The sequence below is a fragment of the Doryrhamphus excisus genome, chromosome 16, assembly GCF_030265055.1.
Source record: "Doryrhamphus excisus isolate RoL2022-K1 chromosome 16, RoL_Dexc_1.0, whole genome shotgun sequence".
NCBI classification, from domain to species: Eukaryota; Metazoa; Chordata; class Actinopteri; order Syngnathiformes; family Syngnathidae; genus Doryrhamphus; species Doryrhamphus excisus.
Window position 1 is genome coordinate 5,784,540 of NC_080481.1, and position 71,460 is coordinate 5,855,999.

General features: G+C 43.8%; 4 protein-coding genes across 11 annotated transcripts; 2 read left to right on the forward strand and 2 right to left on the reverse strand.

Annotated features, from left to right (window-relative positions):
• The first annotated feature begins 11,241 nt into the window (after window positions 1-11,241).
• LOC131104113 (small ribosomal subunit protein uS13) lies at window positions 11,242-31,661 on the forward strand. Of its 5 annotated transcripts, none has more exons than XM_058050913.1 (12): window positions 11,242-11,288; window positions 12,388-12,471; window positions 12,607-12,798; window positions 13,681-13,800; window positions 16,120-16,257; window positions 23,428-23,570; window positions 23,691-23,804; window positions 29,557-29,655; window positions 29,730-29,816; window positions 31,094-31,195; window positions 31,285-31,376; window positions 31,451-31,661. In XM_058050913.1, exons 2-12 carry the CDS (start codon window positions 12,393-12,395, stop codon window positions 31,524-31,526), a joined length of 1,242 nt encoding a protein of 413 aa, XP_057906896.1. In that variant the 5' UTR covers window positions 11,242-11,288; window positions 12,388-12,392; the 3' UTR covers window positions 31,527-31,661. The 5 variants fall into 5 exon arrangements, with proteins under 5 accessions (XP_057906896.1, XP_057906894.1, XP_057906897.1 ...); XM_058050911.1 differs by lacking the exon at window positions 11,242-11,288 and adding an exon at window positions 11,588-11,678; XM_058050914.1 differs by lacking the exons at window positions 11,242-11,288; window positions 16,120-16,257 and adding an exon at window positions 11,588-11,678.
• A 935-nt stretch (window positions 31,662-32,596) lies between these two features.
• On the reverse strand, window positions 32,597-39,185 carry nol9 (nucleolar protein 9). The gene is made up of 13 exons (XM_058050908.1): window positions 38,694-39,185; window positions 38,147-38,576; window positions 37,874-38,084; window positions 37,612-37,742; window positions 36,914-37,049; window positions 36,728-36,824; window positions 36,512-36,609; window positions 34,952-35,119; window positions 34,615-34,867; window positions 34,429-34,543; window positions 34,131-34,305; window positions 33,915-34,048; window positions 32,597-33,063 (listed from the first exon to the last, which is right to left on the reverse strand). Exons 2-13 carry the CDS (start codon window positions 38,558-38,560, stop codon window positions 32,944-32,946), a joined length of 2,052 nt encoding a protein of 683 aa, XP_057906891.1. The 5' UTR covers window positions 38,561-38,576; window positions 38,694-39,185; the 3' UTR covers window positions 32,597-32,943.
• zbtb48 (zinc finger and BTB domain containing 48) lies at window positions 38,927-49,516 on the forward strand. 3 transcript variants are annotated; one of them, XM_058050905.1, is made up of 11 exons: window positions 38,927-39,215; window positions 40,169-40,800; window positions 42,329-42,549; window positions 42,616-42,721; window positions 42,783-42,875; window positions 42,949-43,035; window positions 43,907-44,061; window positions 44,656-44,792; window positions 45,165-45,329; window positions 45,403-45,491; window positions 48,231-49,516. In XM_058050905.1, exons 1-11 carry the CDS (start codon window positions 39,101-39,103, stop codon window positions 48,504-48,506), a joined length of 2,076 nt encoding a protein of 691 aa, XP_057906888.1. In that variant the 5' UTR covers window positions 38,927-39,100; the 3' UTR covers window positions 48,507-49,516. The 3 variants fall into 3 exon arrangements, with proteins under 3 accessions (XP_057906888.1, XP_057906889.1, XP_057906890.1); XM_058050906.1 differs by having other exon boundaries at window positions 39,168-39,225; XM_058050907.1 differs by lacking the exon at window positions 38,927-39,215 and adding an exon at window positions 39,287-39,492.
• On the reverse strand, window positions 48,677-57,074 carry klhl21 (kelch-like family member 21). 2 transcript variants are annotated; one of them, XM_058050910.1, is made up of 6 exons: window positions 56,896-57,074; window positions 52,612-53,296; window positions 52,263-52,353; window positions 50,591-50,996; window positions 50,429-50,501; window positions 48,677-49,931 (listed from the first exon to the last, which is right to left on the reverse strand). In XM_058050910.1, exons 2-6 carry the CDS (start codon window positions 53,287-53,289, stop codon window positions 49,602-49,604), a joined length of 1,578 nt encoding a protein of 525 aa, XP_057906893.1. In that variant the 5' UTR covers window positions 53,290-53,296; window positions 56,896-57,074; the 3' UTR covers window positions 48,677-49,601. The 2 variants fall into 2 exon arrangements, with proteins under 2 accessions (XP_057906893.1, XP_057906892.1); XM_058050909.1 differs by having other exon boundaries at window positions 52,263-53,296.
• Between the last annotated feature and the right edge of the window lie 14,386 nt (window positions 57,075-71,460).

Here is a 71,460-nt window from a genome sequence, read left to right on the forward strand (position 1 = left end):
GGCGGCCAAAGTCAGAAACTCATTTTGCTCCTCATGTACTATTCAGATAAGCCGAGGATGTGAAATAACCAGGAGCAGATTACAAAGTCTTCATTTAAAGCCAATGACTTCTAGGGAGACACGCAGGACAGTCGGCTGCAGGCCAAGAATCAATCACTGCGTTTGGCTTATCTCCGTCAGTCGAAAAGAACGCTGGTAGACAACCACAATGTATGACACCTGACGGCTTTTGGCTTTTCCAATGCATTTTAAGAGGATGAGAGCACAACTACCCGGTGGGGGAGATGGTCAACATTTCCACTCTTAAAGCCTTTTGTTTTAAAACAACAACTTCTGACCAACTGGAGTAAAGTATTTGTTTTTACATACATAGTTGCTGCAACAACAACAACAAAAACGTTTCAATTTTGACCCTTGAATGAGCAAGGAACCGTTTTTGACCCCAACTCAAATACAGTAATCCCTTGTTTATCACAGTTAATATGGATTCTTAATTCGTGAATGGAATATATATGAATAATAATAATTAGGGCTGTCAAAAATAACCCGTTAACGGCGGTAACTAATTTATTTCATTAATTATGTTACATTTTTTTGGTGTATTTAACACATGTGCATTGGGCAAGCCACCGCTCTGTTGAGTCACGCAGACTCTGTGGCCTCTTTATAACTTTATTCTGAGCTGAACACATCAACAGCAGTACAAATCAAACACCATTTATGTATCTCAACTCTAAAACAAACACGTCTCTAGTCCGTTTGACATCGCAACACTTCCTTACTAGACAGATTGCGAGATGCTTTCACGGAAACCCCGAACATCAACAAGCTGTGAGCTGCATCCCATTTTTCTTCGTAGTTATTCTTGTTTAAATCACAATTACATGTAAACTAGAAAGGTTTACTAGTGTCCATTCTCTTTTGAAAATGATTAAACACAGCTGCCATTTACGATGCTAGATGGGCACATGAATACACCAGTAACATTTAATGTCCAACTAACAGTGTGGCTTATAAACGTGAGTAACCTGCTTATTTCTCGTTCTTTCAATGCTAGACGCTGTTGGCATCGTCATATTGGAGTGTTGGGATTCAGCCGCCGAGCTGGTCGCTAACTGCTGAGCTAAGTTAGCCATTGCTACTAATGGATATTGTTAGCATGCTATTTCAGCGTGTTTAATGTACTGCTTATAGCTGAGATGTTATGTCGCTAACTGCTAGCTTTATAAACATTGCAGTAGGGTAGATGAATATCATTAATTATTCATAGTAACATATAGTTAAAGCAAATTGTCTATTTTAGAAGTGTGTATCAAACTGGTAGCCCTTAGCATTCATCAGGGCCCAAGAAGTAACTCTGTTTCTAAAAGGTTGGTGACCCCGGTCTAAAACAGAAATGCAAATAAAAACAATAAGTGATATTCTTGTCCCTCACTTTGTAACCCTTAATACTCAGTACATTTTACTGCATTTAATGATGCTGGGAAATCCCATCCAATTCACTCTCCACATGTGAATTCATCTTAAAAGACGTGGTGTTTTTGAACACAACTCCTCATTGCTCATAATGAAACAGTTCAGGTCTGATTGAAATAATCTGATATGAAAGGAACCATCCATCTTCCGTGCCACGTATCCTCACTAGGGTCGCAGGGGTGTACTGGAGCCTATTCCAGCTGACTTCAGGGGAGAATTAAATAAAGCAGTGTTGGGTAAATAGATTTTCAGACATGTGTGCCATCTCTTCATTTGATTTCAATTTTGGTGCTGTTAATACATACAAATATACATAATCCTGCCCTATAATTTGTCTTTCTTTCACTAAAAATACGGTAAAATGGCTCTATTTCAGACATGGTGAGACGTTGTGATTAATCATGATTAATTAATTGGCAAACTGTGATTAATCTGATTAATTAATTATTTTTTAAACATTTCACAGCCCTAATAATAATATATCATAGTTAGAGCGCATAAATCCTGTTTATGGCCTTCTAAAAACAGTTAACATTATTAGAGCATAAGACATAAATAAGACTCATGCTCGTGTGTGTTGCTGTAAATTTGTTCTGGTTGAGGGTTCAGAGTTGAATTTGAGCTTGGCGTGGGCCCATGTTCAGGATTACTGTGCCTGTTGTGAGATAATGCAAACCTGCAATAGAAACCTGTTGTTCCAGCGATCAAGTCTGGTACTTGTGTGTCAACCAACATTACAGAACAGCCTAGTGACCAGTGTACAATATTACATATCATTACAACTAGGGATGTTCCCATAAGGGTTTCATGCTGCTGATAAAGATCCCGATTTACCATGAGGGAAATGGCGAAAATGGCGACGAGCTACTCATTTTGATAACCTTTATTTTCATAGCTTATTTCCAGCCAAACAAAGCCAATATGTTTGTTTTACCAGAACATTACCAAAATGGGGCATCTCTCTGTGGAGTTTGTATGTTCTCCCCGTGCATGTGTGGGTTTTCTCCGGGTACTCCGGTTTCCTCCCCCATTCCAAAAACATGCTAGGTTAATTGGCCACTCCAAATTGTCCATAGGTATGAATGTGGGTGGGAATGGTTGTTTGTCTATATGTGCCCTGTGATTGGCTGGCCACCAGTCCAGGGTGTACCCCGCCTCTCGCCCGAAGACAGCTGGGATTGTGCAAAATTTATATCAAAACTTCTATCACTCTCACAAAGACAGGAAGTCCCACACTCTGCAGACATGCTTGTTCTGGATGCTGCAGCAGCAGATGGGATTATAAAGCACGTATCGGCCGATATCGAAACCATGATTTTTCACTGATATCGGCCAATACCGGAACACCCCTAATCACAACATCTCTAAATGTATCTTTTGAATACATTATATAGTCGTCCCTTGTTTTTCCCAGTTAAGCGGTTCCAGACCCGACCACAATATGTGAAAGCAGCTCTTTGTCAATCAACCAAAGCGTTTGGTTGCAGAGGCAGAGCGAGGGCAAGAGGAGTGCCATCAAGTGGCCAAGTGCCGCAAAGACACACATCATGGCTGTGAAAAGCTTTCTGGTTGATCAAGGGTGTTTATGTGGGGTGGACAGGATTTGTTGTGTACATAGTAAACAGTAACTGCCTGAGGCCTCGCCTAAATGATATTTGACTGCTCTTAATTTTGTTGTTTGTTCAATTTGTACATGTTTTTAACATTTGCATTTTATGCTATTAGAAAGGTTCATTTTTAAACAAATGTGTTAATAATAGCGCTGGCCTTAGTTCAATTCCAGTTCCTGACAATTCTCGATTCCAGTGCTTTTAAGAAGCAGGGTCATAAAAGTTGCCGTGGTTTTGGATGAAATGTCTGAACTTCCCAATGAGCTGTCAAACACTTTTAATTTGAAAGCCAGAAGTTGTTTTTTGAAGAATGTTGAAGAAGAATGTTGTGTGAAAAGGTCCCTTGAATGTTGCCAGATGGACTGTGTAAATATGAACTTGCCTATCCGTAGGTCCCGTCTTCCAGTCCTACATTCACACACCATTTCTAAGGTGAGATATAAAGTTAAGCACAAAAGAATACCCTGGACTCCCTCAATCAAACCATTTAATTGTGTTGGACAACAAGGACTGAGGGATCGCACCTTGATTTATCGTCCACCAGCAAGCAGAATCCAGGCGATTAAAAGGTCAAAGGTGGGCGTGATTGTCCGTTGTTTTGGGCGAGGCATGTAATTTTGACAGAAACACAGCATGTATACACACACTAAGTCCTAATCACTGTCCGACCTTTCTCCTGAAGGTTCCTGCACTGCGGTTGACCCCTGTGCTCCGTGTCTGTTCTTTTTGTCTGTGCAGGTTAACTAATGGACACGCTAATCAGGGGGCGCTCGCTGTGCCTGCCTGGCCCCTGTCAATAGACGAGCGACCTCTTCGCTCACACACCCCCGCCCACCACACTCTCTCAACAGACACCGATGCCCCGACGCTGTGGTTCCAAACAAAGCGGTGCTAATCAGCACCTCCAGCCAGCTGGAATGTGGCCAGTTTCTATGGAGGGAGAGGCTTAGCGGTAGAAGCTAGACAGGTATTCTACAAGCAAACAAGCCAGGGCTCGTTCAGAGAGAGCGTTGGAAACCTGCTTTACTGAGCACTCTTTAACAGGTGAACTGGGATAATTCAAGGGATAATGAGTCACCACGACTCTGAACAGGATAGTCGTGATCGGAAATGGACGAATGGATGCATATCTTCCCCAAGTATTCAAGTTGGGCATACACTGTGCCGTTTTGTTGTCCACACTGAAGCCAAGGCCGAGGACTGAAGTACTCTTTGAGTACGGAACCAATGAGAGTAACCAGTTTGGTTCAGTCCTTCAGTCCTTAAAGCCAGGGTGTCCAAATTGAGGCCCAGAGTAATTTAGGGCCCGTGGCTGTTTTTTATTGGCCCTCTGCAAATTTTAAAAACACAATTAACACTTGAAAACCAATGTTTTGACTGCATTAAGGCCCTGTAGTGTTGGGCGACTGAAACCAAGCTTGCGGAATGTCACAATTGTGTGCCAATTTCTCATTTTCAAAAAACAAAATAGAAAAAAACCAGATCCAGTGATTTTGCCATGGAGGCTAACAATCTTGGTTTGATATATATTTGTGGTTTAGCACTTCCTGAAACAGCATGCAAACCAAGGCAATAAAAATCTAAGCAAAATGTAAGCAAAATCAACAGTAAATTGCAACTACTAAGAACTAAAATCCATTTGACAGATTCTGATGACGTGTTTGTCAAAGGCTCACATGCCTTTGCTAGCTTCCGAGCAGGAGGCAATCCATTTGTATTCAGGGTGCGCCGCCTGGAATCTGCGTCCAAATGGAGACTGAAATATTTATGCCTCAAAATGACGGCCATGCCCGATGTGTCAATGTGCTCGAACATAAGAGCGCATTTAGCAACTAGCTTGCATTCCTGCTTGGGCAAGTCGCAACATCGGACCTCCACCTCTGCCGCTGTGAAGATGAGGGGAGTTATCACGGCGAGGAGAAACACCTCCGGGAGGCCTCGGGCTGCTGAGCCTCGCCTCACACAAATGCATTCAAATTGATGTAACTGTCAAAAGCCTCTGAAGCAAATGGCAACATTTCAAATGAAAAGCATCCTTTTCATGTTAGTCAAATTGCGGGATGTGATCACGCACTTTGAAGATTTGAAGTACAGGAGAAGAAGTAATTACGGCATAGGAAGTGCAAGTTTAGAAGACTAGAGAGAAAGTGAAAGTTCTTGCAAAACATTGAGCTGTTGTTGCTGTTGATGATTTTAAAACATGTACAAGAACACAAAATATAAAAGACAAACCCTTGAGATAAATATGTATTGAATGTTATTTTCTGTCAGCTATTCACATTGTCTCTTGATGGCAAAAAAAACTTTCGCTGTTTGGATGCGGTCAGATTGCTGAGCTGCATAAGCAAGGCCTCTCACAGCGTACCTCTGCTGCTGAGGTTGGATGCAGTAAAACAGTCATTTGAAACTTCTACAAAAGATAGGAAGAGATATGGAACAAAAAGTCGAGGGACAGATCCTAAAGATGTCACTGGGATCATCCTCGACCCAAATGAGGACTGATACTGGTTACCATCTGCAAGGGAGGGGATTTCAAAGGTATTGTGTCCTTCAAGGCCACAGAATTGCCTGTTTGGATTTTGCACAAAATCACCATCATGGGACATAAAAGGTAGAAGGACATTTTATTTTCCCTTGACGGTCCTGATGGCTCCCAGCCTTACTGACATGATCAGGAGATCCCACCTGCGATGTTTTCCACCGTGATTATTCTTCAACTGAACAATGGTCTTCAAGTTGTGCAGGTGCGTCAAACGGCAGTTGTTGCAAGGGGCATCCCTCATGACTGAAGACCCTCATCTGTGTGGTAATGACTGACTTTTCAAAAGGACAACACTTCACTTCACAATGCCCTCCTGACAAAGGACTTCTTCCAAAGGAATAACATCACTCTTTTGTCCCACTGATCTAAATCCAATGGAGAATATTTAAGGCGAGTTTACGACAAATGGTGACAAGACTAGAAACACGTTGAAATTCTGAAAGTAGCCGTTGACGAGATCAAATTCTGACGAAAGAATTGTTCTAATAATAGCAGTAAATATATCACAGCCTATACTTCCATAATAGTCATAGTTGTATTTATACATAAGTAGCACTGTTGCTGCAGTCAAATATGCAGTAAGTGGTATCATTCATGGTATTATGATATTGGATATAATCATGTTATGATTGCATTTTCTCTTATCACAGTAGAAGCTCCAAAAAATACAAACAAATTGGAGGTTGACCAGCATATAGGTTGGGTTCCTGGGTAATTCCAGGTGATTCCTGGTTCCACACAAGCAAGCTGGAAAGTGGAAATGTCCGAATGGAAAGATAGAAAGATAGAAAGATAGAGGCGTCTTAAGGAAGACGGAGGTGGTCTCTTGAGAAATCTGCCATCAGGTGAGACTCAGCTTAGGAATGTGTCCTCACTCCTTACCCCCTCCCCCATCCCACCCACCCCCCCCCCCCTTCCCCAAATCCAGCTATTGTGAAAAGAAGGAATGCTTTTCAAAAAGTTGTTCCTTTCACAGGGAAGGATGGCGGGTGTCAGGGTTACCTGCACGCAGCCTCCAAGAAAAACTGCACTTGCAACTATTCGAGTGCCATGTATGAACTACAATTTGTATATATGTGCATACGCCACAAGTCATACCATTAGCAGAATAAAGTTGTTGTTGTACGGAGAATACAGTTATTGCAAGAAAATGTCAATTTCACAAGAATAAAACTGTAATACAGTATTACACAAAAAGCTTTAAGTTTGACATTCATTAAACACTGGCCATGTAAAATGACGACATTCTCGTAATCAACATTTTAAGACCAGATGAAAAACGGCAAGGAATGAGTTTTTGATCTTTAAAAAAATGCAGTAAGAAGAAACGGCAGTGAGAAAAATTCATTCATTTTTTTGTTGGAGCCTATCCCAGCTGGGGGATAGAGGCGGGGTACACCCTGGAGTACACCCTGGACTGGTTAACAGCCAATCACATTCACATTCACACCTACGGGAAATGTTGCCAATGAAGCTACCATGCATGTTCGTGGAGGCCTTCATGGTCCTGATGGCTTCCAACGTTACTGGCATGATAAGGAGATCCCACACAGCACAGTGGAGGGTGCGCCATCATGATCCTTCAAAGGGACAATGGGGAGTCATGTTGTGCAGGGGTGTCAAACGGCAGCAGGCTATGTGGAAATGTTGCAGGGGCCCATCCCTCATGAGCGAAGGCCCTCGTCTGTGTGGTAATGACTGGCTTTTTCAACAGGATATTCTGTGTGTCTTGAAAGATCAGTCAAATGGTCTAAAATACAACTGAAGGGGTTGTCTTTTGAAAAATGGCTGGGATGGAAGGAGTTATGTAATATGCCTTGTTTCATATTGTTGACAATATTCTTGTCTCCTTAACAAAATGACAGTAGTAACCACTACCCATTATTAGTTCTTGATCGGGGCCCCAGTTTTTGTGTACCTTATTGTAAAGTGAGACATCGTACATCTTCTATTTTCTTTTTCTTGCAGCAGTCTTTTTCTCATAGTACTACAACTACGTATTGTCTTTTGATGGAGACTTACTCACCTAAGTTTTACAATTTTTTCTCCAAGAGGGAGGAAAAGTTATGTTCTTGTGGCATCACGTTTTCTTTCTTACATTACAACTTCCTTATCATAATATTACTACTTTTTCTTGTAGTATTGGTACAATCAGCGGCTCACATTATGACTTTTGCCTTGGAACTTTTCAGCATTGCAACTTTTTCTTGTAATCTATAATATTTTTCTTGTCTGCAGTGGTAATACCCCTCTGTACGGTCGCAATTATCTTTCAGATGTTTGTTTTTAATGAAAATGGCTTGGAGGGTCCTCTTGAGGCGCGCCTTTTGATGGGATTTTACTAAAGATGAGCAAATTTAAATGGGGGAGGAGGGGTTCATCATCAAATAAGGAACACAGAGTTTTTATTACGAGATGAATATTACATGAAACTCCCTTTATTTCATTTTGTCTTCCCTGGGAGTCATCCTGCAAAGTCTGTGAAGTGGAAAAAAAAAACGTCTGTTTGTGTCTGTAGCTGACGACTGGAAGCCGTAAAAGTGGATGATTTCACTGCTATGGCTGCTGATTATCGACTTGTCCATCCGTGGCTGCACGGCTGGGGTGTGGTTGCTTTTTTACGCTTGGGAATGGAGTGGGCGGCCTCCCTCGGGTGCTGGAATCCCATTGGTCGGCTCTGCCTTCTAAACCAGTGTATACCTGAGCCAGGTAGGGAAAGACTGATAGCGCTGTGGTGTTGCTCCTGCCTGCAGACACTCAGGAAGACTTTGAAGCTTTTTGCATGATTTTGAAGCATTTGTAGGGGAGCGACAAGGTGAGTTATGCTACTTCAGCTAAGAAAGATATTCACCTTTTATGCAGAGCACAGCCTACAAGTTTAATGGAAACTCATTTGTGCTCTCAACTGGGTGAAATGCTGAATGTGGATGCACAGGTAAGGGGTTCTGGGCGGTGTCTGGTTGCAAATCTTTACTTGGACAAGCCAGATGCCCTGCAGCCATAGCAAAGGGCGGGCCTGGTCTTGCTCAGGCTGCAAAACACAAGAAAGGATCTCATTGCCAGCTACCATCACCATCCTCCGAGGCCTGCTGCCTGCACAACCTCATGGCTTCAGCCACGTTGCAAGAAGACGCTTCAAATGAGAACGTGGTTCTCTCCTGCAGGAAAATGCCATGTATTCTATCCTTCATTCCACCGGAGTCTGTAATCTATTCCTAACCAGATTTCAGTGGTGTGAAGTATACGAGACATGGAGGGTTGACACCATACTACAGGCCTGAAACGTGGTTCTGATGTGATGAACAATATTCTGCAGTTTAGTCATGAACTTTGCTTCTTGGATGTCAAATTCAACACAGATAAAAACTTTTTTTTAACTGTATCGCATCTTCTTTTAAATCATGATGATTTTCATCATATTTGATCATCATGATGTATCACATCTTCTTTTAAATCATCATTATCATACCTTTACTGCTTTTATTCCATGTTATCTGGTGTATGAAATGGGCTACATGAATGAATTTGCATTTGCAATTTGCTATGTTTGCTTTGTTTCATTACAGTAAATAAAACACACTATTATCCTTTTATTATAAACATGACAAATAACTTAATATATTTAAGTCACATTTTATTGTTACAGCAAAAAAACAGGAATTAATAAATCACTCATAATATTGTCATGTGTATATAAGTCATGTTATTTATTTATTTAATTAGCATTTATTTTATTGCATATTCCATTTTTAAAAATCACCATCCTTGTTGTGATTGTTGCTCCATCAGTAAAAAAAAAAGCTCACTATCATAAGGATCATAGTAATTATTTTATGTATTTATTTACTGCAATTCTAATTACATTTACTATGGAAATAAAATACATTTCAAAAATCATCAGCATGATATATTTTTCACCATAGAAAATGTTATTTGCATTATTTCAAAGTGATGAATACATTTAAAAATGACTGATGTCGTTGTCATCAATGCATTCATAATAATTTTGTATGCTAATTGGATTTTCTATTTCTATTTTTCATTGGCACGAATAAGTAGACAATATTATCGTTGTCATAAACTGTTGTCATAGACCGTTTCATGATAACGCTTTGAGATATACTGATACAGTATATTGATATGGGTTCTGCTTTAGCATATGTTGAAATGTGTGGCTTGAAGTTAGTTGTTTTAGGATCTCCCCTCCAACAAACACAAATGATGATAATATTGTCACGTGGGGGTAGTGGAGCGTGAAAGGGAATGTATGGATGTCACCTTCCACCTCCTTCACTCAGTCGGGCAGGGCAACATGTTAACATGATGTGTCAAAAAGAACAGGTGGTCACCTGACCTTTCACCCCCAGCTACCTGAGCCCCGCAGATGTGAATATTAATGGTTCTTTTGAAGATCAGCTGAAATTGGTGTCATCTGTCATTTGTCAACGGTGCTACGCTGTAACACTACAGTGGTGTGAAAAAGTATTTGCCCCCATTTCTGATTTCTTATTGTACTGCTTTTTGTCATTGACTCAATGACAACACAACACAACAACTGAACAAAACAAAAACAAAAAAAAAACTTTGTTTGGAAATGACCCTTCTTATAATTAAAATATCCAAACATTATTATACATTCATTCATTAATTTTCTACCACTTATCCTCACCAGGGTTGCGGGGGTGCTGGAGCCTATCCCAGCTGTCTTGGGGCGAGAGGCGGGATACACCCTGGACTGGTGGCCAGCCAATCACAGGGCACAAATAGACACACAACCATTCCCACGCACATTCATACCTATGGACAATTTGGAGTGGCCAATTAACCTAGCATGTTTTTGGATGGCCGAGGATGGAATTAAACTCGGGTCTCCTAGCTGTGAGGCTTGCGCGCTAAGCACTCGTCCGGCGTGCAGCCACCCCGTAATCAATTTTACCTCCATTTGATCTTGGCACCCCCAACATGGCATGAATTATTTTAAATTTTATATAATTTTAGACACTAAATGTTTGAATGATGTGAATCTAATTCAGTTGTATTACAGCGCCAGCCCTATTTGACCAAAAAGGTTATCAATATTGCTGTAAGGTACTCCATGCTTGACTTGCTAACTGGGGTCATGGAATACGGGTATCGACCCAATACCAAGTAAATACAGGCAGTGTTTAATTTGTTGACCATATTCATAATAGCACAACAAAACACATATTTCTGAATAAAAAAACAGAATATGTATATATATATATATATATATATATATATATATATATATATATATATATATATATATATAGCATATATATAGTTCATATATATATAAACATCGTTCGTATCACACTCGTATGTCACGTTGGTATCAATATTATATACAATATGTGTATCGACCCGCCCACCCTATACTTGAAAACAAACAGCAATGACGCAGCAGGTAACTCAAAACGGGGCTTTATAATAATAATACCACAAAACAAATAGCGACAACGAGGTAATAAAACATGAACTTTATACGTTATGGACTTTTTAGACGACGTTTGGCTGCTGTCAAACGTCATTTTGACGTCATCTCTCAGCTCTCATGACGTAACTCCTCTTTGTTTGGCTAGCAGGGCGGTTACGCGTCAGGTACACAAGAAGTTGCGGGGCTTTGGCGACACTTGGTGGTAGGTACTTGAACGCATAGTTGAGGACTGGTAGTTGAGGACTGGTAGTTGAATTAAGTCAAACGGAAACTGAAAATAATAGTCAAAACACATCGTCATGCTGTTAAACGCCCGCCCACGTACACCATTAGCCAGTTTAACTTGTAGCCCGTTAGCTAATAGGCTTAGGCTAAAGCTAATATGCGGCTATGATAAACTATCGGATGTGTGTTGTGCGTATGTAGCATGTACGATGATTGTCATAAAAACGTAATGTATTAATGTGTTTTTTTAACCTATTCCACCAAAGTGACATTTAATGTTGACCTGGAAGGATGGTACAGGTGAAGCTACTAACTGGTCAGGTCAAAGAGTCGAGCCCAGATGTGATCGATGAGTGGCGGTTGACAAGTAAAGGGTCTTTAAAAAGCTGTTGCTTCCATTTTAGTCCACTTTATTATCGACATTATTAATATTTCACCTAACATGTATTTTTTTTTTTACAATTTACTGTAGTACATTCATTAGTATTTATCAATTCGTTTATTATTACTTTTTGTGTGTTACTGTATCAAATCTATAAAACAATTCAAATGACTATTAAAATTGAGGATACATTGAATTATATCCGATTTCATTGTTATACAAGATTTAAAAATACCTTTAAAAAATAATGTATTGAATAATAATGAAAAGTGAGACCATTATTTAAATTGAGGTTACATTTAATAACATTCCATTTCATTACTAATATTTTTCCCTAGACTATATAAAAGATAGGAATTTAAAAAATGATTTATCATGCAGTATTCAAGTGACCTTTCTAACACAAACATATTTAAGATAATATATTTTTTTATTTTAGATATAAAAATAATAGAACTTGTCCTTTTAAAATTGTATGAATACATAATTAATAAAACAGTATACAATACAATTTTTACCACAATAGTACAAGTAGCTGATTTCTGATTTCAGTAAACTCATTACATTAATTTTATTTAATAAATGTCACATTTAGGGGGTTTCCCTCTTCATTTCTCAGTGAGTATTGCAGTCATTTTGATCAGAGGCAGCAAGGTGTACAGTGATACTTTCACATTTGTTTTTACTGCTGCAGTTGACATGCCAGTATGGGAATTGGTGTTCTTGCTGCTCCTTGTGAGTCCAAGTTTGCCGCTGAAGGAGGATGAAGAGGACACAGGTGAGAGCAGGTGTCAGCAAGCTTGCATGCTAATGAGAGTTGAAACTGAAACCAAAATATGTTTGCTTGCTGATGGCGCTTTCGACGTCCTCCAGACGGTCTAAATTAATGTTGTCAAATGACGTGGCTCCGTAGTGGCGGAAGACATCGGCGTCCACCAGCTGGAGCGCTTGGTGGAGCTGCTGACTTCCTCCGAGTGCAAGGAACTCCTGGTCGCCCTCTCCAATCCCGAGGAAAACGTTTTTCAGCATGTCGAACGCCTCTCACTGGAAAACAATCCGCTCCCCGCCAAGCCTCGCGCCAAGAGAGACACCACCTCACTTGAAGGTCGGCATCTGGTCTCTTCATGCATCTCACCTTTGCGCATTGGAAATAGCTATAATCTGTTTTTGTGAATATGTGTAGAAAGAAGTTAAGCCCATTTTCTACTTAAATGTAATGTGGTTTGCACCCAGGTATGCCTCAGTTGTCGCAGGCCTCACTCATCTCCAGTTGTTAACATTTCAAGTGTAAAAAGATGTTAAGCAGTGGTAATAGTAAAACAGATCCCTCAAACCCTCAACTTTCAGTTTTACACCTTCACGCTTTCTCCAAAAATATATTCATTAATAAATAGTGCTGTTTTTCTGTTTGTTTACGGTCTATTAGTAGCCAACAAATGCGTATTTAAGCAAATTATAAATATGTTTTTGCCTACATTAATCATTTTCATTTGCAAAATGAACTGAAATACAAACATAATGCATTCAAAAGATGCATTCAAAGACACTGTGATGATATGTAGTATTCTACACTGGTCACGAGGTGTCAATAATCTTACTGGAATGTTGGGGGAGACACACAAGCACCAGACTTGATCACTGGAACAGCAGGCTTTTATTGCAGGTTTGAATGATTTCACAACAGGCACAACAATCCCCAAAACAAAACCTAAAACTCAACTCTGAACACCAACGTCACTTCGTGTCTGCCTCCCACTCAGCTTCCCAGAAGCCGTACATATTAACAACACAGCAACACACACAAGCTTATTTTCTCTAACAGGAGGAGGATAGGGGCGTTATCTCATCTCTAGAGGGTTCTAATTATGTTAAAAATGTATTTAGAAGGTCGGAAAGAGGTTTCTATGTATGAAAATATTCCCTTCGTGAAAAATCCTTGTCGTCGGGTCTGGAACGATTAACCGCCTTGTGGTTTGTGCTCTACCAGACGGCGAAGCTCAGTGCCGGGCGGACCTGACAACCTGGCTGGAGAAGTATGGTTCGCAGATGTACTACGACCGCCTCTCTCGGGCCTTGCATCACATCGGCAGACCAGACATTGCCCTCGGTAAGTTTTACTTGATCTACAGTAGCATTTTAATGACAGTATATACGTATCTCCTGTGCCTTTCTGCTCTGTTTGTTATTTAGCTTTATAATGTTTTTATCTGGCTGTACCTTGAAAAGCGCTACACAAATTAAATGTATTATTACTATGATTATACTATAGAAAGTCAACTTGGAAGTACTTTAGAGTGGTCAGTGTACAGCTGGTATAGTAGTATATATATGTACTATATATGTATAGAGAGAGAGATTTACCATCCACTATAAATGGGTCAACACAGCCATTATTGTCTATTCACTGGGGGTCAAAGGGGGACATGAATTCCAACACGAGAGTAGCACGATAGTTCTGTCTTGCCAACAGTCATCTTGCAGAGGCTGCATGAGTGCTCCTGGGACTACAGTCAACTTATAGTGGCTGCACAGTCCTGCCAGGACTGCGGGAGCTGTGGTTCACTGAGGGCGAAACATGCATTCCTATACAAGAGAGTAGCATGATAGTTCTGTTTTGCTTAAAGTCTGCTTGCAGGGGCTGCATAAGTACTGCTGGGACTGAGGGAGCCATGGTTCACTGAGGAGGGAAACATGAATTCTAACACAAGAGTGTAGCACGATAGTTCTTTCTTGCCTACGGTCAGCTTACAAGGACTGCACGAGTGCTGCTGGGACTGGGGCAGCCATGGTTCATTGTGGGGGAAACATGAATTGTAGTTGCCATTCACAAAAGAAGTATGACCAAAATATAAGAATATATGACCAAAGTGTGTTTGGTGTCCCTATCAGGAAGCCCCACAAATGGTGGCACTACCACCACCAAGCTTGGCCGTATACTTGGCCGTATATAGCATCTGTATATAGTATCTAGCTACTCGCTACTATACCACTACACAAGCTGGGCACTGACTACTCTATGAAGTCCACCCATGCTTGCTTTGACTTCTATAGTGTAGACACAAGGCAATTGTCTTTTACAGCATGGTGGTAGAAGTATAGTACTTTGTCAGTCTGGGGCTGCATTTGTGCTGTCTGCACTGTGGTACATTAAGAGGAAACATGAATTCAGACATCTTGAACATGTTTGTAGTGAAGTGTACTAACTTATGTTGTCAGCTATTTAGACAATAATGGCAATTTGACTCATTTTCAGTGGATAATACATCTATTCTGCTATTCAAGCTATACTCAGATTACTCTTAAAGTCCAATGTGTATGCTTCTTAGCAAGTTATAGTCATAAAAACTGCCAATGTGGCCCATTTTCTGCTCCATGATCGAATTCAACTCCCCGAGTGAACCACCGTTCCCCAGTTCCAGCAGCACTCGTGTGTCCTGACACACCATGAAGCTTCTATCATCATGCTTGACTGTAGATGAGACACAATTATCTCGCTGCTCCCTTGTGTTGCCATCTCTTCAGACAATGATGGATGTGTGTGGACTCTTTCAGTGGTTAGTACGTTAGTATGTCTGTGCAAGAGTCCAACAAATTAAGTTGAGCGCAGTGGTGGCCAAAGACCAGCCTGGGGGCCATTTGTGGCCTGCCGTTGTATTTTTATTGGGCCAAAATGCATCCTGTGAATTCCAACAACAGTTTCAACTTCTGATGTCATTTTGGCGACAGTTATGAAAGGTATCCACCCCCCACCCCACCCCCACCAGTTCCACCACCAGTTCCGCCACTGTTTGGCTGCTTTCCGGTAGGCGCCATGAAACATTGCCTTTGGCGCCAGGCCTTCCGTTATCCACGAGTGCTTTGCCTCGGCCGCTTTGATAATTTCCCTTTTAAATTACTTTTACGACGGGCCGACTGATGTAATAGTGCTTCAAATAAAGGAGCTGCCTTTGTTTGTACCACACAGCGCTCTTGACAGCAAACCTCAGGAGGGGGCAGCACATCCCTGCGCACCAGAGCGTCATCTGGGTTGTATTTATTTATCTTAAAAAGTGCTTTATGCCGGTCAAGAATGTCTCCTTGAAGATGTTAAACAGTGGCTTGTACAGTAATTACGTCTTTGCTCTGTAATGGGAGCTTCTAAAGAGGCAGATTTTTTTCGCAGTTCCTGGCTCACGTCGCCTGTCCGACGTGTGCAGACGAAGGTGTAAACGATCTGACAAAGATGACACCAGCTCCCAAGGAAACCATCTGCTCCTTTCATCGGCTTGGGAGGGGGGTTGACAAGACAAGGCATTGGGGGGGTGGGGGGGGGGTGTTAAAAAACATTAAAAAAAAACGCTGCATGGATGCACAATGCATGGCTGCATGCTCATTTAGCCAGAAACGCAAGACTTTTTGCAACTTTAACCGAGTGGTTTTCCCCCAGAGGTGGGCAAGAACATCAACCAGGACAAAATCTTGAACTTGGAGCGCTATGTTGAAGGCTACCACCAGTTTGTCAGCTCTCTAACGTCCCAGCAGATGCGAAAAACCCCAAAAGGCAAGAAGAGAAAGAAGAAAAGAGGTGAGCCATATTGCAGTGTCCCACTACAGCCACCAGATGAAAAAAATAGCTAGGCTTTCTTGATGATGCAACAATGATTCACCTGCTCAGTTGACCCTTAGAAGGGTGTACCAAGACTGGAGCTGTAAGCTTTTATTTTGGATTTATGGAGCTTTTATTTTGGCACTCGGTTAATCATTTTTTGATTTATGTGAATATGAATTTCGGGCGGCACGGTGATTGAGTGGTTAGCGCGCAGACCTCACAGCTAGTAGACCAGGGTTCAATTCCACCCTCGGCCATCTCTCTGTGTGGAGTTTGCATGTTCTCCCCGTGCATGCGGGGGTTTTCTCTGGGCACTCCGGTTTCCTCCCACATTCCAAAAACATGCTAGGTTAATTGGTGACTCCAAATTGTCCATAGGTATGAATGTGAGTGTGAATGGTTGTTTGTCTATATGTGCCCTGTGATTGGCTGGCCACCAGTCCAGGGTGTACCCCACATCTCGCCCAAAGACAGCTGGGATAGGCTCCAGCACCCCCCTGTGACCCTCGTGAGGAAAAGTGGTAGAAAATGAATGAATGAATGAATTAATATGAATTTCAGCAGTCCAGGGTGTACTCCGCCTCTCCCCCCAACTCAGCTGGGATAGGCGCCAGCATACCCCCTCGACCCTAATGAGGATAAGTGGTATAGAAAATGGATGCATGGATTTATTCCATTCCTTAGTCATCCCTGAAAGCAGACCTATCTTTGTGTTTTAGGCAAAGCAACATATTGACACACATAGCGTCATATTAATATCAGGTAAAGTGGGAGCATAAAAGATACTAATAAGTCAAAATATTATGAGAAACAAGAAACAAAATAACTTTGGGGGGGGGAGCCCTGATATTGGCTGGAGACCAGTCTGGGGTCTACCCCGCCTCTCGCCTCAACTCAGCTGGGATAGGCTCCAGCATACCCCTGTGACCTTAGTGAGGATAAGCAGCATAGAAAACAGATGGATGGGTGGATTTTTGGAACATTAGGTCAGAATAAATAGAATAGATAGATAGAATAAATAGAACAAATAGAATAGAACAGCAAAAACAGTCAGACAGAGAGCAGTTTTTGCTGCCTCTTTTTTCACGCTGTTTCTCAGTACATTACAGTGAGCCAGACACGCAGATCATTAAAGGCTGATAAAAGTGGCTTTAATTTGTTGCATTGTGGTGTAAAATTGCCTAATGGCAGCAAGGCGCATCTGAGCGTGCAGGCGGCGATGCTATGAAGTGACACCAGTGGTGGTTATCCCCCTCGGATGAATGACAAATGGCAGAATGTTTCACTCAACCCCAAATCCTATTAAGTGTTTAGAGAAGATGCCAGATTAGATTTGGTGGCTGTGGGCAGCCTCCCAACTCATTACTTCACTCACCCGGCCAGATTCCCCAGGACGGCCCCAAAATGAAAGAATGCTATCATCACCTGGTCCGTTAGAAGCTATTTTTAACAAGCTTATCTAAAGATGTCCCCTGCGTGTGTGTTAGTGTCCGACCTGACGTGGCGAGACCTGGACCTCATTGTGCTGCGGCCCCCCGTCCCGGCCTACACCAAGAGTCCCTTCGACGTGGCGCTACCTCTGCTGTATGGCATCCTGCTGGGCTTTTGGGGCACCTTGCTGGCCGCCGTCTCCACCCTCTCTGCCATCTTGCGCATCACCAAATGGAACCGGACCGCCCGTCGACCCTGGGTGGTCCATGAGGTCCTGGTGGAAAACTAGTTGGAAAAAAGACACAATAGAGCAGCTCTGCGAGGAAGTAAGAGGTCTGACGTATGGGTGACTTGGTGGTGGTGACGAATGCACTGGAAGGAGACCCTGGTGCCCAAGGTTGTTCTGGTGCGATGGTGATGACGGCGATGCGCCCATCTGGCGTGGAGGGGCAACTAATTAGGTGGCCTGCTTACCGCTTCGCCTGCAGATCACCTTGTTGGTGGTTGTAGTGCAGGGTTGTCCACAGTGCCATCTTGCGGCACAGTCTAAAATGCAATTTAATAAGAAAACCAAAAAATAGGAAAATCAGCTTCATTTTAGAAAAAAGTCAACACATTAAAAGAAAAAAAAAGTGTAATGTAACAAGAAAAAGGCGTAATTTTCGGAAACTAATGCAATATGAGGAAAAATAACATCATATTATTGTAATAAATTGTTATTTTTCCTGTTTATCCTATTTTTCCTTGCTATAGCACAGAGGGAAAATATTCCACAAAATATGTTCTTGAAGTTCAGGACAACTTATATTATTATGGAAATAAAGTCAAAATATAAGAAAATTGAAATCGTTGGAAAAACCCAGCAGAAATGTAGAAAACAGTTGTAATTTTACAATAAAGTCCAAATATTCAGAGAAAAATGTTGTATTTTAACAAAGAGTCTAAATGAAAAATTAAATAAACTATTATTATCAGGGAACATAACATCTTTAGCGTAGTGTTGAAATATTCCAAGAAAAAACAATTATATTATTTTTAAAGCAAAACAAACAAAACAAACAAACAAAAACAGTCTGTTTTAATTTATTCCCCCCACGGCCCACCTCCAGTCACGCCCACTCCTCTGATTGGTCACATTCCCAAAGTGCTACTGTATGAACAAACCCCGCTTTTTAATATAGTGGGTATAGGGGTTAATAATAAATGAATAGTCTTCGGAGAGCTAATTGAAAAGTGTTTACGAGTGTCTGGCAGCTCATGATCTACTGGCTGGCTCACGTAGCTCACGAGAAGCCGGGAGAAACCTCGCCTGACCGAGGAGGAGCACTCATTTTCGGACGCCCTTTGTTAGAGGCCTCGTTGGTGTAGTGGAGCTCAGACGCTCCCACCCTAAGTTGCGAGCGAGTACAGGGTAAAGAAAAGAAGCACCAGCACCACTGGTGTCTTCCCCTGGGGGACTGCGACTCGCCGACTCCCAGGTCATCATCACGGTGCTTTGTTTCCACCTCCTGCGACCAGCAGGGATCAGCTGTCGGGAGGATAATGAAAAGCAAAAATAGCTGACTTTGGAAATGGGCGAGAACAGCCAGCATTTTCACACACCGGTGAGCCGCCGCTGTCCTTTCAGACGCCTCATTAAGGAGGCAGCGCGCCACGAGAGGCGGCCCCATTGTCATGCAAAGACCCGGCAGTCGGCCATGTCATGCATGAGGAGTGGGAACCTGACACCAGATTGACATTTACATGGCACGCTCCTCAGCCCCTGTCCATTCTCATGTAGAGCACCTTTTTTTTGTAGATTTGTGATTTATTTCTTTGGGGTTATTTAACAGCACAGATCTGTCTCCTGTCACCTAAGCAGTCAGGTGTTTTGTCCGGACACGCTCTGCGGCGTCGGCCTCGGAGGGGTGCTTAGCGCCACCAAAAGGCTTTTAATCCGGCGCCAACACTGACAACCCCTTTTCCATTTCCATTTTCATGCATCGGCAGCGCTTCCCAGCTCAGCCATCACTTTGACTTAGCTCACTATATAATATAGATAACAGAGAAATAGATCACAACACTTTGCCTTAAAAATATCCTCAGTTGCAGCTTTCTCGATTTTGTCTTTTATGATTTCCTTGATGGGCAGATCTTCTTCAAAAACCAGGCTTGTTCAAATAAAGCCACAGTGCCATCCAGTGGTCATGGCTGGTGGTGATCATTTTATTGGAAAACAATACATACGCCATAAAACACTATTGGTCTTTGGGGCTAAAATGTGTTGAGATGCTAAATAGTTTTAATAATAATTCACATGAATACACTATATACGTACATGTGATGCAGAGCTGCACCAAGGGCCATTGCGCCCCCCCCCCCCCCATTGGGACGTAGTCCTACATTTATTTGGTCAACAGACTTAGATTCTTGATTCTTGACAATGAAAACATCCCATGGAAGGGATAGCGCTAAGTGTTTATATAAGGGCCTACCTCTGAAAATGCTGAAAATGTTAGTATAATTAGGCTAGCATGCTTATGTTCATTCATTTTCTACCACTTATCCTCACGAGGGTCGCAGGGGTGCTGGAGCCTATCCCAGCTGTCTTTGGGGGAGAGGCGTGGTACACCCTGTATTGGTGGCCAGCCAATCACAGGGCACATATAGACAAATAACCATTGTCAAGTTAGCATGTTGGCATGAAGCGCATGCTGACATTAGCATTGTAGCAGTTTTAGCCATTTTCATAGGTAGACATTATTGTTAGGATGAATAAACATGTTAGCATTGGTAGCAAATTAACATGAGCATACTAGCATTTTTCTATGATTTTCATGAATATGAACATTCAATCAATTCCACCCTCGGCCATCTCTGTGTGGAGTTTGCATGTTCTCCCCGTGCATACGTGGGTTTTCTCCGGGCATTCCGGTTTCCTCCCCCATTCCAAAAACATGCTTGGTTAATTGGCCATTCCCACCCACATTCATACCTATGGACAATTTGGAGTGGCCAATTAACCTAGCATGTTTTTGGAATGGGGGAGGAATTGATTGAATGTTCATATTCATGAAAATCATAGAAAAATGCTAGTATGCTCATGTTAACTTGCTACCAATGCTAACATGTTAACATTGGCATGCTAACACCTAACAATGTCTACCTATGAAAATGGCTAAAATTGCTACAATGCTAATGTCAGCATGCTATCCATGCCAACATGCTAACTTGACAATGCTAAGTGTTCATATAATTGTCTACCCATGAAAATGGGTAAAAAAAGCTACTATGCTAATATTAGCATGGTGTCACCACCAAACAGGATGGTAAGTGTTTATATATGTGATTGTTTTTCTTTCGTCTTTTCATGATTACCGAGTCGCCACAGCTGATCTTTTTTTGATCAGCGTACTGATTTTTGGCTTGAGCCTTTAAATTCCGGATGCCCTTCCTGACGGATACCGATGTTGACTACCCATGAAAATAGAAAAGAAATGTGTGTCTAATTGCAGATACATGGCATGATGTAAAGGACACCGAATACAATTTAGCTCTTTTGTTAAACATGGAAGAAAAGTTAGCGCTCAAACTTAACGTACACTTTAAAATGAACACAAGCGTTGCTCCTTGCCAAAGTCACCTTTAAGTAAACATGGAATATGATGTATTAGTGGGTGTTGGTAAACATTCACTACGATTTAGAACCTTTGACAAACTTAAAGTGCATGTTTTATTGCTTATTGAATAGACTCAATACTTTTAAGCCAGAGTTGATCGTAAAAGTGCTCCTCCGTCGACAGCGTTAATTACCCTTGACCTAGCGGGACGAGGCAACATGAATTAATACTCGCAGTCGTCAGGTCGGCAAAGCCACTGTGCTGACACGGCACGATCGAGATTTATGTGCTAGCTTAACCCCCTCCCACTATGAAATGCATACGCAAAGTGCCAACCGCTCGATCAATGTCAAACGGCGCTCATGCGGACGTACGCGCCATGATGCGGGGGTTAGGCGGAGACATAATATTAATAGTATTTTCCGGGCTGGTCCACGTGAAAGAGGATAATGACATGCTGCCGTGACTCCACAAGCAGATACCCCGTGATACCATGTCATTAGTGTTTGGAAAAATAGCAGCCAACCAGCAGGCGTGTCGCTGAATGCGGAACTCGAATCTCATTGCTAAAAGTGATAATTAAAGCATCACAGTCAATCGTGGGAAAAAAGGCATTGTGTATGTTTGTAGGACATGTGCAGACGAGAGACATATTTTTTTTCATCGACGTCGTCCCAGCCCTATTTAGCCCCAATGGTAACCTCCGTAAGAGGGTGTAGACCTCGGCCTACACACCAAGATGGCCGTCTACCAAGTCTACACTACCCTGTGGCTGTGAAGCGCATCGCTGCCACGTCCAACACCCAGAGAACCTTCACAACCTTCACATCAAATGTCTCCAGCGCTAACATGGCATGATCGTATACCACACACATAAATCCTGGATAGAACTGGTCCCAAGAGCATGGAGGCCGTCATGGGATACGATGGACTGCCATACGCTAAGCTAAGCCGCCGCATCAAAGACACAAGACGCCATGTGTAGCGTGACCTGAATGCAAAGTACCGTTCTCAAAAGGAAGTTAGCACTACATGAAACAACTTGCCTGTTGATGATGCATGATGGGACTCGCTTACGGAAGGGGAGCGTAAAACTTGCCGTACAACTGAACGTGAAATCTGGCACTTTTCAAATCTACATTTTGTACTTTTGCTTATGACAGTTATAAAATTGGCCAAAACAGCTGATATTTCAAACATTTTATATATGAAAAAACACATTTTTAAAAAATAGATTTCATATTTTATATAATTTTCTATTAACCCGCAACCCTCGTGAGGATAGGCAGTATAATATCAAATTCATAAAAATATCAAATTAAAATTACAATATAAATTACATGATGTATGTGTATGTAGTAGAATGGAAAAAATGACAGAATAGCCAGTGAATGATCCCAGCAATCTTATTCTGTTATACAGTAACGTCATTGGGTTACTACAGCCTGGGTACTATGGGAGTAAATCAGCAGTATCTGTAAATACTACTGAAATACTGACCACACGCGACTTGTAGGGGAGCTGAGTCACTTTATTAATATTGTGAGAGACGACACATATTGTACATGGAAGTAGGAAGTAGTGTTTGTACAGTACACTAGCGGACATCCTTCATCTTTTCTCATTTTAAATATTTACTAAGAAGCAGTCATATAAATAGCAGATAAATCACTTTTGAAAACTCATCGTAGAAGTGGAGTGCAAACGATGGCGTCGACCCTTCATGAGGTCTTAGTCCAAGTGGAATGTGAGGGCAGGGCTCCCCCTGCTGGTCATGCACTCTCATCGCCCACAAAAATGCCACAAAGTTGGTGCATCCTAACAGGAGTTCCGGCCGGCAGTTGTCCGCCTTTGCCTTTCACACAGAACCCAGCTAAAGCACACAGCAGATAACGTCATGACGCCACCACTGTGTTTTCATTGCGGCATGCCCTTTCACACAGGCGTCGTCCCTCCTCTGTTACAGCTCTGATACTATGGAAAATAGCCAGGTTGTCTTGCTGTTCACACTGAACAGCGACATGGGGGGGAAAGGACTGTGTGAAAGGGGCTGAGGTGACTGAAAGTACGAGTGAAGCGAGAGCACCTCCCGCTGACTACTTCGTGTCCTCCCTAGGTTCCCACGACACCTTGGCATTCATCAACAGGCTAGAAGTCGCTAAGGATGCTGATGTCGGCAAACTCCTGGCGGTACCGGTGCGAGTACAAGACCAAGAGGCAGGACCACTTGAGGGTCATGAAGCTCCACACGCAGGACAGGTACAGACTCCTCGGGTCGCTCAAGTCTGCAGCACACAAAACAAGAATTGACGTCCACAACAGGGCGGCGGCAAATGTTAAGGAGGGGCGTGGCTTACTTTGCTTCTGTGTGATGGCCAGCGTCAGGAAGGCGACGAAGGCCATGACGGCGAGCACGCTGAAGATCCCGCCCACGCCCATGAAGAGCTTGAGACCTTTGAGCCACGTCCGCCAGTAGTCCTGAAGGTACATGAGGTGGGTGACCAGCGCCCAGAGCGCCAACACGCCTGGCAAACACCCAAACAACATGTTGACTACACCACCAAGTGCATTATACCACCTAGTATTAGGGGTAAGGCATTCACTATAGAGTAGGCCTTTATTTACATTTAAATTAAGTGAAATACACAAGTACAAAAAGCCTTTATGAAAATAATAATCAACCTCACATTTAAAACTGCATTATACCATTTATTATGGGTGAGGTATTTATTATGCAGGAGGCCTTTATTTACATAGAAAGGAAGTAAAAGACACTAATACTAATTATTTGTCATTGTACATGCTTTTAGTTCACATAACATTTAAAAGCACTTTATGCTGTTTATTAGGGAAATACAATGTATAAAATTGAAGTGGTGGCTGTCAACAACAGGTTGGCATTGTTTAATACACAGCCACCACAAAAGCACATCACATTTTAAACTGCATTACACCGTTTATTGGGGGTAAGGCATGCACTACGCAGGGGCCTTTATCGGCATACAAGATGAGTCAAATACAGAATTACAAAATAATGTTTCTAATAATGATAATGAGTCTACATCACATTAAAAAGTGCATTACACCCTCTATTAGGGATAGGGCATTTTCTATGGACGAGGCCTTTATTCACATAGAAGATAAGTAAAAACATTTTTTAAATTTGTAATTATTTTGATTAGTTTTTGTGGTTTTATTATTATTAAATGTCAAAAGATTTGGGTATGGGCACATCATTTATTAAGGGGAGGGCCTTTACTATTTTCAGCATCAAATAATTCTGGATAAGATGTTTACTGGGGCCTTTTGTACTAAAGTATTTGTAATAAAATACAACTGTTATATACATATATATACATATACATTATATATATACATATACATTATATATACATATACATTATATATATACATATACACATATACATTATGTATATATATACACATATACATTATATATATATATATATACACATATACATTATATATATATATATATACACATATACATTATATATATACAGTGAAGAAAATAAGTATTTGAACACCCTGCTATTTTGCTATTTCTCCCACTTAGAAATCATGGAGGGGTCTGAAATTTTCATCGTAGGTGCATGTCCACTGTGAGAGAGATAAACTAAAAAGAAAAATCCAGAAATCACAATGCATGATTTTTTAACAATTTATTTGTGTGATACAGCTGCTAATAAGTATTTGAACACCTGAGAAAATGAATGTTAATATTTGGTACAGTAGCCTTTGTTTGCTATTACAGAGGTCAAACGTTTCCTGTAGTTTTTCACCAGGTTTGCACACACTGCAGGAGGGATCTTGGCCCACTCCTCCACACAGATCTTCTCTAGATCAGTCAGGTTTCTGGGCTGTCGCTGAGAAACACGGAGTTTGAGCTCCCTCCAAAGATTTTCGATTGGGTTCAGGTCTGGAGACTGGCTGGGCCATGCTAGAACCTTGATATGCTTCTTACGGAGCCACTCCTTGGTTTTCCTGGCTGTGTGCTTCGGGTCGTTGTCGTGTTGGAAGACCCAGCCACGACCCATCTTCAATGCTCTGACAGAGGGAAGGAGGTTGTTCCCCAAAATCTCACAATACACGGCCCCAGTCATCCTCTCTTTAATGCAGTGCACTCGTCCTGTCCCATGTGCAGAAAAACACCCCCAAAGCATGATGCTACCACCCCCATGCTTCACAGTAGGGATGGTGTTCTTCGGATTGTACTCTTCATTCTTCTTCCTCCAAACACGCTTATTGGAATTATGACCAAAAAGTTCTATTTTGGTCTCATCTGACCATAAAACTTTCTCCCATGACTCCTCTGTATCATCCAAATGGTCATATGCAAACTTAAGACGGGCCTTGACATGTGCTGGTTTAAGCAGGGGAACCTTTCGTGCCATGCATGATTTCACATCATGACGTCTTAGTGTATTACCTACAGTAGCCTTGGAAACGGTGGTCCCAGCTCTTTTCAGGTCATTGACCAAGTCCTGTCGTGTAGTTCTGGGCTGATTCCTCACCTTTCTTAGAATCATTGAGACCCCACGAGGTGATATCTTGCATGGGGCTCCACTCCGATTGAGATTGACCGTCATGTTTAGCTTCTTCCATTTTCTAATGATAGCTCCAACAGTGGACCTTTTTTCACCAAGCTGCTTGGTAATTGCTCCGTAGCCCTTTCCAGCCTTGTGGAGGTGTACAATTTTGTCTCTGGTGTCTTTGGACAGCTCTTTGGTCTTCGCCATGTTACAAGTTAAAGTCTTACTGATTGTATGGGGTGGACAGGTGTCTTTATGCAGCTAACGACCTCAAACAGGTGCATCTGATTCAGGATGATACATGGAGTGCAGGTGGACTTCTAATGGGCAGACTAACAGGTCTTTCAGGGTCAGAATTCTAGATGATACACAGGTGTTCAAATACTTATTTGCAGCTGTATCACACAAATAAATTGTTAAAAAATCATGCATTGTGATTTCTGGATTTTTCTTTTTAGTTTATCTCTCTCACAGTGGACATGCACCTACGATGAAAATTTCAGACCCCTCCATGATTTCTAAGTGGGAGAAATAGCAAAATAGCAGGGTGTTCAAATACTTATTTTCTTCACTGTATATATATATATATATATATATATATATATTTTTTTTTTTTTTTTTTTTAATCCAACTGCTAAATAATCGGTTGGGCGTTTATTAGATGGAAACCATTATTGTAGCTACAGGACAAAATGGAAGTTGTCCTCTTGCAGGATTGTTTTCATGCAGTTGTTGACTTTCACAGACATTCTGTTCTCTTTTTTATTCCATTTCCATCTTGAAGGGTGTATGCCAGGGGTCGGGAACCTTTTTGGCTAAGAGAGCCATGAAGGCCAGATATTTTAAAATGTGTATCTGTGAGAGCCATATACATTTTTTTAAACATTGAATGCAATAAAATGTGTGCATTTTTATGTAAGACCGACAGTTTTAGATATAATGGGCTCTAATTATGTAGACCAGGCACACTACCCCACGCCAATGGGGTGTGGCCAGCATACTTTCGTGAGCAGCGCAGTGTCCAATAATAAATCAAATACTTGTTGCCATTAATACAACTTCTGCTGCTGCATGGTTTTGCACCGTACTCAGTATATTTCATTCTTTTGGCCATCTTCGTCAGAAGGCTTGGTTCTGCAGCTTTAGCTAGGTGACTATTTGACCAAAGGAGGAAAGTTTACATTTACATCTTAATGACCGAGGTACACTACCGCATTACCCAGTAATAATCGAGTTTTGGTGTTTGACCTGGAAAATATCATCAGGAAAGATAGATATGGTCGGCCGTATTGCAGTAGAAAATAGATGGACGGATTAAAATGCATAAGAAAGTTCATTCATTCATTCATTTTCTACCGCTTTTCCTCACGAGGGTCGCGGGGGGTGCTGGAGCCTATCCCAGCTGTCTTCGGGCGTAAGGCGGGGTACACCCTAGACTGGTCGCCAGCCAATCACAGGGCACATATAGACAAAAAACCATTCACACTCACATTCATACCTATGGACAATTTGGAGTCGCTAATTAACTTAGCATGTTTTTGGAATGTGGGAGGAAACCGGAGTACCCGGAGAAAACCCACGCATGCACGGGGAGAACATGCAAACTCCACACAGAGATGCCCGAGGGTGGGATTGAACCCTGGTCTCCTAGCTGTGAGGTCTGTGCGCTAACCCCTAGACCACCGTGCCGCCCCATAAGAAAGTTGTTGATTTTTAATATTATTTTTAACAGTCATTTCTGTGATGTTTACTTTAAAATGTTAGCAAAAATACATTTTTATTGTGGTAAGAAATGCTTGAGAGCCAGATACAGTCATCAAAAGAGCCCTACCTGGCTCCCGAGCCATAGGTTCCCTACCTCTGGTGTATGCGATTGCAACACCGTCGGCGCCCTATTTAACACACACGTCCTTGAAAATGCACCTTTAGGGAAGTTGGGTTGGCTCTGTGGCCGATGTTGGCCTCGAATTAAAACGGTGAGCATGAATCGACGTTTGCATACCTGAGAGGCCTCCCATGGCTGCCGTCCAAGGCTGACGATAAACAATATTCCACAGCAGGAAAGCAGAAAGCCCAACCAGGCTACCAAAGCTAGCATAAGCTATGCGAATATAGATCCTCTTGATGGCCATGTCTCGAAAAAGTCCAACAAACGAAGCTTAGGAGATTCCAACGGAGTGTTTACGTTTCCAAGAAGAAACACTACTCAACTAAGCCGGCGACATCACCCGCTTATCGCCATATTACATAAGATCACCGCTGATAGCCGTGTGATGCTAGCGCTGGTAAAGGAGAACACAAATAAACCCTCTTCGAGGCAACACCCGCGATGTCTGTCGTCATGAGAAGAATCTAAATGCCAAACGCAATCACCCAACGGTCGGCCAAGTACAACCAGTCGCTATGATTTCAGTAAAATAGAAGAAGGAACAAGACGAGTGAGCAACAGCTGCACAAGCGACAGCACTGTACTTCCGGTGTTACAAAAGCCGCCACTGAGAGGGGAACATCGAAAGAGCTTGATCAACTTTTCTCTTCCACGGAAAGCCGAACATGCTGCCGGGTGTGATGACGATGGTGTGCGCTTGACGACGTGCTTGGCAACTTTTCAACAAAGTGCTGCTTCTTTGTGTGTTTGTGTCCTCCAAAGCAGAGCGCCTCCATTCATTCTCTGGTAGCGCGCTGCACTGGCAGGCAGGGGCACAAAAAACAGGGATACAAAAATTGTATCACCAAATGATTAATCTACAAGATAAGATAATATATATAGTATGTACAACATACTGAATGTTTTATTGTCCATACATGCCATGTATCATGTGATACATATTGCGCTGAATGATAGGCAAACATTGCGGCAAATTCTGAACCTTTTCACGAATCCGTCACGTGGTACAGCGAGTCCGTCACGTGGTTTACGCCAACATTGAAAGCACACAGTCAAGTTCTACCGGAAATCGTCCCTGTAGCCATGATTTACCCTAGCTTCTAAACAAGTTGTTCCTCTTGGGTAGTGTTGTTCTAATTTGCTGTTTCACATATAGTAAACTTGGCCATTAGTTTCTTGTCGGACACATTTAAAGTACTGGAATGGTTTCCGCCCTCGGCACTGGCAAACTGTCGCGAGATCTCGCCGACTTCCTCTCTGCGCTGAACAAGCGTCCAAGATGGTGAGTACCATGTCCAGCAACCCGGCATGTTATTGATGTATGTCCTCATATAGCGCAGGCGTGTATCAATTATTTTCTTTAGACATTTTATAAAAGATGCACATCGTGTGTGAGCGCTCAAACGCAGAATTGATGGCAAGTAAGGGTCATTAATGGATATATAAAGGTGTCTTCGAGTCGGCGCCGGTCCTCGACGATGCCCGTAACAAGTCGTCAATGTTCGCCTTTATTTGGTGACAAGAGTCAAAAGCACCTTTTTCATACCGACTTGTACGTTGTGCTGTTTTGACAAGCGCCTGGCTAATAAACCCTTCCACCTATCGTGGAGCTAATGTAGCGTCGTTAGCCACAGCAGCATTGGTGTTGTCCACGGTGCGCTCAGATGTTTCATCGTCCCGTTTGCAGCTAATAATCGTGAAGAGCGTCACAGTTTTACACCGACAACTTTGACCTGGCCATTCTTTGTGAGGGCTGCTGCCATGTCACTTAAGACCAACTATTGTTTCTATATTATTTTTGCAGTCGCTGGTCATCCCTGAGAAGTTCCAGCACATTCTACGTGTTCTCAACACGAACATTGATGGAAGGAGAAAGATTGCCTTCGCCATTACTGCCATAAAGGTAAATAAGGGGCCAAGGATTTGCCATCTTGTTTTATCGTGCGTTTGTGCAGCCCTTGTTTGTTCTTGTCTCAGGGTGTCGGCAGGCGCTACGCCCACGTGGTCCTGAGGAAGGCGGACATCGACCTCAACAAGAGGGCTGGGGAGCTGACTGAGGAGGAGGTAAGCAGAGTGCTTGCAAGATCTTTGGTGGCGTCTTGGTGCGTTTACATGCTCACTCTTCGTCTTTGGAGTCCATAAGTGCCGACATGTCCCTAGACGTAGTCTTTGGAGTCCATAAGTGCCCGCATGTCCTTAGATGTAGTCGTCTTTGGAGTCCATAAGTGCCCGCATGTCCCTAGACATAGTCGTCTTTGGAGTCCATAAGTGCCCGCATGTCCCTAGACATAGTCGTCTTTGGAGTCCATAAGTGCCCGTATGTCCCTAGACATAGTCGTCTTTGGAGTCCATAAGTGCCCGCATGTCAGTATTTTGAGCACAGGAAATGGATGAGGAAATAGTCAGCTGTGAATAGCAGCATTTAGCAGTGATTGTGCTAAATGCCTGGGTTGAAATAAGCCATGCAAAGGTTCCTAAAAGGAGAGCAGCTCTTTGCCGTTTTCATTTGGTAAAAGTAGTTCTCACAAGACAACGTTGGAGGTGACTGATTATGCAACATAATTCGTTTTTCCATTCACTTAAGCAAATGATATATGACTAACACGGATGAAGGAACCTCTATTGAACAATCTCATTGGGGGAGATGGTGAGGAGGGGGATTCACACCAAGAACTTGTGGACATCTTCCATGGTTGGTGATTTAGCACTCTTATCTGACAGGACCATTGCGTCTCCCTTGACTAGGATGTTGGGCTAGTGGATGTACCTTCAGGTACATCCACTAGGTCTGTGACCGAGCGTGCGTCACCCATGCAGACGACGAAGGAAGCGGGTGTTTAAAGACGCGGGTAGTTTGAAGAGCCAAGCAACAAGGCAATGAAAGAAGGAAAACAAGTTGAAAAAAAAACATGGCTAAACACGGTGACGTGTATCCATTGGAACGAGCCGCTTACATCCACAATAGCAGCCCCCTCCTGATTGGCCGTCGACGATGTGCGGCCACAATGAAATCTCAGTGCTTGCCAGTGTGGCTGATGGACTAGAGCAGTATTTGAAGCCGCCATCTTGTGGAGGTTGGATGGAAAAGAGACTTGTTTGTTGATTTCTTATTGGGACTAAATGACTAGTGGTGTCATTGGCTTTGGTGTTTATTGTGGTACTTGGACTGTGGACTCAATGGAGCCCTACTCGCTGTATTGTACAATAACCCACCAACAACACCGGTGGTATTTTGTTGGAAAAATCTTGCCCCGAACCAAATTGTTAAGCTGAGGTTAGTGTTCGGCCTTCCTGACCCATGGATCCCCAAAGTAACCTCACGCTGTGGGTCCTGGTTGCAGGTGGAGCGTGTGGTCACCATCATGCAGAACCCTCGCCAGTACAAAATCCCAGACTGGTTCCTAAACAGGCAGAAGGACGTCAAGGATGGTAAATTCAGTCAGGTGGGTGAACGTTGATTTCTGACGTGTTGACATGCAAGAAAATGGTGGTTCTGGTAAATTGTACACTGACGACCACGCGCTGCTTCCAGGTGCTGGCTAACGGCCTCGACAACAAACTGAGAGAAGACCTGGAGAGGCTGAAGAAGATCAGAGCCCATCGTGGTCTCAGACACTTCTGGGGGTGAGCCGAGCACTGAGGTGTTGGCTGTGGTCTCTAACATGGTCATCTTTAACATCCTGTCTCTCCTCTTCCAGCCTGCGTGTGCGTGGTCAGCACACCAAGACCACCGGGCGCCGTGGCCGCACTGTGGGTGTGTCCAAGAAGAAGTAAACTCCCAGCATCACCTAGCTGGCATGGGCTCAGGGAAAGTGCTGGTGTAAATAGGACGATGTATGCTTGTGCAACTTGGACAGAATATGGGAAATTTAATTGATTTTTATTCAACAATAATTTTTCTAAAATTTTTGGTTTGAGGCGATTCCTCTTTTTTGATCCATCTCCACTATGCTTTAGGGTTGTGTATCTTTGGCATCCATGTCAACAAGGGCCTCATCCTCTTTTCTTGTGGCTGATAAAAACGTGTGATCTTTCATTTGCACAATGAACACAAGTCCCACATTTATATGGGGGTTTATATGGTTGAGTGACAGGCAAATTGTGAACCTCTTCCCGAATTCGTCACGTGGTGCAGCCGGAGCGGGAGGCTTAGGACGTCATCAATTCCAGCCCCTCCCCCCAATGATCAAGCCTCCGTACACGCTTCGCGGAAGTGCCCACTCGATTACTCAACACACGCTTTGAAGCCCCTGCACCTCATGTAACATCAGTAGCTCTCATTAAAATGACATAGCTTCTTACAATCCCCAGAACGTGTAAAAGTTTTATTCGATACCGACCAGACCTTTGAGCATGCTAATGTTAGCTTTTTTTAAATGCAACCACATGTAGTGTTAACATTAGCATGGTAGCATTTTAACCGCTGTCCTCAGTGTTTAAGAACACTCGGCACTATCATGCTAGGTGTTAACATTTAAAAATTGGCATAGCATGCATATTAGTCTTTTCATCAGACACTATCATGTTTGGTTAGCATGTTACTACTGCTAATGTGAGCATACTAGCGTTTTTTACTTTAACGAATTTAGCTATTTAGCTATCATGTTGCTATCATGCCAGCATGCACATTTTTAGCATTTTCAGAGGTAGGCACATATACCTACACACACACTGCTATTATGCTAGCATGTTGGCATTCTTTCAGTCAAAATGAAACACAAATACTTGTAATACTTAACGCGCCATAAATATAATTTATAATTAATGATCATTCATATGTACGGCATCTTGTCTTTTGTAGTTGCAAATCAAAAAGCGGCCACAGCATTTTTTCAAAGACAATATAGCAGTAAATAAATGTAATTTATTGGCATGTTCATTAGTATGGCTAATGTAAACTTTCCTACAACAAAGACAAGAGAACGTGAGACATGCTGAGGGGGCGGGGCTTAGCATGACGTAACAAGCAAACGTGTTGTAATACTTGAACCCATGATGCCCCCTTGTGGCAACTCAACATAGCTGCACCCTGGAACGTGTACTAGAGTCTAGATGTGTCCTACCACCCAAAGTTATTTTTAAAACGTCGAAGAGAACAAAGTTTCTGTTTTTAATGACACTTTCAGTTAGGGAGTACCGCCTGTACAAAACAGCCAAAACCTCAGTCCTGTACAATCCAGACTTGGGAGCGTCAGTGCGTCCCCGTGTGACCCGGTCTCTGCAGGCCCTTGAAGACTCGCAGCTTTCCCGCTCCGGTCAGGTCGAAGCTGTAGTTGGAAGTGACGTAAGGGGGATCGCCCTGAAAACCTCCCTGAACGACAAAGGACACAAAATGTTTGTAACAGCTAGCATTACATTACATTCAAACTGTGACATCATGCTACGTTAGCATATCCGCTAAAGAAAAACTACCATAACCACACCTACAGCTTCCACGCTTGTAGCTGACTGATGGATGGCAGAATGTCATTTTAAGATAAGATAAGATAGGATAAGATATGCCTTTATCCGTCCCTCAGTGGGGAAATTTGCCAAGGTGTAGAGAAGCCTGCTTTTTTCTTTTAAACTGCTGTCAAGTGGTGAGGCTTACATTTAGTATTAGCAGGTATTATTAAAAACACATCCTATGCTGCTTATGGGAGTCAAATGGGACTTGATGCACGGTGTTCATACATAGACGTACATATACATATATAAACACTTAGCATATTTATAAATGCTTTTTGTTTGCTAATACTACCATGACAGTGTCTAGCTCTGAAAATGGCTAAAAATGCTACTATGATAATATTAGAGGTGACCTATTATGCCCATTTTTTGTGGACTCCTGTAGAGCAGCTACACACTAACTGTACAGAAAACCCCCTAGATCTTCCAGAAGCTGCACCTATTCCAGCTGTATTCCCTTGGCTTTCCAAAAGACCCCGTTTTAATTTATTCCAACCACAGTCCGCCTCCGAGCACTCCCACTCCCAATCTGGCCTACAGCGCATGCCCATATAAGGGAGTCAATGTTAGAAAAAACTCTGAAAGCGAGCGTTCACAGCCATCCCAAAGTTCGTTCAGGACTCGCTTCCAAATACACAAATCAGTTAGGTGGTAAAAGCATCACAGGTCTCCTTGAAACAAAGATGTTGCTGGATCTTCATCAGCATATCTAACCTGCGTGGTCAGGATGCAGGAGGGCAAAGACGTGGCCCCCAGGAGGAGACAGTTGACCTTGCACAGGAGGGCGGGGTCCAGCGGCGTCAAGACAAAGTAGAGACCTCGCGCCATGTCGATACCTCGCAGCACACCTGGAGGACGACAGCACAGTGTACACCAGCAGGCATCCCGTAGCGTACCATCAGCACATGGGCGAGGGAGTGTGGGTCATACCCAGGCCCACACAGGGGCAGACGGGGGCCCGGGATAGCAGGACTGGACCTCCGTTGCTGGTCACCTTCTCAGCCATGCAGCAGAGACCCACCAGGCCCGCGTTGGCGGCGTACAGCATGTCGCTGGGCGCCACCTCAAAGTGGATCACGCCTAACGCCACGGCTGTGTGCGGCACCTGCGGCAGAAAATACTCATGAAAGAGTCCAAAAGGTCAACACACACAGATGGAGATGCGCGGCCTACCAAAATATCTGGTCCCCTTGAGGATATTGGATGATTTCACCTTCTCTTTACAAACCTGGTATGGCGTGAGGGAGTGAAGAGGTCTAACTGGTCCCGGATCAGCAGACTGCAGCTGACTGAGGTAAGCCAACAGTGACACATCTCTCTGCTCATTGGGTCGCTGGAGCTTCCTGTTCACAAAGCAAACGTGAGCCGCTTAGGGCGACGGCGTGCCGCCACGGCTGCCCCCCCTAACGCTTACGTCCGTCCTTGGCTGCCGGCGCCCTGGAAGTCGGCCGTGACGCTCATGTGGAGGTAGCTGCGCGGCGGGCCGTGGCTCTCCGTCAGCTCGTCCAGCGCCGTCTGGGTCGGCGGGTGCGTCTGGAAGCCATCGGCCATCCTGAGGAAGTCCGGTGTGAGCGCCGGGCACTGCGGAGCGCCGCCGTGAGACAGCTGGATGACGTGCGACACCGGGAGGAAGCGCAGCAAATCCACCAGCAGCTGCAGCCCCAAACCTGGACCACAAACACAAACCTGAACCACGTCAATGCTGGAATTAAACACGCACCTTCTGACACCCATGTGGCATCCGTGCTGACCTTTGACCCAGCCCATGGTGTTGATGACCAGGGGCGTGTCTTTGCTGGGGGGGCGTTTCCTCCACAAGGACATGAGGCTTTCCAGGTAGCGACCCAAGTCTGACTCGCAGGACGACTGGCCGTAGTAAACCATGTGGTCTGGAGTACACTGATGTGTGAAGGGGGGGCCTGACCACACAACCAGTACACTCAATACACCATACTTCCATAATACTATATTAACATTATATACAATGACACATCACTATGGGCATACTCCACCATAGTACACGAACCCTGTACTTCTCAATATAACTAACAGCCCACTAAACACACCATAATACCTCCATACTTCACTGTACTACCCTAATACCTCACAATATGACTATAAACACGCCATATTACTGTCATACTTTGCTATACTACCCTAATACCGCACAATATGACTATAAACATGCCATATTACTGTCATACTTCACTATACTACCCTAATACCTCACAATGACTATAAACACGCCATATTACTGTCATACTTCACTGTACTACCCTAATATCTCACAAAATGACTATAAACATGCCATATTACTGTCATACTTCGCTATACTACCCTAATACCCCACAACAACACTAACAGTGTAACACAGTCCACTAAACACAACATACTTTCAGAAGTCACACAGTCCAGTGAAGACACAAAACTTCTGCAATCCTTCAATATACTACTTTAGTAGTATAGCATCCATGGAAGACGTAGTACCAGTAGAGCAGGGGTGCTCATTAAGTCGATCGCGAGCTACCGGTCGATCGCGGAGGTGGTACTGGTCGATCGCTGGTCGATCGCGGCGTGACATTAAAAAAATATCATCCCAGCATCAATGCCGTCACTTGATTGATATACAGGGCAGCCATTCAGATGACAACTGAATGTTGCCCTTCGGGCGACCAATCAAATCAAACAACGTCTCTAAGTGCAGCAGGACTTACGGCCTATCATCCATCCCTGTTACTTGATTGACATACAGGACAACCAGTCAGATGACAACTGAATTTTGACCTTTAGGTCACCGCTCATGCGTAAACAACGATGCAAAGTGCTAAGCTAGTCGGCGAATTGCGTCAGATTTTAAGCCCTCGCTAAAGTTTATGGTCACTAAAATGAGTGAAGGAGCTGGACCAAGTAAAAAGGCAAAAACATATCACTTCCATACGGAATGGGAGGTGGACTTTTTTTTTCCACAATGTCTTTTTCGAAGTGCGTTTGCCTGGCTAACCTGGCTATCAGCAGCTACTGTCCGGACTATGCATCCCTGGCTGGTTCAATTCAGTGCAAGTCATCAAAGTAAACTCAGGTAATTACAAAAAATGTTAATAGTTAATTATGTGTGTTTTGCAATATTGGCTCATTTGGTTATGTAAGGTACATCAACATACATTGTACGTACAAATAATCCTCAATACATTTGAAAATAAATAGATGTTTTGCATTTTTGTAGTGGGTAGATCATTTTGACTCGGTCATTTTAAAAGTAGCTCGCATGCTGAAAAAGTGTGAGCACCCCTGCAGTAGAGGATATTCCATACCTAGTAGAGGCTCTGTGACGGTCAGCAAAGAAAGGCAACCGGTTGGGGTGAATTCTGTTTGACCAACATCTGCTTCTAAATAGTCCACACTGGTGGTACTGCACACGCACGCGCACACACACACACACACACACAGGCGCACAGAGAGAGAGAGAGAGAGAGAGATGAGTGTCTGGTATTGTCCCAAAAGGATGAGAAATGTTGGAGGAGACTTACTGATTGAGTAAAGTATTGATGAGGATGCGGATATACGTGGACTTGCCCACGTTCTTGGCGCCATAGACGAGGACCACCGTGCAGCCGTCCATGTCCCCTGTGACACACACACACACACACACACACTTTAACAAAGTCCAAAAGATGTACAAAAACCAAACAAACAGAAACATCTGACTTGATAACCTCGACAGGCGCCCACCACGGCGTCCAGGGAATCCTGGCAGCTGGGCGACACCTTCAACCCCTCGATGTCGGCGGCCAGAGGGACCACGCCCAGACCATTCAGGGGTGTGTCCAAGATGGCCGACGTGAGTTCAGCCTGTCGGGTGGAATATTCCCATTTTAGAAACACCATGTGTGATCTGTATTACAGTCTAGCCTGTATTGTACAGTACAATACAGTACACGTTGGTGCAGATCTGGATAAAGGAACCAATGAGTCCATCTTTAGGGATTAGTCGATGAAGTGTGTTTGGAGTGCACCACTTGGCTCTCTTGGAAACAGGAGCTCAGAACATTCCAAGATTGATTCCCATTTCACTTCAAAACCAACATTTAAAATTGAGTTTTTTTTAATTAAGCATTGAGCCGCATTGTCAATCATAACTTTGTTTTTCTTTGAAAATACGTATATTTCGGTACAAAGGGAGTAGTTTTTCCCCCCTATTTTCGTCCTTACTAGTTTTGTCCGAACCATACTGCCCCCTACAGGACTGCAGTGAAAATGAAACAATATAATAATCATAACATAAAAATAATACGTATATATGAATACATTTAATATTAAATAAATACACTTTTGCCGATTTCCCCCCATCAATTCCTCTTTCATCTAAAACCACATGAATGTTATATGCAAGTGCGTATAGGACCTCACGTACCACAGGGGGGTTGAACAGTCCGCCGAGATCCGTGAAGCTGGAGAGGAAGCGTGTCAGCGGCGTGTCCATGGGCTCCAGCAGGACGATGGCGGACTGGGGGGTAACCCTCCGAAGTAGCTTCTTCTGTGACGCTGTCGCCACGACACCCGGAGAGAGTTTTTGTAGATTATACACAAGCTTTTCACAGTGACAAATGTTTTCAAATGTGACTTAAGACTCAGTAAAGCTTTTACATCGTCTGTCAATCATTCAGTTCATTTACCGGGTGAAAGGTAACTGTGCAGGACGTCTGAAGCGGCGCTCCTGTGGTCCCGACCGTCATGACAGCCCTCCTCGGCTCTGACAGTCAGCGGACAATGCGAGGCGGGAGAGAAGAGCGGGTATGACTGCTGGCCCTCCTCGATGGTGAAGCCCATCACTTCCACACGGCCGTACAGGCAGGTCAAAAAGCACTTCCCGCGGAAACACAGCATCTGAAAGCAGGAACGGGACGAGGGGTTAGGTGGACTTGATGCCGAAAGGCGCTGAAGCTCACCTCTCCCTGCTGCATGACCAGCAAAGCGTGCTTCCGCTTGGCGTCCCTCTCTGCACACTGATGGAGAGACCTCCCATCCAGTCGACAAGTGGCTGCATCCTCCTGCTTCGTGACCCCATTGACTTGGACGGACTGGGCATAGTGCTTCCACTCCTGAGACTCGTCAGAATCCAACTCCATGGCGCCATTGCTGAAGGACTTGTTCCCGGCCACTGGCTTTGCCTTGGTCTTCAGTCTCTTCACGGTGGGCTTCTTCTTGGTGGTCTCCCGGTGCTCCTTGATCATGCGGGCCATGGCCTGGCTAGAGTTGAGGTCAGAGGGGTCGATGGGGGGTCTGCAAACTTTGCCCCTGACGTCCTTCCACTTGTGGGATTTGGTGCTGCCCTTTGAATGACTGCCCCGCTTTGCCTTCATTATGTTAGGTGGCTGGCTGGATCAGAATAACAAACCATTCACGTGTTATTTCAACATATCATGCAACAGTATTAACAGCAAACCTAAATAAGCATAATTAGTTTAGATGCAAGTTGACGTTAGGTCCATTTACCTTCAAATAGGAACCATTCAGCAACGGCAACAACAAAAATAGCGCCGCTAGCGAGTGGCTAACGTGCCGTCGCTAACGCTGCATTACTTGCTAAATGCTGTTCGACAGACACCGGGGGAAATTACGTTAAAAGAACATTTAAATTTTTCAAATCGTTCAGAATCCTCGCTTCTAGCAAACCACTTGAAATGTTTTAACGAGTCGCCAAAGTTAGCGGACGAGCTAACATGTGTACAGCCACAGAGGAAGCAGAATCGAGATGGCCAACTACCATTGCTCCCGGAGTGATGCTCTTTACGAGTTGTGACTAATACAACGTTATCGTAGCCTTTTATCGGTCGTACCGTGATTATTATATAAGTCAAAAACAAATGCTCGCTTTTTGAAAATCATTTCTGGTTAAAAGTATGTCTACTACGGTACACATCCCAAAAACCAAAGGTTTCTATTCCGGAGTTCGGTCAGCGATGACATCACTTCCTTTTCCGGTAACATTTAGGGGCCTGCAAGAAGCAAAAGAAGGTAAGTGAAGGTAGTTTTACCTCTTTCCTACAAACTACACCGCCATTTCCCTTTGAAAACGGCACCGCGAGGTTTATGAATGCCTACAAGTCGACGTTTAAGTCACGTCGGTTACATGGAAGCTTTTTTAAAGTAGCTACTGCGCGCCGGGCGAGCTAAGGGAGCGTCTTGAAAATGCATGCTAGGGAGTAAACGTCGAGGTTTGTTGCTAGAACAACTCTGTATAGTACCGAGTGGTACCACCTGTACAGGTATACTTGTCCCCACAATTCAGCAGGTAATACTTGGTTTCAACCGGTGATTTTCATATCTGGGATTTCCTATTACAACTAGAAATACAACTCTGGCTTAATATATGAGGGGGAAATATCCAATTTCCTCATGTGGCCATGGGAGCCTTAATTACTCAACTGCAGAGAGTATCAAGCAGCTGTTTGATGTGAGGCCTTTACTTGTACAATGCATTGTAATGTTAGTTATTTTTCCACATATGGTGAAATAAAGTCCATGAAATACATGAATGGGGAACTTTTCATGAACTGCAATGTGAAATAAAATCGAATTGAATGTGAGTTCCTAATTTGAGTACTTTTACTTCTAGCCTCTTTAAGAGCAGATGGAAAGGTAGCATTGTGCCCCACTAATGCCTTGATATCATCCTGTAGAACCCTAACATGGTTGCATGATGGTTGCCTTGATATCATCTAATGCTCTGGGGTTTTAACCTCCTCAAAGAGCAGTACACCAGGGCCGTTTTCGAGTTTTTTGTACTTGAACTGAATCTGAGGTTGCAGACACGCAAGGTCTAGCCATATTTATGAAGAATCTAGACACATTGTTTTTACACTGCTGTATCTCAATGAACTTGTATATGATAAATATTTAATGTTGGCACAAATATTTCTTTCAATAAAAACGTGTACGCTATTTAATGTGATGCTACGTTGTTTCAGCAAGGATGCGTGCGGCGGAGCACGCCCAGCGCGTCCTGTCCATGTTGAACCAGCAGAGGGCGGCAGGGAGGTTCTGCGACACCCTCCTGAAAGTGTCGGATGGCGGGGTCTACTCTGCTCACCGCGGCGTCCTCGCCTGCTTCAGTCAAGCCTTCCAGAGCGCCGAGATGTCCGCCGGCGAGGAGCTGAGCCTCCACGAGTGCTCCGGCCAGGGCTTGGAGCTCCTGCTGGACTTTGTCTACACAGGGCAACTCAAGCTGGACCCTGGCGTCCTGGACAAGGTGCGGAGTGCGGCGTCCAGTCTGCGTGTCCCAGAGGCGCTAGCGCTGTGTCAGTGCTTCAGGGACACGCCTGAGGACGCCCCCCCTCTCAAGCGGGGGAGAGGCAGGCCCCGGAAGACGGAGGCCGCCGACGTGGTTTCCGATGCTAACTGCACGGCATCTGCTCAAGACGACACTGGCTCTGATGCGCACGCGGGAAGCGTGAGCGCCCCGGCCACCACACGCTCAGGCCGGGTGGTCAAAGGTCCCAGACGGCTGATGCCGGATGAGGACGCCGCCGGTGATGTCGCGCAGAAATCCCCGCCTCCTCTTTGCCATGACATCCCAGAGCAGACCGCTGCTGGAAGTCAGGTACCCAATTCAAAAAGTAAAAAAAAATTTTTTATATATATATATATATATATATATATATATATATATATATATATATATATATATATATATATATATATATATATATATATATATATATATATATATATATATATATTCGTTTTTTTTTCTTGTCAAATTAGCCTTGTAATGTTTACGTAACTTGTAACATCTTGTATAAAAAAGTACATGTTTTTAATGTCATGACTTCTAAAAATATAATATAATTCAACAAGAAAACAAAAAAAACAGTAAAAATGGAAGTCCAATACTAAGATTAAAGAGTTGGAATCGAGAGAATAAATCAAGTTTAAAAAAAAAAGACAACTGCAGAGTATTAGTGCCACATTGAGACTTCAACAATAAAGTCCGACATTTACCAGAATAAAGTTTAGGAATAACAAGAAATATTTTTTAAAGTACATTTACAAGTTACTTTTCATCGCAATTCGAGAAAAAGTTGTAAAAGTGCGAGGAAAAATGCACAATATTACAAGTCATACATTCAGCAATGTACGACTTTACGATTTTTCTCAAAAATGTACCTGAAAAAAACCCCACTAATTTCCCAGAATGAAGTCATTGTTCTCATCAATGCATGGCTTTTTTTTCCTCCTAAATTTACCAGAATAGAGTCGTAAATATACAAGAAAACGTCTTCATTCATTCATTCATTTTCTACCGAGGGTCGCGGGGGGTGCTGGAGCCTATCCCAGCTGTCTTCGGCTTCTACACCCTGGACTGGTCGCCAGCCAATCACAGGGCACATATAGACAAACAACCATTCACACTATGGACAATTTGGAGTGGCCAATTAACCTAGCATGTTTTTGGAATGTGGGAGGAAACCGGAGTACCCGGAGAAAACCCACGCATGCACAGGGAGAACATGCAAACTCCACACAGAGATGCCCGAGGGTGGGATTGAACCCTGGTCTCCTAGCTGTGAGGTCTGCGTGCTAACCCCTAGACCACCGTGCCGCCCAAAACGTCTTCAATTTACGATATTTTTTCGCTCTTAAATTTATGAAATTTTTTTCCTAGTTCATTTCCAGATTTGTTCTCCTTAATGTACAACTTTATTATGACTTTCTCATAAATGTGCGAGAATAAAGTCGTTATTCTTATAAATCACTTTTTCCTCGTGAATTTATTACTTTTTTCTTCATCAGGACTTTACTCTCATAAATTTAGGAGAATACGACTTTCTTCTACTAAATGTACTGGAGTCGTTATTCTCCTTAACTTGTGCCTTTTTTCTGTGAAATCTGCGTGAATAAAGTTGTACATTAAGTAAAAGTAGAGTAAAAGTACAATTGAGCACGCATTGGTGACTTCAATCTTGTGAAATGCCAACTTGATTCTTGGAAAATGAGTTTTATAGCCTATTTGACATTTTATTCAGTCCGTAAACTCCTTTCGTCTTATATCGGTACACGAGTATGTGATGTTTGAAGTGCTGTTGCAGACGTCCAGCGTGCAGCAATAAAAGGTGGCCTCTCTGCAGGCTACGGAGCTGCCCAGCGATGTCAACGACACGGACGCAGGCGAGGACTTTGAGACCGCCGTCCCGGACTCAGACGAGGAGTACATTCCCGCCAGGCGGCGCCAGCTCACGTCGGATGACGGCGGCGAAGCGGTGGCGGCGGAGGAGTCGATGAACTCGGCACGCTGTCCCGTCTGCGGCAAAGTCTTCAAGAGCAAATACTACCTGAAAGTCCACAACAGGTAGACCACGGTTAGCCCGTTAGCATGGACACCGCGTCTGATTTTGTTTGCGCCTTTTTTGCAAAGACGACACACGGGAGAGAAACCTTTCGCTTGCCAGAAATGCGGGAAGCGCTACTTCCGAAAAGAGAATCTGATGATCCACCAGCTGAGGCGTTGTAGCAGCACACAGGTGAGCTGAGCGTTTGCCGCCTGATGGATTCTCGTTTGTGATGCAGCGGTGTGGTTTCCAGACGTACGCGTGTCAGACGTGCTCGGCGACCTTTGGAGACAAAGAGGCGCTGCGTGCGCACGTGGTCTCCCACACAGGACAGATGCCCTACAAGGTACGTACGTGCATGCGTCGCATCCCTGACGTGATTGCCGACGCTTGATGTGTCGCGTTTGCGTGTCCTGCAGTGTCCCACGTGCGCCGAGCAGTTCATGTACAAGAAGAACCTGACGGGTCACATGATGAAGGTCCACGGATACCCCAAGCCGCATGCGGTAAGCGCAGCACAGTTGGGACTAGCACCATTCAAAGATCCTCTATGTGACAGGAATGCTTTGCTGTTTTTAAGGTCAAAAGCACATGCCAAAGATCCTCTATACGACAAGAGTGATCTGCTGTTTTTATAAATTGATTGCAAAAAGACAAGTGAAAGATCATCTATACAACTAGAGTGATCTGCTGTTTTTAGGAATCAATAGCAAAAACACGAGTCAAAGATCCTCTATATAACAAGAGTGAGCTGCTGTTTTTAGGAATCAATAGCAAAAACACAAGTCAAAGATACTCTGTGACAAGTGATCTGCTGTTTTTAAGAATCCATAGCAAAAACTCGAGGCAAAGATCCTCAATACAGCAAGAGTGATCTGCTGTTTTTAATAATCCATAGCAAAAACACACAAAGATCCTCCATATAACAAGGATGAGCTGCTGTTTTTAGGAATCGATAGCAAAGAGTGCAATATAACAAGAGCACTCTGCTGTTCGTCGTAATTTTGTGCAGAAACACTAGCCAAAGATCCTCTACGTGACAAAATTGACCGGCTGTTTTTGGGAATCTACAGCAAAAACATTAGTCCAAGAAGCATGCTGCTATTAGTGATAGTAACCTTGAAACATGATAGATTGTGTAAATGGTAGGAACACTACCGTTGTTGGGAAACCACGAGTCAAATATCCTGTAATATCGTATATCCTATAATATCCTATATCCTATGACAGCCGGACTCCAGAAATGATCTTTGACAGATCTTTGACACGACAGGAGCATCCTGCTGCTGTAAAGAACTTTTTCCTCAGAACGATTGCACGGGTCGCCAGGCGTTTTTGCGTGAATAAAAGAAGTGCACGGGTGGGCGTGTCTTTCAGTGTCTTCAGTGCCCCAAAGGCTTCCTGACACGCTCGGAGCTGCGAGTGCACGAAGCGTCCAAACATCGCGGTGAAAAGCCCTTTGTGTGCGAGGAGTGCGGCCACCGCGCGTCAAGTCGCAACGGCCTGCAGATGCACATCAAGGCCATCCACAGGTACAGCCGCTGCACCGCCACAGCCCGCCGCTAGAGGACGCCAAACTCACGTTCAACTGAACTAACTAACTTCAGGAGCATAACGTTGAAATATTAAATACTTGAAAAACATGATCCTATATAATAAATAGTAGTAATTTTAAAATGTACGAGAACAAAGACCAGATATGGATATGGGATTAATTCAATTATCAAACATTTGACAAGAATAAAGTCGCAATTTTACAAGAATAATATGAGGAAAAAATTATGTTAGTTGAGAAGGTTAATGTTGACATATTTAAGAAATATTAAAGTAGTAATATGAGAAAAATGAAACATTTTTTGGCAAATTAAGATGGGAATTGAAAATTGGAAAAATTGAAAAATAAAAATTTTGAGAAACTTGTAATATTATGGGGAGAAATAAAGTTGAAATACTACAAAAAAAAGCAAAAATGGGAAGGCGAGGGGGGTATTTGACTAGGCTGAAATATACTAAGAGTAACTTGGTATAACCTTTCATTTGGCATCCCCCCCAAATGATATAATCACAGCCCATGCCGATGTCTCTGGTATCGCTCCAAAAGCACCCCGTATCAACTTTGTTTGCAGAAACGAGCGGCCCTTCGTGTGCAGCATCTGCAGCCACGCCTTCTCCCAGAAGAACAACCTCAACATGCATCTGCGCGTGCACAGCGGCGAGCGCCCCTACCAGTGTCATCTGTGCGGAAAAACCTTCCGAACACAAGGTAACACCCCCTGGCCTTGCCGTGACTCCTTTTCACCGCTTACTTTTCACATTTTCTTGCCAGAATCAATTCAACATTAAGCTTACCAGAATAGAAATGGTGTCATTTTACTAGCCTAGAGTAGTAGTTTTTCAAGAAAGTCACAATATGATGAGTAATTAATATTGTAGGACTATAGTCATCATTTCCAGATGAAAATTGGAAACAAAATACAGCAGAGATGGAAAAAACAGCTGCGCTTTTATGAGTCCTTATTTAACAAAGTGAAATCATCTATGGGAATAAAGTCATAATTACATCATGAAAAGTTGATACAAGAAAGTAAAAATAGTTGAAAATGAAAGAATAAACTAATGTAATGCCCCCCCCCAGCCAGTCTGGACAAGCACCACCGCACACACACGGGTGAGCGTCCCTTCCCGTGCGACGTGTGCGAGCAGCGTTTCACCGAGAAGGGCGCCCTCCTGCGCCACAAGGCCAGCAAGCACGAGGAGGGTCGCCCCCACGGCTGCCACATCTGCAGCAAGACCTTTAAAGGTAAACGCCCATTTGACATGGCCGCCATGGCTTTTGGCAAGCATCAGACAGCAGCCTTCCTTCCTCTTCCCAGCCAAAGAGCAGCTGAGGGTTCATCTGCGGCGCCATAAGGGTGTGAGGAAGTTTGAATGCCCCGACTGCGGGTACAAGTTCACCCGACAGGTAAAGTACAGTAGATGGCACTCGTGTACTGTTGCTATGCTATCACTCTTTATATTACCATTTATTCTCTTATTCTCCAATAGCAACTTGATTTTCTTTTCTTTGTTGCATACTACACCTTTTTTGAAGAAATGTCAATATTTTAAGTCTGTGCTACTACAATGACATTTTCCCTTAAAATATTAGCCATGTATTTATCAAGACATTTTTCCTTGTTAAAATACCACTTTTCCATAATATTTGGACTGTATTCTCGTCAAAATTACAGCTGTTATTCCCACTTTATTTTACTACTTCCTTCTTAATTGTCGGAAATGTTATTCTGTTATTTTCAACCTACGACACATCAAATAGCACCAATATTGAAACTCCCTTTAAGACCTTTAAGTCATTTTAAGACATTAGAGACCTATATACTTAAAATAACATCCCTATATCACCTTCACACCCCTATTAACCGAGATAGTAGACAGAAGAGAAAATAAGACATAGGAAACCCATTTAAAGCCTTCTAAACATGCTTTTGAACATTAGAGCCCTCTAGACATGAAATAACACCCCTACAGTCACATTTATACTCCTGTTACCCACGAAAAAAATGTAATAACACTTTTTAACATTATTAGAGCCCTGTAGACATGAACTAACACCCCTACAGTCCTACCTAGAAAATAAGACATCTACTCCGGTTTCCTCCCACATTCCAAAAACATGTTTGGTTAATTGGCGACCGAATGGGATGAGTGTGAATGGTTGTTTGTCTATATGTGCCCTGTGATTGGATGGCCACCAGTCCAGGGTGTAGCTGGGATAGGCTCCAGCATGCCTGTGGTACAGACAATGGATGGAAGACATCCAAAACAGACGTACAGTGAAGAAAATAAGTATTTGAACACCCTGCTATTTTGCTATTTCTCCCACTTAGAAATCATGGAGGGGTCTGAAATTTTCATCGTAGGTGCATGTCCACTGTGAGAGAGATAAACTAAAAAGAAAAATCCAGAAATCACAATGCATGATTTTTTAACAATTTATTTGTGTGATACAGCTGCAAATAAGTATTTGAACACCTGTGTATCATCTAGAATTCTGACCCTGAAAGACCTGTTAGTCTGCCCATTAGAAGTCCACCTGCACTCCATGTATCATCCTGAATCAGATGCACCTGTTTGAGGTCGTTAGCTGCATAAAGACACCTGTCCACCCCATACAATCAGTAAGACTTTAACTTGTAACATGGCGAAGACCAAAGAGCTGTCCAAAGACACCAGAGACAAAATTGTACACCTCCACAAGGCTGGAAAGGGCTACGGAGCAATTACCAAGCAGCTTGGTGAAAAAAGGTCCACTGTTGGAGCTATCATTAGAAAATGGAAGAAGCTAAACATGACGGTCAATCTCAATCGGAGTGGAGCCCCATGCAAGATATCACCTCGTGGGGTCTCAATGATTCTAAGAAAGGTGAGGAATCAGCCCAGAACTACACGACAGGACTTGGTCAATGACCTGAAAAGAGCTGGGACCACCGTTTCCAAGGTTACTGTAGGTAATACACTAAGACGTCATGATGTGAAATCATGCATGGCACGAAAGGTTCCCCTGCTTAAACCAGCACATGTCAAGGCCCGTCTTAAGTTTGCATATGACCATTTGGATGATACAGAGGAGTCATGGGAGAAAGTTTTATGGTCAGATGAGACCAAAATAGAACTTTTTGGTCATAATTCCAATAAGCGTGTTTGGAGGAAGAAGAATGAAGAGTACAATCCGAAGAACACCATCCCTACTGTGAAGCATGGGGGTGGTAGCATCATGCTTTGGGGGTGTTTTTCTGCACATGGGACAGGACGAGTGCACTGCATTAAAGAGAGGATGACTGGGGCCGTGTATTGTGAGATTTTGGGGAACAACCTCCTTCCCTCTGTCAGAGCATTGAAGATGGGTCGTGGCTGGGTCTTCCAACACGACAACGACCCGAAGCACACAGCCAGGAAAACCAAGGAGTGGCTCCGTAAGAAGCATATCAAGGTTCTAGCATGGCCCAGCCAGTCTCCAGACCTGAACCCAATCGAAAATCTTTGGAGGGAGCTCAAACTCCGTGTTTCTCAGCGACAGCCCAGAAACCTGACTGATCTAGAGAAGATCTGTGTGGAGGAGTGGGCCAAGATCCCTCCTGCAGTGTGTGCAAACCTGGTGAAAAACTACAGGAAACGTTTGACCTCTGTAATAGCAAACAAAGGCTACTGTACCAAATATTAACATTCATTTTCTCAGGTGTTCAAATACTTATTTGCAGCTGTATCACACAAATAAATTGTTAAAAAATCATGCATTGTGATTTCTGGATTTTTCTTTTTAGTTTATCTCTCTCACAGTGGACATGCACCTACGATGAAAATTTCAGACCCCTCCATGATTTCTAAGTGGGAGAAATAGCAAAATAGCAGGGTGTTCAAATACTTATTTTCTTCACTGTATGACTGAAATGTGTTCCGGTGCTATCCGGTGGAAGTGAACCTGGAGATTGTGTCTCTCACCGAACATTACGGTATCATTACTGACAGAGTGCACATGATGTCTTGTAATGCCTTATATTTGTATGTCATATACATATATTTAGTCCTTTTGCTGCTTAAATGCTGACCAAGGACAAAATAACTGTAGCATATGCTAATAGACCTTAACATCTATTTATTGGTATATATTCTTTCTCGTTTGTAATCATCATCTCTCACCCAGGCTCACCTGCGTCGTCACGTCCTGATCCACAAGCGCACCGAGAACTACAACCCCCGTTTGAGGAAACTGAGGAACGTGGTCGTGGAGGATGACGATGGCGAAGGTGATGAGGCAGTGCCGCTAACAGAGACCTTTGCGGCCACCGTGGAGACGCTTGCTCAGCAGGAGGAGGAGCGGGAGGAGGTGGTGGAGGTTCCTGCGGGCCCCGAGGAGGTGACGAGCTCTGCTTCCTCAAGGCTGGGCCTGGACTGCGTGGTGCGAGTGATCATAGAGTAGAGCAGACGTGTTGCAACACTGAGGGAAGAGACATGATGAAATACGAAGGTCATGATACTGTAGGATACTGCACATGGACGCCATGACACTCACCACAGCCGCCCTCCCAGAGAGAGTCTAGTTGCCTTTGGTGGAACCAACTAACAATTAAACAACACACACGTGTGACGTATGGCTGACAGACACATTTATACATTCCAGGTCAATGCATCACTCTGCGCTTGCTTAAATACATTGTTTAAGTCATGCATTTCATTTCATTGTAAAAAAACAACCCCCCTGGTACACAAAGACACTAGACTGTTAGTATTAGCAGAGATAATTAGCATTATAGGTAGATTAGCATTCCACAGCGCCCCCTGCTGGTTGTGCTGCTCAATATTCTACCCAGCAGTCCTAAACTTCAATGAAGCCATGGTGTCAACTGTCCATGGAATGTAGATGTATTCAGAATAACGTTGTAACTGTCAATAAGTAGCATAAAGTTTAAATACTAACCCAAAATGACAATCCCCCGCCCCAATAAAAGAAACGGACAGACCAGCAGTAATTGTGCAAGAATAAAGTCAAAAATGAAGAGACAAATGTTGTAATAATGAGAATGACTTTGTAATATGGAGGAAAATAATGTCAATAAGTTGACACTCAAGAAATATGTAAGTAGAGAGAAACAAAATGACAAAAATGTCAACTCTTTTGCCTCTAAAATGACAATTTCTGTAGTGTTTTGACATTCTTGGAATTGTTGTTATTCTTAGACACACTTTGGACACCCCTGTGGTACCCTGCTTACTTAGTTCTTTGCCACCACTTAGCATTAGCCCCTCCACTTACGCTACTCAGCCGAGATAGCGACTGCTGTGAGTGGAAGGTGCCCGTGGCCGGGGGTGCCGCCAGTGCTTGAACGCACATAGTAAGAACATAGGAGCGCCAATGGAGACACGGGCGTAGACCAGTCAGCTTGCTATTAGCATTTTGGGCTAGTGGCGGTGGGAAATGAAGGCAAAGGGAGAGACACGGATGACAGCGGCCCGAGAGGCTCATCCTTCATCCTTGGGGTTTCAGCATGGCGATGAGGTCAAAGGTCCACGACCCTCAGAGCGCCGCGTTGACCTCCTGGTTCTGGTTGAGGTTGTTGTTGAGATTGTGGAGGGCCTGCTGGCGCTGGTGCCGGTGCAGGTGGATGGCGTCGGGGACGGGGACCTCGGCGGGCTGGAAGGCGCTGGACACCAGCGGCATGAACTGGCGGAAGATGCTGACGCTGCCGTGCCAGAAGGTGGGCTGGGGGAGGCGGCCCGCCACGCTCCAGGCGCGTGTGGCCGGGTCGTACGCCTCCACCACATCCGACAGCTCGAACGTGTTGTCATAGCCACCCGACACGTACAGTTTTCCGCCCAGCGCCGCCACGCTGCCTCCCACATGGACCTGGACCGAGAGGTGAGCTGTTAGCCTGAAGGTTAAAAAATTTACTACTCCTAAATGTATTTTAGGTTATGACAACCGCAGATGGATACGCTGCAGTCTGGGGTGTCCAAACTGCGACATGGGGGTCATTTGTGAACCCGTGGCACATTCTACAATTAGCAGAATGTGAAAACATGAAGAAAAAAAGTTGTAATCTAAGGAGAAAAGTCCTAATTTTCTGAGAAGAATGTCATAATATTTTGAGTTTACTAGCAGGAAGTAGAAATCTTTTTTGAAGTTCTAATGACAAAGAAAGAAAGCAACAAATTGAGTTTTGGGGAAATGGAGGTAAAACACTGGCAGTTTCATAGAAGACAGTTGTCAAATAAATAAAAATAGCAAAAATGAGGAATGATATGATATGAATAATGTGGTTTGTGACCTGTATGCCAGAGCTGAGGTGTTGGAGGAACACCCCCAGGCTTAAATCAAACGTGACAGGATGATGGAAGACAAACCTGGTTCATCGGACTGATCTTGTCCCACTCGTTCTTCTGAGGGTTATAGACGTCCACCTCCGCCAGGTCATCCCTACAACAGACATCCAAGTCAAAGCTGGCCCTCCTAAACCAACATCTCCACCCCTTTGTCACGAAAAAGGCACTCCATTCCGTCCACACCTGACGAAGAAGATGAGGCCGTTGAGGGTCACTGTTTTCGGGGTGAAGGACCACGGCGGCAGCTGCCCACAGTTGACAATGGACCAGCGCTCGCTATCCGGGTCGTAGCTCTGGACGGCCATGGTGTCCTCGCCAGCCAGGCAGCCGATGGCGTAGAGGCGGCCGCCACAGGTGGTGGTGGAGCAGTTGTCCATGGCGTGCAGCATGGGCGGCAGCGCCTCCCAGCAGTCCAGCGTGTGGTCGTAGCGCTCTGTGCTGTCCGACGCCACCACGTGCAGCTGGCCCTTCAGCACACACGAGCTGTGGTACTCGCGCGCCTTCAGCATGGGCGACACCTCCGTCCACTCGTTCACGCTCGACTTGTAGCGCCACACGCCGTCGTAGAGGCGCGAGCCGTCCGATCCGCCTGACGGAAGGACACAACAACCGTAATGCTAGTTCTGTTATCAACTCAATGCTCTCTATATCACCACTTATGTATCTGTATTACAGTACATTCTATTGTATATACTTTTCTGTATCATATCAGTATATATGATATCTGTATTTATCTCTGCAATATCACTATTTTTTATTCATGATATCAGTATTTATCTTCATGATATCAGTATTTATCTCGGCTATCATTAATGGAAAAATCAGCAGTACTTTTATGAGAATAACAATTAACATGATTTTAGTAGCATGATGAAAGAAAAAGACGCTTTTTTAATTTTACAAGAATGGTCTCTAGATGTAAGATGGAGAGGCCTGTCCTACAGATGCAGCCATCCGCCCTGCCCTTTTTCGACATGGCCCACGCCTTCAACCTTTGGAATATTGGAGAAAAGAGTTGAATAGAGATGAATAATTACAGACTTTTATTCAAGTTGTAATATAACAAAAAATGTCTTAATTTTCTCTTATATCTACTAAATTGGGTAATAGGAGGTGACTATAGGGGTGTTATTTCATGTCCAGAGGGCTCTAATCATGTTAAAAGCGCAATCTTAAACATATATTCTGTGGTATTATGTCTACTATATTGTGTAATAGGAGTGTAAAAGTGACTATAGGGGTTTTATATCATGTCTAGAGGGCTCTAATCATGTTAAAAGCGCAATCTTAAGCATAGGGGTGTTATTTCATGTCGATAGTGCTCTGATAATGTTTCATACGTTCAATCATCAACCGTGTTGGGCGTAAGACACATTCAAGTACGCAAACGGGCAGTTATTTAAGTGAGCGACGGAGTGAGCCAAAGCTCCTAAGGTTACAGAGCTCGTATGGGTGTCTCATCGGGACAGGTTTGAGATGTTTACTCAAAGGCTGTGGCTGGCTACCATGAGGCCTTGGCAGCACAACGTACCCCTCTTTACTTTCACCCCTTCGCCAAAGAGCCTGCAGTTTATTTCCAAGGCGGTGGAAACTTACAGCGCCGCAAAAAGAACAGTTGCTGTGGTTTTGTTTGTGTCTTTGTGTCACCGCGTGGCTGGTGCACTTCACTCAGTGGCCTTATTTACTTTTGTATTTTCCACATTGATCATATCATGTTTGTCAGTTGTTCCACCATGGGAGTCATGGCAGAGAGGACTGATGTGATGATGACCATAGAATAGGCAATGGAACGTATTGTGACAAAGAAAAGTTTTATGTCATCTAAAAATGCTTCCAAAGATGGAACAAGACTTACCGGTGACATACATGTCGTTCCCAAGGGCCGCTATGCTGTAGCCTCCCCCCAGGTGGTCCGGGAACTCGGCCAGGTAGCGCCACTGGCCCGTCTGTGGGTTGAAACAGTCGACGGTGACCAGCTCGTCGCAGTCCTTGTCGCAGCCGCCCACCACCACCAGGATCTCGGCCAGTCCAGTGGACGGCCGCGGGCGCATGCGGCGGCACGGCCGGTCATGGCGGTCGTACTCGCAGGACTGGAAACTGCGGGCCTCGTTCACCAGGCGGAGGCAGGCGGGCGACAGGTACACCAGAGGGTCGCTCTCCACGTGGGCCAACAAGAAGAACCTGCGGACGAAAGGCAGCCGCACCTGCTGGAGGAGCTCGGGCCAGTAGTGGAGCCGCCGCTGGAGGTCAGCCTTCACCCAGCGCACGGCAATCTGATAAACTGTCTCCTCCTTGTCCACGCACAGCTCGTCGTCAGACACAAACTCTAGCAGGCGCTTCCATGGCAGGCGCTCAAAGTCTGTCCCTTTGGCCAGATCCATCAGGTTCTTGAGGACGAAGCGGCGAGCGCTGGCTGCCAGCTCTCGGCAAGCGTAGGCCTCGGCAAAGTCCTGGATTTCTAAGCAGTTGGAAACGTCCAGACGCTGTTCCAGAAAAGCGCAGCAGGCCTCCTTGACTGACGGGAACTGAAACAGATCCGCCGTTTTCAGCAGCAGGTCCACGTTGTCCTGTGTGACAGTGACCCGTCCCGTGTAGCAGAAGTCCACAAGAAGTCCCAAAAGCTCTGCCGAGACCTCGTAGAGAACCACCCTGTCCATAGCGCTCTCCCGCAGCGTCCCGGCGAACATGGCCCGGAAGTAGGTGCTGGCCGCCGCCAGCACCGTGCGGTGGCAGTGGAACTCTCGGCCCTCGGCGCATAGAGTCACGTCAAAGAACTTCCTCTCGGCGCGGAGCTCATGGATCCCGCGTAGAAGGTTGAAGGCGTGGGCCGTGTCGAAAAAGGGCAGGGTGGATGGCTGCGTCTGTAGGACGGGCTTCTCCATCTTACATCTAGAGACAAAAGTCAACACGGCACTGCATTAATCGGATTCCTCACCACACCACAAGCCCAGCTAGTCAAAACAAAGTGAAAAGTAATCCAAACAGCTAAAGCGAGGTAACAGAACGGTCTAGAACGGCGGCCAGCACGGGTGGTTATGAACGCCTTCCACGTTGAAGACATGCAGCTAGCTTGTGTGCCGAGGCTATAAATACACCGGCAGTGTCCGTTTGCAGTGAAGGGGGTTGGGGGAGAACACCTAGTCTGTTGTGAGCTGCCACTTCGGACTGACTGTACAACCCCCCGCTCCATGTTGTGTCGCAGTGTCAGGATTAATGTGCACCATCGTGAGCCTCATTGCTGATTGTCGTCATATTAATATTAAAGATGGAGTCACTGTGACAGCTGCAATGACACTTAATACACTCGCATGCTGCACACTTACTATTTGTGTGCTTTCTTTCTTCCGAGCCCTCAGGTTTCTGTTTTGACTCACAGTGTCTCATGCTGGTCGCGTTGGTCATGTTGTCTGATAATGAATTACTGCGACTACGAGGTGTCGCCAAAAGACAACCACTACTTTAAAAAAGGCAGCACCTTACAGGACAATTAACAATGCTAAGGTCATATATAAGACAGTTCCTGGTAGACTGTACACAGTAGTGTACAGTGACATACACTTATACACATATATTCAAGTACCTGCTCATGAGGCATCATTAATCGCACAGGCAAGATCCTTGTTAACATTTGGAGAGCATGAAAATAAGCAGCTATCTGTTTGGAGAGGTTTTGCTTCAAGGCCGTAATAAAAGCCGCTGGTCTGCCGCCAGAGAGGCTTGGGACGCATTCCGTGCAGCAGCGCTTGAACGATGCAGCCACACATGGAGCTCTGCCAAGGATCAGACTCTCTGCCACAGCAGACGACATGCACACCAACCTGCACCACACAACCAGACAAGGCTTGCTGTCTACATCAAGGTGTGCTGGAGTCCGGGTTGTTAGCATGATGAAATGTTCCCCTGTGTCCCCAGAGCCTGTTTATGAAGACCTAATGTGTGAAGAGGTGCTCCAAAGGACATGATGGCCTCTCTAACCTGCACCCCAATTCACCAAGGGCAGCTAAAAACACTACACATCTTAACCCTTCAAGCTTATTGGGTGAAACTTGGCCTGGATTATTATATACATTTTTTATCTGTTTCTATTGCGAGGTGTATCGAAAAGGAGATTTGCATACTGGGGACGAATTTTGGTCCCATTTGACTCCTATTAGCAAAAATTTTTCATATCCTCCCGGCCTGACATCTCATGAATACTCAAACATCTAAGCCTACTGTACCCACCATTTGACAGCTTTGTGTAAAAAAAAAGCAGGCTTCACTACACATCTTGAAATAAAGCCAACCAACTGTTCATCAGCACGTTTGATCATTTTGTTTTTCTTCAGCAAATAGGCTAAGCCACCATGATAAATGGGAGTGTTATGTTAGCGCTTTCGCACACTATTGTGGTACCTTGTTAAAATGTATATAAATAGTCTCATATGGAACATTTCAAGAAACGGAACCCAAGGGGAACCAGCCTTGATTTAGGGAGAGGTGGAGTCCAAGCACTGATTCATGTAAACACAAGAGAAACAGCGTGTATGTACACGGCGACAAGCTGACCAGCATCCATCACCACACTGACGTTGCTGGTACACCCGTCATGAAATGATCCGATCAGCCCGTCTGAGCTGTACACAAGGCTGGAGAAGACATGTGATGTTTGTTATTCTCCTCTGGCTGAAAATAGATCCTGACGGGCTTTCAATAGAAAACAGCTGCCGCCGGACGTCACCTTAAATACGCCTCTGTCCCCATCATCACCTCCACAACCTCTACTATCAGAGTGCAGTGCTAAACTTCTTCTCCCACCTGCACGGCAGGGAGCATGGATGCTATTTGTTGAGAAATCAATTCATCTGACATTTTCACATCCCATAATCCCCATATTTATTTAGAATTATAACTATATTACACAGTAACCCCTCATTTATCACGGTTAATATTTTCATAGTTAAGTGCATGGAAAACCTGTTTACATCCTTTTAAATATGGTTTTTAACATTGTTTAGCGACCTAGTGATCAGTGTAAAATACTACATATCATCACATCTTCAAATGCACCTTCTGAATGCTGCATATGTATATTTTACTTCATTTAGCCATTTATAGCCCTGAAAATACTTCATTTATGTAAAAAGAAAGTACAATTTGCTTCAATGTCCATATTATTAATTAATAATAACTTTTATTTAATTTAGCCAATTTTATGTGTAAGGTTTTTGATTTGAACCAAGAAGTTACGTAAGTTACGTAGTGTCTGGACACCGGCCACCGGCCACGCAAGCGACAGCTGCGGTCAGCCACCCGAGTGGAACGACAAAGCCTGGCTGGGTCCTCCGGACCATAAACAGACACTCACATTCAGCTCATTTCCGACTGAAGCAGACCTGCTCAAGGTCACTCAGTTCATCATTCTCTATTATTATTATTGCTATTCTTTACAGTAATAGCAGTAGTAGTAATAATAATAGTAGAGGAATGGATTCTGTATAAGATGAAACAACTGATGTAGGGCTGTGTGGTCTAATGGATAAGGATGATTGAGGGTTCTAATCCCTTCGTGGTCGCATGCTTTGGGGGCGAAAGTTGATTTTAAGATTAGAGGTATAGTCACATTTACATGGCTGTTACCCAATAAAGTAGACATAATATGCGGAAATAAGACATTTAAGACAGACAACCTAGTTATAACCTCCTAAATACGGTTTTTAACATTATTACAGCATTATTACAGCCCTCTAGTGCAATATCTGATCAACCTCCATGTGCAATATTAGGGGCTTTAAATGCAATATACTAAGTTCTATGTGAAGTATTTCCATAATGCCTCATATTAACTCTCTAACAAGATCTCGGTGTATAGACTGGTCATATATCTCATCTCGCTTCTGTTGATTTTGTTCAGCGGTGAGGTTTTTTTTGCCAAAGATATGATGTTTCACTTGAATCTAATTCCCAAATGACTGCCGTTCCATATCATAACATGACGTTTTAATAATGCTCCTATATGGGCAGTTAGTATGGTAGCTGTACATACCGAGTAGTGTTGGCTGTGCATTCCAGTCATTCCTCCTCATTCAGCAGGTTAACCATACATGTCCATTGCAATGTGCCTTACACAAACTTTCCCAAAGAGTGACAAAAAAAACACAAAAATAAAAACTCGAGTTGAAGCACAAAAACAAGGAGGTGCTCTTTTTTTTAAGGTAGACATGGACAGCTACATCTTAGCACAGTTATGCTAACCAACCAACATTTAGCAGGATTGATCAACTTAAAGGTCGGTTTAGGCGTTTATGTGCCGGACATAATGCCAGTGACGTTTTAATATTTGTGACATCTTATAGAACAACTGTGTTTACATGTTGGTTAAAAGTTTCAACGTGTGTCGAAGCTTCACGTCACGACTCCCTGGAACGGGAGGCTGTCGCGGTCGTTCCAGTTAATTCGCCGTATGGGGAGATTCGGCGGGTAAACAAGGAGCTTCAAAGCCGACTTACCAGCCTACGTCCTCGCCCGTAGCTCATAAATATTCAGGACTCGTTCGATGAAAAAAGCCTCACGAATGGAGTGTCGACGAAACTTTGATGTTACCGATGTGATGTTGTCGGAGCTCGGCCTCCTTCGACGCCATGACACCCTGTGGACCGCCACTTATGCTGCCTTCGCGTGCTGTGGGGAAAATGAGTGCTTAGGTGAATACGCAGACACTTACGTAATGTCATTTTTATTTGGATTTCTTGACATTTTCGATTCTGCATCGTCTGTTATACCATACACATACCAAATATAATACTCTTATTAATACATGTTTATAATTTAAAGTTGTGAGCTTCGCTTTAGCAACATTGCATTGAGAAGTTGGAATACCAACATTCGAAAGCACCACTCACTGACTGTATGTATATCCAAGCACAATACTAATGCTTCGTTTTCTGTTATTTTTTTTACAGTACCATGACATAATGCTGTTACACAAGCTACGGAAGTACGATGACATAATGAAGTTATACAAGTTATTATAAATGTATCTGTCTTTTTTTTGTAAAAATACAACTGGCAAACTAGAAGCATTGCTGGCGGTATGGTGACCTTTCGTGACAGAAGGTTGGGTCGTCTGTACAACACAAGTTTACGTCTACGTCATAATCAGCCAATTTAAAGCCGACAAGGGAGCCCCTTTTGACAAATGGCATCATGAAATCAAATGTGTCAGCAAAAGGTTTGAATGAGTACGTGTCAATAAGCCAGTTCAGTGCTGCTAGCACTGCTTGGCCGCTAGATGGAGACAAATGACACTTTTAACCGGCAGTGGAGTTGAAATATTAAAGAAGAATATGTTGTTTAAGTGGTAAGTTAGGGGGAAAAGTTGAATAACTAGAATAAATATTTGTGAGTGAAGTTACTCCTATGACGAGTAAAAAGTTAAAAGCAGACCGCCAGTCTGTGTAATGATCCCTAAGTAATCTGGCAGTAAATTGACCTGACAAGGTGGTATTTACACCAAAGAGGCGTGAGTGTGGTGATGCTGGTGTGAATTATTGATATGGCAGACGGCAGGCAGGCAGCTGTGCATGTCAATACATCTCCCTGGATACGCAAAGCCTGACATCAATACGCCGCCACACACACGGACCCAGTCAGAGGTGTGTGAACACCTCACTAAAACTGCGCCGTCCAAACTTTTTCCCAGATGAGAAATGGTCCATCTGTGGAAAAATAGCTTCCGGAATGGCTTCTTCTCATCCTCCTTCCTCACAGACCGCTTCCAAGCCAGCATGGTAGCATTCACCATCTTACAAAAAACAACATTTACCACTTGGAATACTTGAAACAAACAACAGCAGAAACGGGAACAAACAGCCAGTCAAAATATTCAACAAAACGACAAAACAATACGAAAAAAGTCGTATTCCATCCATCCACCCATCCATCATCCATCATTCATCATCATCCATCATTCATAGACCCACCAACCCATCTATCCATCCACCAATCCACCCATCCATCCATCATCCACCCATCCACCCATCCATCCATCCATCCATCCATGATCCATCATCCACCCAATCCATCCATCCATCCATCATCCATCCATCCATCCATCCATGATCCATCATCAACCCAATCCATCCATCCATCCATCCATCCATCATCCACCCACCCATCCATCCATCCATCCATCCATCCATCATCCATCATCCATCATCCATCATCCATCATCCATCATCCATCATCCATCATCCATCCATCCATCCATCCATGATCCATCATCCACCCAATCCATCCATCCATCCATCCATCCATCCATCATCCACCCATCCATCCATCCATCCATCCATCCATCATCCATGATCCATCCATCCATGATCCATCATCCACCCAATCCATCCATCCATCCATCCATCCATCCATCCATCATCCACCCACCCATCCATCCATCCATCCATCCATCCATCCATCCATCCATCCATCCATCCATCCATCATCCATCATCCATCCATCCATCCATGATCCATCATCCACCCAATCCATCCATCCATCCATCCATCCATCAACCACCCAATCCATCCATCCATCCATCCATCATCCATCATCCATCATCCATCATCCATCATCCATCATCCATCATCCATCATCCATCATCCATCCAATCCATCCATCATCCATCCATCATCCATCCTTCCTCCTATCCATCGTCCATCCAATCCATCATCCATCCATCCATCCATCCACTCTATTTCCGATATCGATATGTGTAACATGACATACAGCATTTGTTAAATATCGGTTTTCATGTTCGGAAAACAAAACCCCGCGATCAACCGATATGATATTTCTACGCTGATATCAGTACCGATAATTATCAGACATCATTTTTCTGTGGTAATGTGGTAATATTAGGAGAAACAAACAAACCTAGTAAAACGTGAACAGTCAGGACATGCTCTCTGCTTAATCCCACTCCAAATGTATTGTGGTGCCCCTGCAACCCCCCCATCTCTTCTCATCTCCTCTCCTCATAGAGACGGGGCTTTCAAGGGCCCTGTGATGCTGCGCTGACTCGGCCGCCTCGGTGGTGTCAAACAATATCAAACAAAGCGTCCTCAGTGGGCCGTCCTCTGTGGGCCGTCCTCAGTGGGCCGTCCTCAGTGGGCCGTCCTCAGTGGGCCGTCCTTGGGCACGTTGAAGAGGCACGCCGCCTGCAAAGTAGGCCACAGACTCTCGGGAGAAAGACAAGAAGCCCGATGCGACGCATTCATTGATGATTCATTTGCATTCCACGTTAGTCATGCATTCTATGACTAACATTGGGGCATTTATGAGCAACACGAGGCACCCGGGGGCCCGTGCATCAGCAAACATGTGACCCGTGTCGCACGTACACCCTGGCGATGCTACACATTAGCAACGCTAGCATAGCTAGGCAGTGCTATGGCTAACATTACACTAACTAACTAGGATGGTCAAACTTCCCATGTCTAGCAGACTGATGGTTTTATTTGAAGATGTGTTGCGAAGCTTGCTGTTTTTTGGTGGGTGTTAGAGGGGGTCAGAGGTACGATCACGTTCGTGAGGAAGACACAAGCTGAAAGGCCAGCATCAGAGGGCCCCTCGCCCCCCGAGTAAGCCAAATGAGAGAGACGAGGTTGGCGTGATGACATCATGAAAAGTGACTTTGCCACGCCGCCCATCATCCGGTCGGCCACTTCGCCTCATATCAAAACAAATGACGACACAACGTTAGTCATGGCAGTGGTGCCGGTTGTCGTGCGGGGGCTTGATGGCCCGAGGCGGGCGGGCGGTCGGGCGGGCCGGGACTGATGGAGCGTGACGGCGTTACCGACGGCAACCGTGTGCTTCCTCCAAGCAGGTGGCGTGGAAGACGCACACGAGACATTTGCAATCAGGCCCGTGTTGTGATGCTGCCTTTTCCACTCCTAGCTTTCTTCCGGTATCGGATGGCCGCAGTCTTTTCCAGACATTTACTTTTGAATATCATTTCATTAGGAAAAATCATTTTATTCTTTTTTTCATGACTGAATTTTCATTTGTGATCTTATATTTGGCCCTACCTGTTTTTTATTAGATTGTGTTTTTAATATGACCTGTTATTTTATATTTAGCACTCCCTGTTTTCCCTGGCTTCCCATTGGGTGATTAGTTTCCCCTGCTGGTCCAAGAGATACTGTACACGAAGAAAGCAAAGCTAATCCAGAGCTAGGTGATGAATAGGGTTCTTATACGGGACATCCAGACAAGCCTCGTGTTCGCTGAGGAGTGAAAAAAAAAAAGAAAGTGAAAGAAATGACAGCTCAGAGAAAATAAATGCCATGTGAAAGGCGGCTGACAGCATCGCAGACGATGAAAGATGACCTTGTCCTCGCCGTCGCGCCGCCGGGACGTGTCAGACGCCACCTCTTGACGTTTAAAGTGACAACACACAAGAACCACAGAATCTACTCTACAGATGGCCATGGCGCTGGTGGACCAGCCAGGACACCCCGTCGGGGAAGTTTGACAAGCAAAGGTTGGATGATTGTGCAGAAACACATTTTTTTAATTTTACGAGGTCAAATTCGGAGAAAATCTTTTGCTTGGTACTCTTAGGAGGAAAATGGCACTAACGAGGAAAAGTGGGAGGATTCCGAAATAATTTTTTTTACACAATAAAAATCCCAATTATAAGGAAAAAAGTTTTACGTTTTAATAGATTAAAAAAGTGATAATTTTCCAAAAATAAAATAAATGCATTTTTATGTGAAAAAGTCATCCTTTTTATGACAAATGAAATGAAAATGAGAAAATGCTATTTTAGGCCAAGAAAGGTGGCAACACAGAAGAAGCGGCGGTGGCGGCGGTGGCGGCGGTGGCGGCGGTGGCGGGGGCGGCGGAATCTCAGAGTGAGCGGGAAAGGATTAGCATAGCTTTGAGTGAGCAGCCCACGTGTGCGGGTCAAAGACCGGCGCCCATTTGTACAAGAAAAGCGCCTCCTCCGAGGCTGCGTTGGCTTTTCAATGGCCTCCTTTTGCCGCCCCGATCCCCAAGGACGCGTCTTAACTGTGTTATTAGTTAGCGCCGCTCTCCGGTTAAGCTCTCTCAGCAGTTGTCTTTACGATCTCATTAATTTGCCATCAGCGTACGGGCGCTAGCTCCCCCTCGGAAGGCTGGGGTAGCTTTGCCCGGCTCTCAATTATTTAGAGGCGACTGAGCGCTTCCGCGGGAGAGAAAGAGAGAGATGCTATTTTGTGTTGCCGCTATCCCGTCTCGTCAATTATTAACAGTGGCCATGAGACCAGAGGAGGCCTGTTGAATGCCGGCAGCTTAATCGATGCTTTAACCAAGCGGACGCTAGCGAGGTAGAACGGCGCCGTGAGTGTCTTCAGCTGCAGATGCGGAGGAAGGCATCATGGCGTCATGGCGTCTTTGCTGGCTCATGGCGTCGTCAATAACAGGAACCTCTGAGGGAGAAGGCTGGGATAACCCCCTGAGCCGTCCTGGAGCAGTGACGTCCACACTCGGACGCCACCGCCGCACCCCCGCCACGACCCACGATGTTGGCAACGTCATGAAGACGGCAGAGGTCAAACGTAGTTCATCAAAGTCAACTCAACATCAACAAAAACCTTCTCAACCAGGAGAATTGGAACTGCTTCCATCACAAGTAACGGCCAAAACGCTCATCTTTTTATGGAAATAAGCTGCAATGTCCAAAATATGACAATGTTCCAACTCTACAATACACAACATCTTTTATCTTAGGAAAAATCGTTTTACGTGACATGAATGTAATTCCCTTTTTATAGTCAAATGCTACAATTTGTTGAGAAATGAATGCCATTTTGCCTCGTTAGGTAGAAGGAAGTCAAGTGGTCAAATTGTACAAGAAAGAAATGCAATCATATAGGAAGAATTAAACACCATAAATGAATGCAATTTGACAAGATATGATATCTATATGATATCATATCTATATTCACTGCATAAAAATATCAGGATAAAGGATCAGCATCTGACAGGAAAAGAAGGAAGTCAAAAGAAGAGAAAATGCTACAATTTTCCAAGAAAACAGAAGATTAACCTTTTTAACAAAAACGGTATGAAAAACTAACTGAGATTTTAATGTTGGAAGGTCATGTGACCTTTGCCAAAAATGTAGAGGAAAAATGCTTTTTATGATCCAATAAAATGAATATGAATAAAACGATAGCATCAAACAATGAAAAAACAAATGATGCAATTTTAGTAGCCCTTTGCTGTCGTGTTTTTCATGTTAACATCATAATCCTCATCCTGTGGTGGTCTCAGTGTACAGTGTGTGTGTGTGTGTAGGACCTCCCCGCCACAGGTGGTCCACCTTGGGGGAAAGTCCTCCCGTGCGACTTTGCCATTAGAGGGAGGCGGCGTGACTTGAGAAAAACAATCCCGGTGGTGCTTAGTAGGACACCAGTCAGGCCCAAGTGTGTGTGTGTGTGTTGGGGGGGTGACGCAATCACAACCTTGTTGTGTCACCAGAGAAAATGTGCTCTTCAGTAGATACACAAATGTATACACACACTCACACAGTGTATATACATATATCTACTGTAGCATGCATACAGTATTACTTGAAAGTACCAGTTGCATAGCTACGCCATGCTAAAGCGCTAACATGACACTCATACTGTAACAGCAACATGAGGCTAGCTTAGCCTCGTCGCTGAATGGTCAAACTTACAGCTCCCATGTCCGTAGCTGACCCACTGATAGGCGGCAGAGCGGCATTTTAGGACATGTAGCGAAGCCTGTTTCCTAAGTTGTTGATTAGAAGGTGACAAAATCTCCCAGCAATTTGACAAAGTGACAGTCACAATTGTCGAAACACACTATCGCTTTCAATGAGAAAATATGGTTGTAATATTTTCCAGACAAACGTCAAAATGTTACAATGAACGACTGCAATTTTACAAGCTGAAAGGCATAATTTCTCACAATTTTTTTGTTGGTACTTCTACGTGAAAAAGTTATGATTTGCGTGGAAAAATACTGCAGTTTTAGTTGAAAAAACTGAAATACTAAGAAAAAAATCTGAATTATAATCAAATTTGAAGCTCCCACGTTCGTAGCTAAGCTAAGCTTAGCTAATATAGGCTAAGACAAGACAAGCTAAGCTAAGCTAAGCTAAGCTAAGCTAAGCTAAGACAAGCTAAACTAAGACAAGCTAAACTAAGCCAAGCTAAGACAAAACAAGCCAAGCCTTTATTCATCCCACAAGTCTGACTCAAGACAATTGGCATAGCTGCAATTTTGGATGTGTGTTTTTTCGAAATATTTTTTGCAAAAAAGCAATTTCACAAAGTGAAAGTGACAATTTTTGAAAAAAGCTAGCTTTGAAAGAAAAAAGAAACATTTTCAAATTTGACATTAAATTGCAATTTTACAAGATGAACGGCACAATTTAACACATTTTGGTGCTTTTACGTGAAAAACTTAAAAATAATACTGCAATCTCACTTGAAAAAGTACCAAAAAACTGTCCGTAGCTTGTCAGACGTGTAGCGAAGCCTGCTTCTACAAAGCGGTCCTCCACCAGTAGGCTTCCATTAATGAGGTCTTATGAATTCATTATTCCGATGAGTCGGGATAACAGAATATTCTAACTTGATGGTCCTGTGGGAGTCAAATGGGAGCCAAACGGTTCCCAGGGTCTGTTTTGGTTAGTTTGTTGGTTAGTTGGTTAGTTAGTTTGATACAATCGGCACCTTGGACACCCCCGGCCTAATGCAGTGCATGGGGCGGGATCATGTAGACAGGGGCGGGGTCAGAGGTGGCATCCTGTCCGTAATGAAGCGAGCGCCTGAGCGCCTCTTCTCTCCACAGTAAAGCCGACAAAGGAGAGCGACCATAGACCAAGGTTTGCACGGGGACGGCAGAGGATACAGAAGATGCAGCGTTAGCATGAGCGCGTGGCGACTACTAGTTGCTTCTGCTGAGTGCGTGTGTGATGAGCACGCTGAGGATGCAGGCTAAGGACGCAGGCTGAGCAGCAGCAGTGAGGAGCGAGTGGTCAATGATGACACGGCGTGTCAGAGCGCCGTGACCCTCATGCTTGACCTGTGACTGCACAACACCACCACCACGCTGCCGGACGTGCACGCCTGCCAAGACTTCGTCTTCCTGCTGGCGCACGGACAAGCAGGTAAGCCGTGATCAGCATCATGAGGATGACAGCGCTGATGGCAACTTTCCAAGCCTTTTTTGCATACTTGATGTGATATCATTATGGCAGAAAACTCCACTGAGTATTCTGTGTACTTCTACGTGTCTGTTAGACGTCAGTGGCAGTGGACATACATCATATAATGGCGAATACCCATGGTGCTCACCAGTGGAGATTCCAACCTGAGGTGTCCGCTTCAAAGTTTACATGTTCAAAACAAATTCATCCAACAAACAAACAGCATCAATAGCACCAATCACATGGCTATAATGTACCTATGTTTTACCCAGATGTTGAAAATCTTTTCCTAGCTAGTTCCATGCTAAATGGCTAATGCTAGCTGTGAGGGAGCTGCCAATCCTCCCTCACTGATCAGGTGTATGCCCCACCTACACACTGTCCGGTTTCTCTTTGTGTATATAGTTGGCTTTTGTTTACATATATTCTGGTTAGTACTTTAATGATATTTGTTTGCCATTTAAGTTGTTAAATTGCCACTTTAGTTAGTTTTTTCATTTAGAAGTCATTGGTTTTGTTCCTAATTTCTCACCAGTTTCTCCTTTTTTTGAGGTGAGTGGTCGGGGCACAAACATGGAGGCGCCCATGTGAGTGCAGGCCAGAGGCTGATCACCTTAATTGGACTCTCCCAAGTGTCACCTGGAGGAGGGGGAGATTAACTGGGTGGTAGTTCAGTAATCTAAGTTATGTGTAATTGAGTATTTTAAATATATACAGGAAGTGACACTTCAGTGTGGGACTCTTGAAAGACTTGTAATATAAAAGAAGGGTGTTATGAATGTAAATAGGGTACCTTTTAGATGTATTGCCTAACCCTCTCATTGGGAACTATGGTTGGCCCTTCACAGGTAAAAGGGGGCTGGGTGAATTGTTTGGAGAGGCCTGTTGTGTGTGCTGGGGGAAATGCTGTTGCACTGTCTTGTGAAATAAACTTGAAGAGCTCTCAAGCCCATGTCTGGTGTACATTTCAGCTGCTATGGCTAGTAAGAGGCCATTGTGTTCCAACTGAAAATCTTACACTAGCAAAACACTAGACTTCAGCCGCGGTCATCACATTAACAGCCCGTCAATAGCAGCTGGAAGTCCAATTTAGCTGGCAGTTCAATGCCAAAATCATCAGAGATGTAAAAATGTGAAAAGCACTGGTTAGTTGGGCCACTCTTATGCCAAGGTAGCACTGTATATGACAATAAAAACAATACCTGCACTGCTCCAGTCTCTGGCAGGCCATGGAATCCGTGATAAGTCAAACACAGCGACAGTAGATACAAATAACTTTGGTCTTGCTACAAGAGCCATTTGCCAGGGCTTTGACGCTAACTTTACCAATCTAAATACTTTTTTACTGTATTATACTAATACTGTCTTCCTGCAACATTACATCAACACAATGGCTCGCGGCTAACCTTGCTAATGCTATCAGCAAGCTCCCATCCAAACTGTGGCCACGAGTTTAAGTAGAATGGGAATAAATAGAATTAAATTGTTGCCATAAAGTCATCCGATGCCCGTCAGATGACAGACCAGCGTTCTTAGCGCCATCGGCAAGAGTTGACGCCCGCCTCGCCGTTCCTGGACGGCTTGGCTGTCAACCCACGTCATCGTCAGCGAGGGATTGAACGTACATCAAAGCGCCAAGGGGCGCCCACCGCCACACCGCGCCGCCGTTCCACGTGATGTTTCATAATGTCACTTTGTGCCTGTTGATGACGTGCTTGTCATCCGCCATGTTGGGAGGTCAAGACAGCGTTCACTTTCATTTTATTTCCTATCAATTTTGGATAATAAATCATCCAAAGGTGATTCATTTTTACGGTACGGTTGTACTGTTGTATGGTTGTACGGTTGTATGGTTGTACCATGTGTCAGTCAAGGGAGTCGGTGGCTATTTCCTTGATGAGAGGAACCATGCGGTATTCTGGGTCTTTCTTGGTCTTGCTGTCATTTGCTGGCGGGTCACATGGTCCCGGAGCAGCCGATTAGCATGGTTGGCGCCGGGCCTGCAGCCCGCTCGCATGTCAAAGCTCATTTGCGAGATGACGGGACTCTCTGGAGCGCTGGCGTCCTGCTTTGCTTCTTGTTGACGCACTTCTGCTCACGTGTGGCCCTGCAGCATACGTTTGTGGTCTCTGCCTGGTCTGTAGTCCTGAATCCATTTTCTGTGCCGCTTATCCTCACTCGGGTGGGGGTATCCTGGAGCCTATCCTAGCTGTCTTCGGGCTAGAGGCGGGGTCCACCCTGGACTGATGGCCAGCCAATCATAGGGCACATTTGGACAACCATTCCCACCCACATTCAGCTCTTGGTACATTATGTTAGCAAATAGTCTTTGGTTCCGTGAAATGTTGATATTTACCCAGCATGGGGGGGGTGATGTCTGCAAAGATTAAATTCAAGCCTGTGGAAGGAGGTCTTACTTCTAACACACACACATACATACACGCACATGGGTATTGTGAGTAAACACGCACACAAACACACACACACACCACACATGCAAATTGCTCTTTCATTATCAGCTGCTGCTTCAGGACGTGAATGAAGCGGCCTTTTTTGATGGCATGATTCCCTGTAGAGCGTTATTGGACAGAAGCTTGGCTGGCAGAGGACATTAGCATCAGCACTCACCACGCTGCATTGCACCTTCACACACACACACACACACACACACACACACACACACACACACACACACACACACACACACACACAGCGCAAAGTTGAGCTGAAAAGCAATCAAACACTACACACCACTTTTTGTTTTTTTGTGCCTTTTCGTAAACCTAACCCTAACCGTCTATGTCGACAACCCGTTTATGACAACCCGTCTATTTTTATGTTGACAACGTGTTTATGTCAGCAAACCGTCTATGTAGACAACCCGTCTAGTTTTATGTTGACAACCCGTTTATGTCAACAAACCTTCTATGTCAGGGGTCTGCAACCTGCGGCTCCGGAGCCGCATGCGGCTCTTTCATCCTTAAACTGCGGCTCCGAGTGGCTTGGGAAAATAAATTACTTTAAAAAAGTATTTATGTGTATTTTATTTGTGTTAGTTATTTTTTTAGTGTTTTAGTTCTAAATTGGAAGATCTTGATGCGATCTTGAAATATTAAATATTGAAATATTAATAAATAAGTATATTTAATTGTTTTTTGTCGCTCAAAAAACACGTCAGACTCGCGAAAGCCGGTATTCCCGCCCGAACGTCATACCAATTTTCAACCCCAACAAGGACAGATATGGAGAAATCTAAGAAAAGAAAGATATCAGAGGAAAATAGATCGTTCATTGATGCTTGGGCAGATTCATTTGCTTTCACCTCTAACAAGAGTGGCCTACCAGTATGCCTAATTTGTGGTGAAAAACTGGCCAACAATAAACGGTCAAATGTCGCAAGACATTTCAATAATACACACGCAGCCTTTGCTGAAAAATATCCAGAGGGAGAAGAGAGAAAAAAGGCTGTTAAGGAACTGGCACGGAAGGCTGATCTGACGAAAAATCAATTCAAGAGGTGGGTAAAGTCTTCAAATTCATCTACGCATGCAAGTTTTGTGGCCGCTATGGAAATAGTCAGGCATGGGAAACCGTTCACAGATGGAGAATATATGAAAGAATCATTCCTTAAGATTTCAGAACACCTATTCGCGGACTTTAAAAACAAGTCTGAAATTGTGCAGAAAATCAGAGAGATGCCTCTCTCTGCGAAGACCGTCAAAGACAGAACCATAAAAATGGCAGAAAATATCACAAAACAACAAATTAAAGACATCAATTCAGCTGCAGCGTACTCAATCGCCTGTGATGTGTCAAAAGACATAAATGATATTGAACAAATAGCGCTGTTCTGCCGATATGTGAACTCCACTGGACCGCAGGAAGAAATGGTTGAGCTGATACCACTAAGATGCCAGACACGAGGGGAGGATGTCTGTGAGGCTGTTTTTGAGTGTTTACGAGCCAAAGAAATAAAAACAACCCACCTAGTGTCAGTAGCTACCGATGGGGCACCAAGCATGACTGGAGCGCACAGGGGCTTTGTGGCGCTGCTGCAGAAATCACTGGATAGAAAGCTTCTGACTTTTCACTGCATCCTGCACCAAGAGGCATTGTGCGCGCAAACATTCCCTCCAGAATGCACAGAGGTCATGAATGTTGTCATTCAAATTGTCAATAAAATATTGGCAAATGGTTTAAATCACCGCCAATTCCGTGCATTATTGGATGAGGTGGAGAGCACGTACTCTGATCTGCTGCTGCACAACAGAGTCCGGTGGCTGTCCAGAGGAGAGTTTGCTGTAACATTGGTGTAGGAATCTACAATCTGGACTCTGTTCGAATGAGCAATGTTTAATATAACTTTTTTTTTTTTAAGGAACCAGCAAAAAGTGCAAACTACAAAAAGTGCAAAAAAAGCAAAAGAATGTGAAGTGACTGAATGTCTGTACAAATATTATGCAGTTATTAAAAGATAAACAGATGGTGTTTGAATTTAAAATATGCTCGAAATCCAAGAAGCTTATGAGGACATTGTAGCACGTTTTTGCTTTTGTTTGCTACATGGATTATTTAAGTTCAGCCTTTTAATTTATTTGAAAGAGACATTTAGACATTGTTATTATTTTTCAAGAACTCAAAATGTGAATGTTCAAGAATGTTCAGAATGTTCAAAATGTGTTCATTAAAAAATAAATTTAATTTTCTCTGTAGCACTTTGTGGATTTCTTAAGCAACACTTTATAGCCCATCTTCAAAAGGGTAGTCAAAGCACTAATAAGTTTTAGTTTATTTTTTACTTTCTAATAAATGTGTTTTTTCCCCATTTTAGATGTCAAAATGTATTTGCGGCTCTCAGTGTTTTTTTTAGGTGGAAACTGGGTTCAAATGGCTCTTTTGGTGTGAAAGGTTGCCGACCCCTGTTCTATGTAGACAACCCGTCTAGTTTTATGTTGACAACCCGTTTATGTCAACAAACCTTCGATGGAGACAACCCGTCTAGTTTTATGTTGACAACCCGTTTATGTCAACAAACCTTCGATGGAGACAACCCGTCTAGTTTTATGTTGATAACCCGTTTATGTCAACAAACCTTCTGTGTAGACAACCCGTCTAGTTTTATGTTGACAACCCGTTTATGTCAACAAACCTTCTGTGTAGACAACCCGTCTAGTTTTATGTTGACAACCCGTTTATGTCAACAAACCTTCTGTGTAGACAACCCGTCTAGTTTTATGTTGACAACCCGTTTATGTCAACAAACCTTCTATGTACACAACCCGTCTAGTTTTATGTTGACAACCCGTTTATGTCAACAAACCTTCTATGTAGACAACCCGTCTAGTTTTATGTTGACAACCCGTTTATGTCAACAAACCTTCGATGGAGACAACCCGTCTAGTTTTATGTTGACAACCCGTTTATGTCAACAAACCTTCGATGGAGACAACCCGTCTAGTTTTATGTTGACAACCCGTTTATGTCAACAAACCTTCTGTGTAGACAACCCGTCTAGTTTTATGTTGACAACCCGTTTATGTCAACAAACCTTCTGTGTAGACAACCCGTCTAGTTTTATGTTGACAACCCGTTTATGTCAACAAACCTTCTGTGTAGACAACCCGTCTAGTTTTATGTTGACAACCCGTTTATGTCAACAAACCTTCTATGTACACAACCCGTCTAGTTTTATGTTGACAACCCGTTTATGTCAACAAACCTTCTATGTAGACAACCCGTCTAGTTTTATGTTGACAACCCGTTTATGTCAACAAACCTTCTATGTAGACAGCCCGTCTAGTTTTATGTTGACAACCCGTTTATGTCAACAAACCTTCTATGTACACAACCCGTCTAGTTTTATGTTGACAACCCGTTTATGTCAACAAACCTTCTATGTACACAACCCGTCTAGTTTTATGTTGACAACCCGTTTATGTCAACAAATCTTCTATGTAGACAACCCGTTTATGTCAACAAAACTTCTATGTAGACATCTCGTCTAGTTTTATGTTGACAACCCGTTTATGTCAACAAACCTTCTATGTAGACAACCCGTCTAGTTTTATGTTGACAACCCGTTTATGTCAACAGCCCGTGGAAGTGACAGGAAGTGGAACTTTCAAAATAACATCAGTGGTACGTAGTATTAGCATGACAAGCTCGCAGCTTGGGACGTTTTTTTTTAAACTGAAGGAGGTTATTGGCATGAAGTGTTTGTTGTTTTAAAGTGTACTCCTTGTGTACTCCACATGTATACTACACGTGTACTCCACGTGTACTCCACATGTATTTTCCACGTGTACTCCACATTCTCTTCTTCACGTGTATCCCACGTGTACTCGCGTACTTCACGAGTACTCCTCGTGTACTCCACATTGTCATCCAACATCAGTATGGCTGCTGATGACTGATCTGTGAAGCGTGACACGGCAAACCAATGTCAAGTGCTCACGTTAAGTGTTATGAAAAAAGGGAGGAGTTGATTTTCAGATGAAAAAAAACAAACCATACTTTTTTCCCGTGAAAAAAACTCATGACTTGTTTGTCACATCACACGTCTGTTTGTCCATTCACGTCATACACACTTTCTCCATGCAAACAACTTGTATTGCACACGTGTTTATAACGTGCGTGTCCAAAATATGGGAGGCCGTTTAGGGCAAAACACATCAAACATCTGCACACACACTTACAATGTACTCAAACACACACTGATTTTTGGCACAAAAATTCTTTGACCCAAAAAAGGGGCAAAACACATCAAAAAATCGTACACACAAACACAATTCACACACAGACACACACTGATAATGGGTTCACACAGGAGTAGTTACTTGGGTTATTC

Coding starts and splice junctions, on each gene's coding strand:
- nol9 (XM_058050908.1), bottom strand. CDS start 38,560: ATGAAGGCAAAGCGGGGCAGTCATTCAAAGGGCAGCACCAAATCCCAC. Junction 36,825..36,913: donor CGTGGTGGGCGCCTGTCGAG/GTTATCAAGTCA, acceptor TGTGTGTCACAG/GGGACATGGACGGCTGCACG. Junction 33,064..33,914: donor CCTGCATCCTGACCACGCAG/GTTAGATATGCT, acceptor TTTGTCGTTCAG/GGAGGTTTTCAGGGCGATCC.
- LOC131104113 (XM_058050911.1), top strand. CDS start 11,603: ATGGTACAGGTGAAGCTACTAACTGGTCAGGTCAAAGAGTCGAGCCCA. Junction 12,472..12,606: donor GGAGGATGAAGAGGACACAG/GTGAGAGCAGGT, acceptor GTGGCTCCGTAG/TGGCGGAAGACATCGGCGTC. Junction 13,801..16,119: donor CAGACCAGACATTGCCCTCG/GTAAGTTTTACT, acceptor GTTTTCCCCCAG/AGGTGGGCAAGAACATCAAC.
- zbtb48 (XM_058050905.1), top strand. CDS start 39,101: ATGTCTACTACGGTACACATCCCAAAAACCAAAGGTTTCTATTCCGGA. Junction 42,722..42,782: donor GGCGTTGTAGCAGCACACAG/GTGAGCTGAGCG, acceptor TGTGGTTTCCAG/ACGTACGCGTGTCAGACGTG. Junction 45,330..45,402: donor CTGCAGCAAGACCTTTAAAG/GTAAACGCCCAT, acceptor TCCTCTTCCCAG/CCAAAGAGCAGCTGAGGGTT.
- klhl21 (XM_058050909.1), bottom strand. CDS start 53,289: ATGGAGAAGCCCGTCCTACAGACGCAGCCATCCACCCTGCCCTTTTTC. Junction 50,997..52,262: donor GAACGACATGTATGTCACCG/GTAAGTCTTGTT, acceptor TCCTTCCGTCAG/GCGGATCGGACGGCTCGCGC. Junction 49,932..50,428: donor AGATCAGTCCGATGAACCAG/GTTTGTCTTCCA, acceptor CTCTCGGTCCAG/GTCCATGTGGGAGGCAGCGT.